This window comes from Homo sapiens, chromosome Y (genome assembly GCF_000001405.40).
Source record: "Homo sapiens chromosome Y, GRCh38.p14 Primary Assembly".
Classification (NCBI taxonomy): domain Eukaryota; kingdom Metazoa; phylum Chordata; class Mammalia; order Primates; family Hominidae; genus Homo; species Homo sapiens.
In genome coordinates, this window is record NC_000024.10 from 17,953,487 (window position 1) to 18,025,575 (window position 72,089).

The window sequence follows — 72,089 nt, forward strand, 5'->3', positions numbered from 1 at the left end:
TTGATGAGTTCTAATAGTCTGTCTGCTCAGGACCCAAGACCTGAGCTAAGCAGAATACATCATTAGCTGCAAGATGCCCTAATGCATGTTCATAGCCCAAAACAATTTCAACCATAGATAAGGCTTGAAAGGAGACTGAAAATATCCAAGGTACTTATTTAATATTATCAATTCACTTCAAGCACTGTAACTGTAAAATAAATAATGAAACAGCTTTTCTGTCCAAATGTCATTACTTTATGCACAAGCCCAAATATAAGAGCAGACAGATGAGCATCAGATTGTTCTTGCAAGCTCTAATTTTTTTTCCTTTTTCTGAGACAGCATCTCACTCTGTCACCCAAGCTAGAATGCAGTGGCATAGTCTCCGCTCTTTGCAACCTCCGACTCTCGGGTTAACGCCGTTCTCCTGCCTTAGCCTCCCAAGTAGCTGGGACAACTGGCGCTTGCCACCATGCCCAGCCATTTTTTTTCTATTCTTACCAGAGACGATATTTCACCATGTTAGCTAAAATGATCTCAATCTCCTGACCTCGTGATTCACCTGCCTCAGCCCCCCCAAAGTGCTGGGATTACAGGTTTTGCCACCGCGCCTGGAAGAGCTCTAATTTTTATCTATAGCTACTACTATATAAAAGACCAGAATTGTTTTTTGTTAGATTTGGATGACTGAAAGTCTGTAATAGTGTTTATTATTATTATTATTTAATTTTAAGTATCCTAGAATGCAGAGTCTAATGGGGCATAAGGCGGTTTCTGCTGCCCTCCCCTAAACAGAGACACAAAAACAACTGAGATGGTGATTTGAATTTACCAAGTCACAAATATCTCAGAGACACAAAATTCTAAACTGAACATATGGTTAGAATTTTTGCTGAGATATCAGTTGATTTGTATTTTGTTTTTTGCATAAGGCTCTAGATCTTACACTGTTAACATGAATAAAGAGCTACCTCTTTAAAGGAAACCTTGAGCAGGATTAGTCAATCATGGAATCATTTAGGTAGAAATATCTAAGTTTTTATGGTCATAAAGTGTGCTTTTTAGATTAACTTAGATTATATTCTATTTAATAAGCTAAAATTCTTTACACATGATTAAATGCAGAAACTTGCTTCAAAACAAAGGAAAAACACGTACATATTCTTAGACGTTTAAAATGATTAATGTCTGGTTTTATATGCACACAATTGTCTAGGATAATCTATAAGTTCAGATTTCCAGAAGCTCTCTGGTGACAGAGTGAGACTCCGTCTCAAAAATAGTAATAATTATGATTATAACTAGTTTAGAGGAAAACATAAATGTCCTGATGTAGCTAAAAAACACAGTGCAAGAACTTTGCACAGCATACCCAAGGATCAATAGCTGAATTGATCAAGCAGAAGGAAGGATATCACAGATTAAAGACAATGAAATAAAGCATGAAGACAAGATTAGAGAACAAAGTATGAAAAGGAAGCAACAAAGCCTCCCAGAAATACGGGATTACGTGAGAAGACCAAACCTGTGATTGATTTGTGTACCCAAAAGTGATGAGGACAATTGAACCAACTTGAAAAACAAACTTCAGGATGTTATGCAGGCCTACATAGACAGGCCTACGTAGACAGATGTTATGTAGGCCAACCTACAAAGACAGGCCAACGTACACTTTCGGGAAATATAGAGGACACCACTGAGATACTTCATGAGAAGACAACCCCCAAGACACATAACTGGCAGATTCTCCAAGGCAGAAAAAAAGGAAAAAAAAAATGTTTACAGCAGCCCAAGAGAAAGATCAGGTTACCTACAAAGGGAAGCCCATTAGACTAACAGCAGATAATTCTGCAGAAACCCTACAAGCCACAAGAGAGAGGCGGCAAATATTCACCGATCTTAAAGGAAAGAATTTTCAGACCAGAATTTTATAGGCATCCAAACTAAGCTTTATGGCCAAAGGAGAAATAAAATAATTTTCAGACAAGTTAAGTGTACAAACATTTTGTCACCACCATGAGTGCCTTACAAGAGTTCCTAAAGGGAATATTAAATATGTAAGGGGACATCTGGTAACAGCTACTGCAAAAAATAACAAATAAAAAGTCCAACAACACTATGAAGAAACTGCATCAAGAATATGCAAAAGAACCAGCTAGCATCACCATACCATGGTCAAATTGACACGTAACAATATTAATCTTAAATATAAATACACCAAGTGTGCTTTATTCAGGAGACACATCTGACGTGCAAAGGCACACATAGGCTCAAAACAAAACGATGGAAGCATACTTTTTTCTTTTTTTAAATTGTACTTTACATTTTAGGGTACATGTGCACAACGTGCAGGTTTGTTACATATGTACACATGCGCCATGCTGGTGTGCTGCACCCATTAACTCATCATTTAGCATTAGGTATAGCTCCTAACGCTATCCCTCACCCCTTCCCCCACCCCAGAACAGTCCCTGGAGTGTGATGTTCCCCTTCCTGTGTCCACGTGTTCTCAGTGTTCAGTTCCCACCTATGAGTGAGAACTTGCGGTGTTTGGTTTTTTGTTCTTGCCATAGTTTGCTGAGAATGATGGTTTCCAGTTTGATCCATGTCCCTACAAAGGACATGAACTCATCATTTTTTATGGCTGCCTAGTTTCCATAGTGTATATGTGCCACATTTTCTTAATCCAGTCTGTCGTTTTTAGACATTTAGGTTGGTTCCAAGTCTTTGCTATTGTGAATTGTGCCGTGATAAATATACGTGTGCTTGTGTCTTTATAGCAGCATGATTTGTAATCCTTTGGGTATATACCCAGTAATGGGATGGCTGGGTCAAATGGGATTTCTAGTTCTAGATCCCCGAGGAATCGCCACACGGACTTGCACAATGGCTGAACTAGTTTACAGTCCCACCAAGAGTGTAAAAGTGTTCCTGTTTCTCCACATCCTCTCCAGCACCTGTTGTTTCCTGACTTTTTCATGATCACCATTCTAACTGGTGTGAGATGGTGTCTCATTGTGGTTTTGATTTGCATTTCTCTGACGGCCAGTGATGATGAGCATTTTTTCATGTGTTTTTTGGCTGCATGAATGTGTTCTTTTGAGAAATGTCTGTTCATATCCTTTGCCCACTTTTGGATGGGGTTGTTTGTTTTTTTCTTGTAAATTTGTTTAAGTTCTTTGTAGATTCTGGATATTAGCCCTTTGTCAGATGGGTAGATTGCAAAAATTTTCTCCCATTCTGTAGGTTACCTGTTGACTCTGATGGTAGTTTCTTTTGCTGTGCAGAAGCTCTTTAGTTTAGTTAGATCCCATTTGTCAATTTTGGCTTTTGTTGTCATTGTGTTTGGCGTTTTAGACATGAAGTCCTTGCCCATGCCTATGTCCTGAATGGTATTGCCTAGGTTTTCTTCTAGGGTTTTTATGGTTTTAGGTCTAACATGTAAGTCCCCAATGCATCTTGAATTAATTTTTGTATAAGGTGTAAGGAAGGGCTCCAGCTACAGCTTTCTACATATGGCTAACCAGTTTTCCCAGCACCATTTATTAAATAGGGATTCCTTTCCCCATTTCTTGTTTTTGTCTGGTTTGCCAAAGATCAGATAGTTGTGGATATGTGGCATTATTTCTGAGTGCCTGGTTCTCTTCCATTGGTTGTAGCCTTGTAGCATAGTTTGAAGTCAGGTAGTGTGATGCCTCCAGCTTTGTTCTTTTGACTTAGGAATGACTTGGCAATGTGGGCTCTTTTTTGGTTCCATATGAGCTTTTCCATTCTGTGAAGAAAGTCATTGGTAGCTTGATGGGGATGGCATTGAATCTATAAATTACGTTGGGCAGTATGGCCATTTTCACGATGTTGATTCTTCCTATCCATGAGCATGGCATGTTCTCCCATTTGTTTGTAACCTCTTTTATTTCATTAAGCAGTGGTTTGTAGTTCTCCTTGAAGAGGTCCTTCACATCCCCTGTAAGTTGGATTCCTAGGTATTCTATTCTCTTTGAAGCAATTGTGAATGGGAGTTCACTCATGATTTAGCTCTCTGCTTGTCTGTTATTGGTGTATAAGAATGTTTGTGATTTTTTGCACATTGATTTTGTATCCTGAGACTTTGCTGAAGTTGTTTACAAGCTTAAGGAGATTTTAGACTGAGACGATGGGGTTTTCTAAATATACAATCATGTCATCTGCAAACAGGGAGAATTTGACTTCCTATTTTACTAATTGAATACCCTTTGTTTACTTCTCCTGCCTGATTGCCCAGGACAGAACTTCCAACACTAGGTTGAATAGGAATGGTGAGAGAGGGCATCCCTGTCTTGTGCCAGTTTTCAAAGGGAATGCTTCCAGTTTCTGCCCATTCAGTATGAAGTGGCTGTGCGTTTGTCATGGATAGCTCTTATTATTTTGAAATACGTCCCATCCATACCTAATTTATTGAGAGTTTTTAGCATGAAGTGCTGTTGAACTTTGTTGAAGGCCTTTTCTGCATCTATTGAGTTAATCATGTGGCTTTTGTCATTGGTTCTGTTTATATGCTGGATTATGTTTATTGATTTGCATATGTTGAACCAGCCTTGCATCCCAGGGATGAAGCCCACTTGATCACGGTGGGTAAGCTTTTAGATGTGCTGCTGGATTCGGTTTGCCAGTATTTTATTGACGATTCTTGCATTGATGTTCATCAGGGATTTTGGTCTAAAATTCTCTATTTTTGCTGTGTCTCTGCCAGGCTTTGGTATCAGGATGATGCTGGCCTCATAAAATGAGTTAGAGAGGGCTCCCTCTTCTTCTATTGATTGGAATCGTTTCAGAAGGAATGGTACCAGCTCCTCCTTGTACCTCTGGTAGAATTCGGATGTGAATCCATCTGGTCCTGGACTTTTTTTTTGCAATATTACTTATTGCCTGAATTTCAGAGCCTGTTACTTGTCTATTCAGAGATCCAACTTCTTCCCGGTTTAGTCTTGGGAGGGTGTATGTGTCGAGGAATTTATCCATTTCTTTTAGGTTTTCTACTTCATTTGTGTAGAGGTGTTTATAGTATTCTCTGATGGTAGTTTGTATTTCTGTGGGGTCGGTGGTGATATCCCTTTTGTCATTTTTTATTGCGTCTATTTGATTCTTCTTTTTTCTTCTTTGTTAGTACTGCTAGCGGTCTATCAATTTTGTTGATCTTTTCAAAAAACCAACTCCTAGATTCATTGATTTTTTGAAGGGGCTTTTGTGTCTCTATTTCCTTCAGTTCTGCTCTGATCTTAGTTATTTCTTGCCTTCTGCTAGCTTTTGAATGTGTTTGGTCTTGCTTCTCTAGTTCTTTTAATTGTCATGTCAGGGTGTCAATTTTAGATCTTTCCTGTTTTCTCCTGTGGGCATTTAGTGCTACACATTTCCCTCTACATGCAGCTTTGAACGTGTCCCAGAGATTCTGGTATATTGTATCTTAGTTCTTGTTGGTTTCAAGGAACATCTTTATTTCTGCCTTCATTTCGTTATGTACCTAGTAGTCATTCAGGAGCAGGTTGTTCAGTTTCCATGCAGTTGAGCGGTTTTGAGTGAGTTTCTTAATCCTGAGTTCTAGTTTGATTTCACTGTGGTCTGAGAGACAGTTTGTTATAATTTCTGTTCTTTTACATTTGCTGTGGAGTGCTTTACTTCCAACTATGGAGTCAGTTTTGGAATAGGTGTGGTGTGATGCTGAAAAGAACGTATATTCTGTTGATTTGGGGTGGAGAGTTCTGTAGATGTCTATTAGGTCCACTTGGTGCAGAGCTGACTTCATTTCCTGCATATCCTTGTTAACTTTCTGTCTCGTTGATCTGTCTAATGTTGACAGTGGGGCATTAAAGTCTCCCATTATCATTGTGTGGGAGTCTAAGTCTCTTTGTAGGTCTCTAAGGACTTGCTTTATGAATCTGGGTGCTCCTGTATTGAGTACGTATATATTTAGGATAGTTAGCTCTTCTTGTTGATTTGACCTCTTGATCTTTGTTGGTTTAAAGTCTGTTTTATCGGAGACTAGGATTGCAACCCTTGCCTTTTTTTGTCTTCCATTTGCTTGGTAGATCTTCCTCCGTCCCTTTATTCTAAGCCCATGTGTGTCTCTGCACGTCAGATGGGTTTCCTGAATAGAGCACACTGATGGGTCTTGACTCTTTATCCAATTTGCCAGTCTGTGTCTTTTAATTGGAGCATTTAGCCCGTTTACATTTAAGGTTAATATTGTTATGTGTGAATTTGATTCTGTCACTTTGATGTTAGCTGGTTATTTTGCTAGTTAGTTGATGCAGCTTCTTCCTAGCCTCGATGGTCTTTACAATTTGGCATGTCTTTGCAGTGGCTGGTACCGGTTGTTCCTTTCCATGTTTGGCTCTTCCTTCAGGAGCTCCTTTAGGGCAGGCCTGGTGATGACAAAATCTCTCAGCATTTGCTTGCCTGTAAAGGATTTTATGTCTCCTTCACTTATGATGCTTAGTTTGGCTGGATATGAAATTCTGGGTTGAAAATTCCTTTCTTTAAGAATGTTGAATATTGGCCCTCACTCTCTTGTGGCTTGTAGAGTTTCTCCAAGTGATCAGCTGTTAGTCTGATGGGCTTCCCTTTGTGGGTGACCCTACCTTCTCTCTGGCTTCCCTTAACATCTTTTCCTTCATTTCAACTTTGGTGAACCTGACAGTTATGTGTCTTGGAGTCGCTCTTCTTGAGGTGTATCTTTGTGGCGTTCCTCTGTATTTCCTGAATCTGAGTGTTGGCCTGCCTCGCTACATTTGGGAAGTTCTCCCGGATAATAGATCCATTCTCCCCGTCACTTTCAGGTACACCAATCAGATGTCGCTTTGGTCTTTTCACATAGTCCCATATTTTTTGGAGGCTTTGTTCATTTCTTTTTATTCTTTTTTCTCTTAACTTCTCTTCTCACTACATTTCATTCACTTGATCTTCCGTCACTGATACCCTTTCTTCCAGTTGATCAAATCGGCTACTGAGGCTTGTGCGTTCATCACGTAGTTCTCGTGCCATGGTTTTCAGCTCCATCAGGTCCTTTAAGGGCTTCTCTGCTTTGGTTATTCTAGTTAGCCATTCATCTAATTTTTTTTTCAAGGTTTTCAGCACCTTTGCCATGGGTTCGAACTTCCTCCTTTAGCTCGGAGTAGTTTGATCATCTGAAACCTTCTTCTTTCAAGTCGTCAAAGTCATGCTCCATCCAGCTTTGTTCTGTTGCTGGTGAGGAGCTGCATTCCTTTGGAGGAGGAGAGGCGCTCTGATTTTTAGAGTTTCCAGTTTTTCTGCTCTGTTTTTTCCCAATCTTTGTGGTTTTATCTACCTTTGGTCTTTGATGACGGTGACATACAGATGGGGTTTTGGTGTGGATGTCCTTTCTGTTTGTTAATTTTCCTTCTAACAATCAGGACTCTCAGCTGCAAGTCTGTTGGAGTTTGCTGGAGGTCCACTCCAGACCCTGTTTCCCTAGGTATCAGCAGCGGAGCCTGCAGAACAGCAGATACTGGTGAACAGCAACTATTGCTGGCTGATTGTTCCTCTGGAAGTTTGGCCTCAGAGGAGTACCCAGCCGTGTGAGGTGTCAGTCTGCAGCTACTGGGGGGTGCCTCCCAGTTAGGCTATGTGGGGTTCAGGGACCCACTTGAAGAGGCAGTCTGTCCGTTCTGAGATTTCAAGCTGCGTGCTGGGAGAACCACTATTCTCTTCAAAGCTGTCAGACAGGGATATTTAAGTCTGCATAGGTTTCTGCTGCCTTTTGTTTGGCTATGCCCTGCCCCCACAGGTGGAGTCTACAGAGGCAGGCAGGCCTCCTTGAGCTGCAGTGGGCTCCACCCAGTTCGAAATTCCTGGCCACTTTGTTTACCTACTCAAGCGGCAGCAATGATGGGCTCCCCTTCCCCAGCCTCATTGTCGCCTTGCAGTTTGATCTCAGACTGCTGTGCTAGCAAAGAGTGAGGCTCCGTGGGTGTAGGCCTTCCAAGCCAGGTGTGTGATATAATCTCCTGGTGTGCCGTTTGCTAAGACCACTGGAGAAGCGCAGTATTAATGTGGGAGTGACCTGATTTTCCAGGTGCTGTCTGCCAGCCCTTTCTTTGAATAGGAAAGGGAATTCCCTGACCCCTTGTGCTCCCTGGGTGAGGTGATGCCTCGCTGTGCTTTGGCTCACCCTCGGTGCACTGCACCCACTGTCCTGCACCCACGGTCTGACACGCCCCAGTGAGATGAATCCGGTACCTCAGTTGGAAATGCAGAAATCCCCTGTCTTCTGTGTGGCTCATGCTGGGAGCTGTAGACTGGAGCTGTTCCTATTCAACCATCTTGGCTCCGTATACATATGTGTATATGTATATATGTGTATGTATATATGTTTGTGTGTGTATATATAAACACATTTATAGACAGAGCATGCATATATATGTAAATATACACACTCACTTAAATATGTGTCTGTATGTGTGCATATATGTGTGTATATATACACGTGTTATATATATATATACACATACATATGTGTATGTGTATACGTATATACCTACATATACACATACCATCTATACACACATACCAGAGTGTATAGGTATACATCCATAAACTCTGGGTATTACATATGTGCATATTACATATGTGCATATTACATACATATATGTACACACATACATATGTGTGTGCATGTGTATATGTATATATATACACACATATAGAGATATATACACACATATACATATACATATGTATCAACACAAGTGTAAGGTTTCAGCAAAATTTTACTATATAAAAACAGACCGATTTGCCAGCAAGTTGTTACATGATTTGAGAGCGATTAATGCACAGATTTAATCAATGGGTGCATTACAGCAAGGTCTGCCATTCCTGGCAGCCATTCCAAGTGACTCACCTCCTACAGTAGTAGATCTCAAAGATTATTTCCTTACTATACCCTTACATGAGAAGGATAAGCAAAGTTTCACCCCAAAGCATGCTCACCGGTCCTACGCTATTTCAGCGTTTTGTAGGTCAGTCCTTAAAGGAGCCTCATAATATATTTCCTACTGCCTACATCATTCATTATATGGATGAAATTCTTTTGGCTGCTCCAATGGAAGAGCTATTACACCAATTGTTGAGAGAAGCAAAACAGGGGGACATCTCAAAATAGTTCAACAAAAGGTAGAAGCAACCTCCCCATACCAATACTTAGGCACTATTGTTACTGAAACAAATGTTCGACCTCAGAAAGCAGTCCTCCATAGGGACAGATTACAAACCTTCAGTGATTTCCAACAACTATTAGGAGATATAAATTGGCTGTGTCCAATCCTAGGTATTGCTACTCGTCAACTCAAACACTCAGGCACTCCATGGAAATTCTTCATTAGGAGCAATGGGCTTAGGAGACAACCCAGTTGCTGGTTTGTCTGAGGAGGCTGGAGCTGAGTTACAGCTTGTAGAGCAGATTCTTCAGCAAACACATGCCTCCCGGCTACAGCCACAAAAGCCCTTGGTTCCCTTTATTCTCTCTACCCCTCATTCTCCAACAGGACTTTTAGGCCAGATCATAGAAAAAATATGTAATTGTAATAGAATGGCTTTTTTTGAAATTCAATCAGAGAGTAAAATCTCTGCAAGTTTATATTTCTTTAACTACTCAGTTTATAACAAGGGGTAGGGATAGATCAAAAATGCTTAAGAGATATGATCCACACAAAATTATTGTTCTCCTTTTAGAGCCAGTCTAAAAGTGTGAGGAGAAATATTGGATTCCCAGCAACAGGCTGCAGCATGGGAAATGTTGACTGTGTGGCAAATTGCTCTTTCAGATTGTGTAGGAACAATACATAAACATTATCCATCAGACAAAATTTTGCAATTTTAAAAGTTCAACCTTTCATCTTCCCCGTGATTACTCATCACAAGCCCATTTCATGCAGCCAGACCTACTTACTGATGGCTCTTCCAAAGGTCGCAAAGTTACTTATGGTACTAAGCATGCTCAAACAATAAAAAACCCCGGAGTTTCAGATCAACGCTCAGAACTAATGGCAGTTATGCAGGTTTTACAGCTCACTGGTTCATCTCTTATTAACACTCTCTGTGATTCAGCCTATGTTGTAAATGTAGCCGGTCATATTGGGACGGCCACTATTATTAAAAGCACCCTGGAACCAGAGCAGTTTAACTTGTTTCTAAGACTTTAAGAAGCTGTTTGCTCTTGTGCTGCTTTTTATATTTCTTATATTTGCTCTCCCACACAACTACCTACACCACTATATCTAGGTAATAATAGAGCCAATAAATTGGTTTGTTCTGCATTTCAACAAGCTCAACCTTCTCATATATTACTGCATCAAAACTCTGCCTCTACTCGTATGTTTCATTTGCCTAACAGCCAGGCTGCAGCCCGTACAAGCCTGTCCTGCTTGCCAGCATGTCACTGGAGTCACACTCATAGAAGGCTGTAACCCATGAGACTTAGCTTCAAATGAAATCTGACAGATGGATGTTACTCACAAAGCTGCCATTGGTAAGTTCTCCTTTGTTCGTGTGACTACAGACACGTATTCTCATATGCGGCATGCTACATGCAAACCAGGTCACACAGCTGGTTATGTGTAATGACATTGTCTGTCGTCATTTGCTCATATGGGGGGTCCCTAAACAATTAAAAACTGACAATGGACAAGCTTATGCTAGTCATGCTTTTTAAAATTTTTTACAGCTATGGTCAATCACTCATAAAACAGGAATTCCTTACAAACCCCAAAGACAAGGAATTATAGAGCGGGCAAATCAAACATTACAAGCTGTGCTGAAAAAAACCGAAAGAGGAAACAAGAGATCAGTTACCACCTCAAACAAAATACATTTACTTTTACTTTAATTTATTTTTTTACTTATTTACTTTAATTTTTTTGACTCCTGGCACAGATAGTAAGACTATGGCAGAACGACACTGGTAAATGTTATAGGGAAAAAGTAAAGTATGCCCCAAAATATTATGAAAATCCCCCTAAGGACGATGGAAATGCTCAGGAGATTTACTGATGTAAGGATGAGGGTATGCTTGTGTTTTTACAGGAGATGGATAATCTGTGTGTTTGTGACCATGTAAAGGGAGACTGGAGAGAGCCATGGATCCCAACTATGAATCCAACTCCTCCATTACAAGCCATGAGTCAGTTGAAATTGCTGGAGCACCAGGGTCAGGCAAACACCCCTGACATCACGTTGATGGCCATGCTACCCATAACATCCTGTGCAGTAGGTTTCCCTTGTGCAGAGAGACAAAAACATATTGGGCATATATTCCCAATCCCCCAGTATTACGGAGTGTAATTTGGAGTGACACTCCCCCTGACATCTATCATGATCATGAAGCAGGGGCACCAGGACCCCTAACACCCCCTGACAAACAGTTATTAGACTCTCAGAACAATGATTATCAATTATGCTGCTCCATTGGAGGGACTTCCTTCATGAGTCACCCAGGGTACATCACTCAACTGCAGTGGCCTTGCAAATTAATCCCAAGTATGGCTGAGTTACCATGGAAAAAAATATGTACCTATTAGGCCTTAGCTCTATTAACATTACTGGTGTAGCTACTAATCACTCCCAGCCCCATCTCCCAAATCGTATTAATTATACAGAATGGGCTCCCTTTGATAATTCTTACCCCCCTCCTTGGACCCAGTGTCTTGGTCCCCTAGCTAGACAAGAGTACATGCTAATGGGAGACATTATTTTCTAGGTGCCTGTGGTCACTTAGATGGGAGAGATGAGAATCCGACCTCATGGCATAAACTTCGCTGACACTGGTCAGCATCTCTTCACTACATTGCGCTGGGATTCAGTCCCAACCTGCAGCAAGTTTCACTTGGCATGGAACAGGTTTTAACTCAACTTTGCCTCAATGGCATTACCAAGGAAAGAGAGGTCCAACTCAGGAGTCGATAGGGAAGGCAGCACTCCACTATATGAATGGCAGCATTTGTGTCGGAACACTATCTAATTATAGTAATTGTGCTGAACACAGTTTTAATGTTACCATTGTAGAAAACACTACCACTCAATTTACAATTTGTGTTTTTGAACTTATGTTTTTCTGGCAGCAAAAAGGACCAACTCCAGGTAAACGATGCCCGACTGACTTGTGATTCCTGTTAACTGTATTATTCCCTTAATCATAGCACAGTACAAACATACAGCATATCCACCCTAGTAATTCTAGGTCACAATCCCGGATTATGGATTCCTGTAAATCTGCCTGAGCCTTGGGTGGTCACCTCTGGTTTCCATTTTGTAAACTTTTTTCTTAGTCAGCTTATTCATTGTGCTTGTAGAGCCTTAGGCATGAAAATTTTTGTGAAAGTCTCCTTAGGTACATTAATAACTTCTGTTGTGGTGTCCTTAGTAGCAATGTACAGCTCCATTCAAATCACAGCTCAATATGTAGAAAATTGGATGTGTACAGCCGACCAGGCATGGATGCTTAAAAATAAACTTAACACTGAGATACACATGGAAGTAGCAATGTTAAAGAGTTAAAGATTACAGTTCTGTGGCTAGGAAACCAAGAACAAACTTGCAGTTGCGGCAGCAATTGCATTGTCATTTTAAGCATGCTCATCTTTGTGTAACCAATTTGGAATAAAACCAAAGGGAATATCCATGGAAACTTGATTTACAAAGCAAAATTCTTAACTTGAAAAAGCATACTCAAGTAAGTCAGCCGTCTCTGAAAACTTGGGCAGAATTCCAGCAAGGTTTAGAGAGCCTTAGCCTTTGGACCTCCTCCAAACATCACCTAAATGTCTTTTTTGTGATTATCAGAGTAACATCATGATGTCTCTCTTTTATGTTCATTGTCTGTAAAAGCAGCTGGACCACCAAACAGCAGTGGAGAGCTGCACAGCCTGCAATTATCTTTACTCAATTAATGCAAAAATAAAAAGGAGGAGATGTTGGAGGCCAAAAGAATGAGAGTCGTGACCAACTCAGTAATGACTGGAGGGTCTATGAGCAGAGAGGGAACTGTTCTCATGAAAGCAGCATGTTGGCAACCTGACACACCACGTCTGGTGTCAGAAGGAATGCTGAGGGCAGTCATGCCCCAAGCACAGTCTTTCTTGTGGTTATATATAGGAACATCTGAAGCCGGTAGTATATAGAAAGCAATTGTGTGAGCCTGTGATAATGCAAGCAGCTGACCAACAATTACCTTTCCTCCCTGTTGATTCTGCCTACTAAATATGAAGGCCTGTAGAAGCTCAGGGCCTTTGCTGATTAGAAGCAATGAGCCCTCAACCCCTCTTTTAAAACAGATCTTTTTTGTCTTTGTCTTCATTTCTGCATTCAACCCCCTTTGTTTCATCCCATAGTAACTGACTGCCACACTGTCTCTATTAAAAATACAAAAAAAAAAAAAAAATAGGTGGGCTTGTTGGCAGACACATGTAGTCCACGCTACTCTGGAACCTGAGGCAGAAGAATCCCTTCAACCCAGGAGACAGATGTTGCAGTGGGCCAAAATCATGCCTTTGCACCCCAGGTTGGGTGACAAGGTGTGACTCCATCTCAAAAAAGGCAAAAAACAAGAAGAAAACAAAACAATACAAAACAAAACAAACAAAAACTATGTTCTGGTTAAGAGAACCAAAAAAAACAAGCCTCAGGCTAAGAAAAGTTTAGGAAACACATCTGAAAAGTGACTTTTATGCAAAATATTCAAACAAATAAGATGACCTAATTAATAAGTAGAGACCTGAATAGATACATCACCAAAACAGATATGGAGATGGAAAACCTGGCACACAAAATACCGATTGCTGAGCCCCTGTTACTTCTTCTGAAGGCTGAGGCTCCAAGCCATTTCCTGAGGAGCAACAGTGGCTGCCAGAGCGGCAGTGGTTTCAAAGATCATCCCCACCTACCCCAGCTCTACCCTTCTTCCAGTTTCCAAGGATTTCCCAGACATTGAGCCTGCTCACGAGGAAAGAGCCAGAAGCTGGGTATTTTATTTCACAACTTTTCTTAAAATTCTGGATGTCAACAAGTATCCTTTGGTTGGAAGTTTTATATTTATCCTAACAATCTTGAGGCACTGACAAGTATTAGGAAAGATGATTCTCAACCTACATTTGATTCCATAAAGAAATAAAGGAATTGGCGTGGCCAGGCATGATGGCTCACATCGGTAATCCCAGCAGTTTGGGAGGCTGAGCCAGGTGGATGTCCTTAGGTCAGGTGTTTGAGATCATCCTGGTCAACATGGTGAAACAAACTCTCTACTAAAAATGTAAAAAAAATTAGCCGGTAGTGGTGTCTGGGTCCTGTAAACCCAGATCCTCAGGAAGCTAAGACAGGAGAATTTCGTGAACCCGGGAAGCTGAGGTTACCAAAGCTGAGATCATGTCATTGCACTCCAGCCATGGGAACAGACCAAGACTCCATCTCAAAACAAACAAACAAACAAACAACAACAACAACAAACAGAACAGAACAACAACAACAAAAGGACTCAATTACATTTTTAGGCAGTTATTTTAGAAGGCTTGGTACAATGCATTACTATTTTGGTATTCTCAAGACAGAAAACACAGTAACAGTAGTAAGTAAAAACCAAACAGCAAGTCATTACACGGTTTCAGGTCTAACGCTTAAGTCTTTAATCCATCTTGAATTAATTTTTGTATAAGGTGTAAGGAAGGGATCCAGTTTCAGCTTTCTACCTGTGGCTAGCCAGGTTTCCCCCCACCATTTATTAAGTAGGGAATCCTTTCCCCATTGCTTGTTTTTCTCAGGTTTGTCAAAGATCAGATAGTTGTAGATATGCGGCATTATTTTCTGTTCCATTAATCTATATCTCTGTTTTGGTACCAGTACCATGCTGTTTTGGTTACTGTAGCCTTGTAGTATAGTTTGAAGTCAGGTAGCGTGATGCCTCCAGCTTTGTTCTTTTGGCTTACGATTGACTTGGTGATGTGGGCTCTTTTTTGGTTCCATATGAACTTTAAAGTACTTTTTTCCAGTTCAGTGAAGAAAGTCATTGGTAGCTTGATGGGGATGGCATTGAATCTATAAATTACCTTGGGCAGTATGACACTTAATTTTTTTTATTTTTTACCAAGTAGAGCTGAGAGTACGTTTTTTAAAATTGGGTTTCTGTGGCACAACACATGTATGCTTTTTGGCAGCAATCATAGATTAATGAACAAACAATAACAACAAAATAATGCTCAACAACACCTGCCGTTCGGGGAAGGCAAATTAAAATAAGAGTGTGAGCACTAAACAGCTATACTATGTCTAAATTTCTTTTTAAATATACTCAAAACTGCAACAGAAAATCTCATTCATTGCTGAAGGAATGCATAATTGTACAGCAACTTTAAAATATGGTTGTTTTCTTCTGAAAGAGTTTGACAGTTTTTTCCAAAGGCGGACATGGTCTCAACATATAGGCTAACAATTGTTAACACTTAGGTATCTAAACAACTGATTTGGAAACTCACATCTAACCAAAAACCACAAGCATTTATGTATAACTGCTCTCTTGACAATGGCCACATACTTGAAGGAATCAGGATGCCCTTCAATATTAACCAAGCCAGGTAAATTCATAAAATGAAATACTATTCATCAAAACAAAAGGAGTGATTTATGAAGTCATGCAAAGCCATGGATGAATCGGGCATTCACAAAGCAAAGTGATAAGAGCCAGTCTGAAGAGGTGACATATTGTATGATTTCATTTCTATTACGTTACAGAGAAGAAATATTTATAGAGACAGTAAACTGGCCTGTAACTTACAGTTGTTTTTAGCGGGCAGGTAGTGAGTTGAAAAGGAGAATGCAATTATGGAAAGGAGCACAAATGGGCCAGATGAGAAGAGACTCATTCTGCTTGATGAGATCATGCTGGGCATGTGGAAGAGTCAAGAGTGCGTATAATGGCATGAATAAATAAATAGGCTTCTACTCATGATAGGAGAGGAGCGTCTTCTTTCATCACTCATGGAACTATTTTAGGACAATTTCTGAGGAAGCTTTTGTTGTAAGTGGAAAATCATACATAAACAAATGTACCATTTCAAACACTTTGAGTGTATAATTTGGAAGCATTAACTATGCTCAAATTGTGCAAACATCACCACCATTTCACAATCTCACCAGCAATGTACAAGGCTTCCAATTTCTCCACATACTCTCAAAGTTTTCTTTTAAAAAAAAAAGAAAAAGAAAGAAAGAAAAATTCCAATGGGGATAAAGTGGTAATCTCATTGTGGTTTAGATATTCCTGCATTAAGTGGCTAGTGATTTCGAACATCTTTTCATGTGCTTATTGGCTGTGGATTTGTAAATGATTTCTTGGCTATATCACTGACTGAACACAAAACATAAGAAAAAATAGATCACTTGAACTTCATCAAAACTAAACACTTTTGTGCGTCAAAAGACACTGTCAGTATAGTGGAAAGAAAACCACCAGCATGGGACACAATATTTGCAAGTCATATATATGGTATATATTCATATCACCCACTTGGATCTCTTCCTAACGCACTCTTCTCTTTTTCTTACTCTAAAATATTTTAAACAAACATCCCCTTTTGCTGTGAAACCTTTCTCAGTCTCCTTTGCTACTTTACTCCCCTCAGTCAAATTCTTTCTCCTGAGGAGGCAAGAGTTGAGGTTACTGCAGACCATGATAGATTTGACGCCAGTAACTCAGATAACTTCCACTGGTAACAGGTCGAGGGGCTGCTGGACAGGGTGGCGGGAGTTCATGTCTAGTGTGTGGCTGGCCTGGCCCCAGGCAGTTCTGGACTGTGGAGGGATCAGAACCCCATGCTGCAAGCACTCTGTGGAAAGAGCGCTCACGTTGCTGAGAGAATGCTGAGGAAGAAATTTTGTCTTTTTAGTGAGGTTAAATTCCTTCATGTAATATAAAATTAACTGTTTCTTAATGAATTCCTTAGTGATCTTTAGTACGTGCATATTTGTGTGCAACTACCACATCTTAGTTCCAAAGTATTTTCATTATTCCAAAAGGAAATACCCTACTTATTAAGAAGCTCCTACCCAATCTGTCCTCTTTCTGACACCAGCACCAATAATCTGCATTTTTTCTCTATGGATTTACCTACTCTAAATATTTATACAAATAAAATCATACACTATGTGACTTTTGGCTCAGCTTCTTGAGCCAAAATTTAAGTTTCTTCACATTGTAGCATTAGAGTTGTAATCCTTTTCACAGCTGAATAGTATGCCGTTGTATGGACATACTACATTTTGTTTCTTATTTTTTGTTGGTGGACATTTATTTGGTGTGTTTCCAGATTTTAGTTATTGTGAATGCTGCTATGAACATACGCATACATATTTTTGTTTGAATACCTCTTTTACATTTTTTTTTGTGTATATAGCTTGGAGTGCATTTTGGGGGTTCTATGGTAATTTTATGTTTAGCTTTTGCAGAACCACCAAACTATTTTCCACAGTAGCTGCAGCATTTTTCTTTCACATTTTCCCACTTCCATTTCCAATTGTGGAGGTGCACATTTTTGTATCTTTTATATTGTTTATATATTTATCTTTTCCTTAATCTTTACTTATTCACACTGCTGTTTCATGTCTGTTCATTTTATCCTGAAATACTCCATAAAGCATTTCTTAAAGGGTAGTCTACTGGTAAAAGACTGCAGCTTTTACATGGGAATTTTATAATATCTCTCTCACTTTTGATGGGCAGTTAGTGTAGGCATAAGATTTCTGTTAAAAGTTTTTTTCTTACAGCATTTGGCATATCTTAGTCTACTGCTTTCTGACCTCTGAATTTTCCGAAAAGAAATCCACTGATTACTCATGGGGGTTCTTTTTACATGACCAGTCACTTCTCTTGCAACTTTCAAGTTTCAAGTTGTTTTTGTTTTAGAAAGGTTAATTATCAAGTAAGTTTGAATGTGTTTGAGTTTATGCTGCTTGGAGTTTGTTGAACTTCTTTGGTGTTTATTTATTTCCTCAAATTTATGACCTTTCTGACCACTACTGTTTTAGTCTCCTTTAGGAGGACTGCTTGATGGTGTCCCACTGGTTTCTAGGTTGTTTTCACAGTTTTTATTTATTTATTTATTTATTTGTTCCCTTCTTGACTTAACAATTTCAACTGCCCTTTTCTTAGATCTGCTGATAGTTTGTTCTTCTATCTTCTCAAGTGTCCTTTTAAATCTCCGTAGAGTTTTTTTGTTTGTTTGTTTTTGATTGAGTTTTCCTCTGTCACCAGGGTGGAGTTCAGTGAGGCCACCTTGGCTGACTGCAACCTCTACCTCCTGATTTCAAACAATTATCCTGCCTCAGCCTCTCAAGTAGCTGGGACTACAGGCTCATGCCACCACACCCTGCTAATTTTTGTGTTTTTTAGTAAAGACAAGGTTTCACCATATTGGCCAGGAAAATCTTCATCATTTGACCTCATGGTCTAACCGACTTGGCCTCCCAAACTGCTAAGACTGCAGGCGTGAGCCACTGTGCCAGGCTGTAGTAAATTTTAGTGACAGTTGTTTAACTTTTCAGCTCCAGATATATAAGTATATATATATAATATATATACACACACACATATATATACACATATATACACATATATTTATATTATATATTAAATAAAAATATATTATATATAATATAGAAATATATTTTTATGTATTCTATATATATATAGACTAAAGTCTAACATAATCTAAAGTCTAAGATATATGTATAGATAGATAGATAGGTAGGTAGTTAGATAGATTAGAGAGAGAGAGAGAGAGAGAGAGAGAACCACTGAACCTGGCCTAGAATTTCCTTCTTAGTTTTACTGTGAGTTTACTTTATTGTAAGTTTACTGTCTATTAATAATTTTTTTCTGTTCATGGCTTTCTGTGCTTTTCTTCATTGCATTAGCTTTCTAAAAAAAATCATGAATTTAAAAAATTATTTTTTAGTTAGCCTGCCATTTGGGCCACCTGGGAAAAGCTTCTGTTAGTGATTTTTTTTCTTTCTAGGGTGAACCACTCTCTTTCTTTCTTTCTTTCTTTCTTTCTTTCTTTCTTTCTTTCTTTCTTTCTTTCTTTTCTTTTCTTTTCTTTTCTTTTCTTTTCTTTCCTTTCTTTTTTTTTTTTTTTTTTTTTTTTTTTTTTTGAGGCGGAGTCTCGCTCTGTTCCCCAGGCTGGAGTGCAGTGGCGAGATCTCGGCTCACTGCAAGCTCCGCCTCCCAGGTTCACGCCACTCTCCTGCCTCAGCCTCCAGAGTAGCTGGGACTACAGGCGCTCGCCACCACGCCCGGCTAATTTTTTTAGTAGAGACGGGGTTTCACCGTGTTAGCCAGGATGGTTCTGGATCTCCTGATCTCGGGATCCGCCCACCTCGGCCTCCCAAAGTGCTGGGATTACAGGAGTGAGCCACCGCGCCCGGCCGAACCACACTTTCTTATTTCACCTTATGCTATGTGATTCTGTTGGTGTCGAAAACAGGCATATAAATTTTCAAGTGTTGTACCTTTGAAAATCAGATTTTCTCCCTCTGTAGCTTGCTAGGGATTTGTTTATTCATCATCTAGGCTATTTCTGTCATGACAATCAGTCTTACTGATTTTGTTGGGGGCTTTTCTTGAGGCTACATCATTGTGGAGCACAGATGTGTAGCAACACATTTTATTCTAAATTTTCACTTACATATGTTTTCTTTGAATGTTTTGTCTATCATTCTCTGGCCTCTAAAGAGAGAGAAAAAGAAAAGAAAAATTAGGAAAGAAAGGCTCTGCCTTTGTAAATCGTCTGAAAGTTACTTGAGTAGGAGGAGAAAAAGCCTGTAAAAGGTTTGGAAAATGAAAAATGACTGTTCACCACTCGCAGGACCTCCGTAATAAGAAACAGCAATCGGTTAGCCAGTCCTCCTGAGATTTGGAGGATAAGGTCTTTTTTGCCTATCGTGGCTATTGCCAGCTGCTCCAGAAGTATTTGCAAGGCTGCACACCACGGCAATAGTTGATAGGAATAAATAACTGCTGTTGACCTATGCTATAAAGTTGATCGAACTTAATTGTTGTTGACTTTACAAATCGTCTTTTGAAAGCTTCAAAACTTCAGATAGGATCTATAATTCCAAACTATTTGCGTCATAGCGATTCCGCCACTGCACATATTGAATAGTTGAAGGGACAGATACATAGTGCTCTGTAATCCATTGTCTCGTTTTTCCAAGAACCTGTATCATTTTACTTTCAATCTCTCTCTTTGCACTTAAAGCAACACTTGCAGGGAAATCACATATGTGAACCCTTCTTTTAAAGGTACATTTGCATTATTCTGTGCGTTTTTATGAAAGAGCTCACATTTAAAGTTATTAAACGTAAAACACTATTCACTCTGATATTTAATTACTTGCTTTCTGTATGTTCCTTACCTTATCTGAATTTTTAAATTTCTCCTTTGATCTTTCAGAAAAATTTCTTAATTTCTCAAAACTTTCTTTTTCTATATATTTTATATTATAGTTAGTTACATTTGGGACCTCAATAAATATTCTAAACTTAAAATAGCCTACGTTGGATAATACTACCTTATTTAAATAATCTAAAGTCTAAGTTCAACAATATAAAGGTACTCTGCTCCTGTACTTTTCTGTTCTTCTCAAATTATATTATATTGTCTCAGACTATGTCTCCACACACAGACTGTCCATGAAATTAAATTTGTATAGTTTTTGTATGTAATAGCTGCCGATAATAAGCATAATAGTAGTAATTATCTTTGCTAGGTAATAGTAATAGCTTTATTTTGGTGGGGGGAGGGTTAGACACAGATTTCTCGAGCTTATTTTTATCTAGACATTTTCTGCTTGTGTATTATTTTACAAGTTATAAATGTTCTTCATTTCTCCAAGGTGTCTTCTTAGTTATTGGCAGCTTAGTATCCACTTAAATAGCATTTTGTATAAGAGCAGTATACAAGCTATTATTAAAAAAAAAACTGAATATGTATTATCAGATTGTCAATTATATGAAGTAACTGCATTGTTGGTTCTCAGGAACCTAAATGTTTGTGACCAATTCCTGGCATTTTCAACCAAGAGTGACTTCTGACTTTGGCAAAACAGAAATAAAAATGACTAATCAATTCATCGTTTATTCTCTAGAAAGACTAGAACAAACACAATAAATTAGCACATAAGGGCTGTTTTACTCCTTCTAGAATCAGGAATCAGGGCCTCAAATTGAAAATGTGGATTTCAGTTTTGCAGGCTTCATCTGTGTCTGGGAGGCAGTATGACAATCCAAAACATTAACTGTTTTAAAATTGTCTCTCTTGATTAAGTGTTTCCTTGGTTGATGTGAACTATTGGTGAACTATTGGTTTCCTGGGTGTAGACGGTTTTTTATTTGTTTGAGATTTCTTTGAATGGTTTGACGCTGCCTGCTCTGCAATTTTGTTTCAGTTTTAGTTGTGAAGCATGAACTGTTTTCTAATCTCAGTTTATTTTTATTTAGGAGATCTAAATTTTGTCCCATGAAAATGTTGTTTCAAATGCTGAAGTTAAATGTTACACTTTTAATTTGGGTTTCTAGATTTTTTATTTGTTTGTTTTAGTGTTTATAGTGTAAGGTTTTTTGTTTGCTTTATATTAATTGATCCTATCAATTTCATATAAAATGCATGAGGTAAAATTCTCTATTGAGTACAGCTTGGACTCATGTGAGACAAGCATAAAATAATTAGTCTCTAAAGTGACTTTGAAGTAAATATCTAAATAAAATAATAAGGTAATAATCACACAAGCATGCATCAAGATCAACAAGTTTGATGACCTCCACCAGACGTCTGCTTAAATTGTTTGAAAAACAGCCAGGTCACTGTGGCTGGAGCAGACCGTGGAAGGCAAACAGTTATAGACATTGAGCTCATGGAGGTAACAGACAGTCCATGTGAGTGGCTAGGGTTTCTGTAAGTCAATAGATTTTACTTTCTTTTTACCCTAAGCCTGGTTCATGACTAGAAGTGGAATTGGTAAGGTGGTTACTAGCATCTAGCCCTGAGAGATTAGAAAAGCTGATAAATATCTTAAAATCTAGAGTCTCAGGCCTCTCTTTGATAAATTAACAGTGATAGATCATCTCTCCAGAAAATTGTACATAAGAAAAGCACACTTTGATTTTATATTTTCAAGATTACTTAACTCAATCTTTGGTTTCTATAAATCAGAAGAATTTTAAGAAGCTTTTGTAAAGTTCTGTTGATTCAAGTTAAGGTAAGTGTTAGTAAAGCAAAGTCAGTTCAGTTAGTCAATGATTAAATAGTAAAGCATATATTTATTTTTCTCCCCTTTTCTTTTCCCATTACTTTTTAAATATTTCCGTAAAACACTAGTATAGCAAAGAAAAAAAAAAAAAGCAAAGCTAGGCAGCCTCTATTTTGGGGGTGGCAATTAAGAAAACTCAATGAATGGCTTTTGGGATAGAACTAAACTTGACTACAGCTGGAAGGCATACAGAAAAGACATACACACTTGTGGATTGGCACACTACATTATGCAAGCACAATGGGCATAATATTTATCGTAAGGCAAAAATTAAATATGTCTTATGACATAAAAGTTGCTAAGCCATTATAATAACCAAGCCAAAGCAAAACAAAGATTTCAAGGATTATAGCTGGGGTTAGAGAACTCTTGCTTTTGCTAAAGTTGTTGAGTAGAATTAACACTGATGTATCTTCTACTTTTCTAAAATTGTTTCTGATAGAAGATTTTTATAGTGGGAAACTTTGATCGCGATTTGTTATGCTCTCTCATGTTCTAAATTAACCAGAAATAAATACATTCACAAACATTTACATGAGCCAATTAGAGAAAATAAAAACAAGTGAATGAAGAAGTAGCTGTAATAGAAAAATGTATGTGGAAATGTTAAGATAAATCAAAAAAGGAGGTTAATTTGTACAGCGTAAAATCTTTTACATTTGATTAAAAAAATTGTTTCCAAACTTTAGCAGCTAGCAACAACATGGTAGTTAACCATGGTTTGGAGGCTAGGCTCATCTCATGAATTTACATTTTTCTACCAGATTTATATTCACTAAAAGCTGATTAGATTGTGCCCACAAGAATAAGGTGGATCTGCATTCCACAGCCCGCTGATTCAAAGATTGTTTCGGGGAAAACTTCCAACAGATACACCCAGGATTAATACCCTGTATGCCTCAATCCAACGAAGTCAACACTCGGTATTAACCATCACAAATCCACCCCTTGACAACTTGAACCCATACACATCTCCTAAGGGAATACCTAATCCTCAAGTAAAGAAAATAATAACATCATGATTACACCTAACGTAATACAACTATCTTTATTACAACCAGTAATTGACCAATCCCAAATCCAAGCACTATTATGTGAAGTTAACCATACTCAAATGTTGATTTGATGTCAATAAATCTAATGTCACATAATAAAGAAAAAGAAAAATGAAGGTACTATTACATGTGTATACACACACAAACTTTTTTTTAACAAAAAGAGGAACTGTTTAGAACAATTAAAGTCCTCATTTCTGCAGCTGGTCACCTGGCTGTAGCTGGTGTTGATGTCTACCTTCTTCTACCAACCTTTATGTGTTCCCTTGGCGTTCAACAAACACCTCAGCTGAGACCCCTAATCCCCTTCCTTCCTTACTTACTTATTTCCTTTCTTCCTTCCTTCTTTATTTCCTTCCTTCCTCCATTCCTTCCTCCCTTGCTTCCTCTATTCCTTCCTTCTTTCCTTCCTCCCTTCCTTCCTTCCTTCTTTTCTTCCTTCCTCCCTCTCTCTCTTTTCTTCTTTCTTTCTTGTTTGCTTGCGTGCTTGCGTGCTTGCGTGCTTGCGTGCTTGCCTGCTTGCCTGCTTGCCTGATTGCCTGCTTGCCTGCTTGCTTGCTTGCTTTCTTGCTGGCTGGCTTGCTTGCTGGCTTGCTTGCTTGCTTTCTTCCTTTCTTTTCTGTTAGAGTAACCCAAACCTTAATTCCTGAAGGTTCTGGATCACTCACAGTCCTGTCAAAATTAGGCTGTTGTAATTTTCCGTTGATCTTAACCTCAGGGCAGTTAAATACTATCAGGCACCCTAATGGATCTCCTGTGTTCCATGTATATTCTTCCATGCCTCCATTGTAAAATAGTAGACTGACTTTATCTTGCTAATGCAAGTCAGTCACCACAGCCAACACTGTCACTTCCTTAGCCTGTTGACTGAAAGGCAGGAGTAGCCCAAAATGCCAAGGGGACAATCTTCACTGTCAGTTTAATGGAAATGTCATTCTGTCTCCTGGTGGCAACATTTCTCCCCCTGGAACTAAGACCTGTAAGCCCGCGGAACATAATGTAAAGGAAACAGGAAGCAAACATTTTGCTAGTGGATCACTAGGGGTGACGGTGAGCGGGGACATTTTCACTTCCACACCTTGATTTCTGTACCCAATAATTCTGGCTATGGGAAAAACAGTATATGTTCAACACTGATTCAGAACATACATTGCCGTCTGGAGAACTTTTCCCCAGGTTTGCAAAGTCTTGCCGCATGGTTGGTATTGTAATTGTAACTTTAAAAGGCCATTTCACCATTCTATTAATCCAGCTGCCCTAGGATGATGGGAGGCATGGTAAGACCAGTGAATTACATAAGCAGGAGCCCACTGCCACACTTCTTTAGCCATAAGGTGAGTGTCTTTGTCAGAGGGAATGCTGTGTGGAATGCTATGTTGGTGGATGAGGTATTTAGCGTGTCCACAGATGGTAGTCTTGGCAGAAGCATTGGATGCAGAATAGGCAAACGTATATCCAGTGAAAGCACCCTGAGAAATGGTGCCCTATCGACGGATCAGTGTTGGACTCTGTTGCTTGCAAATGGGGCATGCAGCAGTGGCCATAGCCAGGTTAGCTTTGGTGAGTAAAAGTCCATTTTGCTGCACCCGTGCATAATCTTCACCCCTGCAATCATGGCCACTTTGTTTATGGGCCCTCTGGGTGATGACAGCAGAAGCTCGGGAGAGAGACTGAGTGGTTTCCACAGGATGGTTTATTCTATCCATTTGCTTACAAAATTTTTCCTCTTCTGAGGTCACCGTTGTTGAACACTCACATGAAATATAAATATCCTCACAGTTTTTGACCACTCAGAGAGGCTCATCTACGTAACTCTCTCTTAAATTACTTTGCCACTTATTTACTGATAATGCTTCTTCCAAGTTCCTGATCATCCAACCAGAACATTGGTTATGGCCCATGAACCAGTATATAATCACACATCTGGTTATTTCTCCTTGACGTTCAGTCTACTGGGAAGAGGTCCCTTCACCACTGTTCTTCACGGATATCCCAGCAAAAATCTGTACTGCTGCAGCTGTTCATTCTTGGGTGGTGGCTCCATATATGGTGCAGAACCATCTGGAGCCAGGCCATAGTCTTCTCTTATTCTGTCAACTGACCACAGGGAACTATCCATGAGACTATCAGTGCAGGTTGGAGGGGAGAAGCCATGGTGGCAAGACTGGAGAACATGAGCATTTGAGTCAGTTACGCATGTAAATTACTTGTGCCTTCAGGACTGGCTTGAGACTGGGCACGAATGTACCACTTCCATTTGATGATAAAATTCTGCTATGGACAACCCACTTTATGGCTAGATGGATCAGAAAGCACCCAGTTCATGATAGGCATTTCAGTTCACTTGGTGACTTGATGACTTATAGACAAGGGTTCAGCTTCCACCAAACCCAGTAACAGGCCAAGAGCTGTCTCTCAATAGGACAGTGGTTATCTGCAGAAGATGGCAGGCCCTTACTTCAAAATCCTAGAGACCTATGCTGTGATTCACCTGTGAGATCCTGGCATTAGGCTCCAAACAGCACCCCTATCTACCACTGACACCTCAGTCACCATTATATCTTGTAGGTCATATGACCCAAGTGACAGAAAAGCTTGCCTGGATCTTCTACACAGCTTTTTCCTGTTCTGGACACTACTCACAACTGGCAGCCTTTTAAGTCGCTCAATAAAAGGGGGAGAGTAACAACCTCACATAAGGAATATGTTTTCTCCAATATCCAAATAAACCCACTAGACATTGTCCCCCATTTTTTTGTTTGTATCGGGGCCAAATGCAGCAAACTGTTCTTTACCTTAGCAGGAATATGTCAACAGGTCTTACACCACTGGACCCCTAGAAATTTTACTGAGCTAGAAGGTCCCTGAATTTTAGTCAGATTTATTTCCTATAATCTGGCATAAACATGCCTCACCAATAAGTCCAGTATGTTTGCTACTTCTTGCTCACTGGATCAAATCAGCGTAATGTCATCAGTGTAACAGACAAGTGTGATATCTTGCAGCCACCAAAAGAAATCAAGATCTCTCTGAAAAAGATTAAGGCACAAAGGTAGAGAGTTGGTATACCCCTGAGGTAAGAGAGTAAAGGTGTATTTCTGGTATTGTCGGGTGAAGGCAAGTTGCCTCTGGTGGGTCTTATGGACAGGAGTGAAGAAAAAGGCATTTGCCAAGTCAATGGCTGCATACCAGATGCCAGGAGATATATTTATTTGCTCAAGCAATAAAACCACATTTGGTACAGCAGCTGCAATTCGAGTCACCAAGTGGTTAAGCTTACCAAAATCTCCTGTCATTCTCCAAGATCCACTTGTCTTCTGCACAGGTTAAATGGGAGAGTTGTTTTCAGATGTGCTGGTAATGACCAACTGTGTGTCTTTCAAGTCCTTAATGATGGTACTAATCTTCACAATCTCTCCGGGGTTGTGATATTGTTTTGGATTTACTGTATTTTCAGGTAGAGGAAGCTCAAATGGCTTCCATTTGCCTTTTCCTATTTTAGTAATCCTCACCCTACAGGTCAGGAAGCAAATGTGGGGTTCTACCAGCAGCTAAGTGTGTCTATGCCAATAATGCATTCTGGCACTGGGAAAATGACCTTAGGATGACTCTAGGTACACGCTCGACCCACTGTAAGTCTGACGGAAGCTAAAACTTTATTAATTGCCTGACCTTCATAAGGTTCTATTTTAACTGTAGAACCACAATGATGTTTCGGGTCTCCTGGAGTCAGTATCAGCTCAGATCCAGGGTCCAGTAGCCCGAAAATTCTGATCATTTCCCTTTCTTCCATGCACAGTTACCCTGACAAAAGTCCAGGCATTACTTAAGGAACAAGGAGAGAAAGATTCACTGCATAAATTGTTGGTAATGGAGTGGGGTCTTTCCTCAAGGGGATCCAGCCTCCCCTTCATTCAAGGGGTTCTGTGTCTTTAAATTGGCTCTGGTGTGGAAATAGGTTGAGAAGCTGTGGTTCTGTCTTTATAATTTAGAATAGTTCTTCATCTATTTGACACCAAAGTTTTCTGTTTCTATAACTTAGGTAGGAATGCAGTAGGCTTTCTATCAATTTCACTTCCAGGAACACCTTGATTAATTAGCCAGTGCCAGGGTTCCACAGGTGTCAGACTCTTCTGATTGCTGCTTTGCGACAGCTGTCCATTATGGTACCTACACCCACCTTGCCTCTGATGGTCGAGTGTTGCCACTTGGTTCCTGCCACCTTGGGATTCAATTATCCCTAGTGTATTTAAATGTTATAGTTAGTGGCTGCAGTTCCCACCCTTAGATCTGACACACAGAGAAGAGTAATTACAGAGCTGTTCAAAGATGCGGGTACTGCTCTATTTCACAAGGCATTGATCAAGAGTATATCCTCTGGACTCTCTCAGCTGGGATGAGTAGGTCTAAAGTGAACTAATCTACTCCACCATTCCAATCTCCCAAGGCCTTTGGATTTCATCCTTTACTTTAAACCAATGGAGAGCGGACATTTATAGAGCTCACTCACAGTGGGCCATCTTTGAATTCATATTTTAGCTAACCAAGCAGATAAACTATGAGAAATTCTTAGCTCCCTGTGCTGCATCTTTAAATGCAGAGTCCCTACTAGGTCAGCCCTAGTCAATAAATTCAGCCTGATACAACCCTGTGTTCCTTCTGCTATTATCCCATACCCTTAATATCCATTTGCTTCTGTGTTCTCTAGCCTGCTGTTCATGTATATTATAGAACTCAAACAGTTGTTCTTCAGTTTACCACAACTTCTCATGGGTTGCACTCTCAATATCACCGTAAAGAGCCCGCCAGTACTTTAGTTTAGTTATAGGCTTAGAACCAAACAGAGATGTTGGGGGTGGCCTCTGAGAAGAATCAACATTATCATACCTGGCAACTGACTCAGGGGAGGCTATCACTGTGGCCTCAGCCAGCACATGGTTTATCTCTATAGGTAGAGGTGGAAAGACTGAAGGCAGCATGTACCTCTCTCTTCTGGGATGCAGAACAATAATTTGAGATCAGCTGACTATCAGGGCTGAATGACCTGTAACACAACTATGGATAAAACTCGCCCCCTTGCTTATCGTAGTGTGGAACACAAAAATAAGAGGACAGCTGTGGCCCTTCAGGGTGCACAGACTTAGGGGCTCTCGATGCCATGACTGTGACACCCTCTTAGGGGCTTTGCATTTTCTGGCATCTCCAAGCTTCTGGGCCCCACTACGTTTCACAGTATCAGCTGTGGATGCTGCCTGCAGTATGCCTGGCCCAGCTGCTGCTTCTCAGTGAGACGGAACTTCTGTTGGCACCTAAAATTTCTTGTTTTGCCACAGCTGGCATGCCTGGATGAGTTTAGTGGTTGGAGCCCACACTTGCTCATACAACACTCACCACTCCACCATGCTTGCCCTTGGCAGGTGATAAGTGCTGGCTCTTAATGCAAGCTGAGTGCAGCCTGTCAGGCAGAGTGGGTAGAACACATGTAGCAGGCCTGGGAAAAACTCAAGCAAAGGCACCACTGGCCACAGGGGTTTTCATCTGGCAAAGTGACTCCCCTAAAATTCTGTAACAAAAGAAGCATAGCTAATTGTGTTTAAATGCCTTACTTCTCTTAAATCCTGAGACACTGATAATTCAGTGTCAATGCCCTGAATATTTTCGTATTTTATCCTTATTTGGAAAGTATTATATTTCAACATTATTTGGAAATAAAATTTGAATAATTGGTATTTGCGTTGAACCACCTGAATCCCAAGAATATATTTGCATGGAACCACCTGATTCTCACAAAATATATTTCTGAAATATAAGCATTGGGCTTCAGATTAGCATTCTTTCAGCAGATTGTGAAACTTGCCAATGGAACACAATTTCTAATCCCTGGATTTTGACATTATACACTCACATACGTTGTTTTTTGTTTGTTTGTTTGTTTGTTTGTTTGTTTTTTGTGGAGGCACTTTTGCTGTGCATTGTAAGAGGTTGAGCAGCATTTCTGACCTTTTCCACTAAGTGCAATAGTAACATCCTTTTCCCATGGTTGAAATGTCCAAATATCTTAGTGTCTTCTGGAAGCTAAATTGTTGACATTGACTATTCTAAAGAGTTATGAAGAATGAATAAAAAAACCAGTTTTAACAATTTTGCAGAGGCCGCGCAGGGTGGTTCACACCTGTAATCCCAGCACTTTGGGAGGCCAAATTGGGAGAATCACCCTAGGTCAGGAGTTGGAGACCAGTCTGGCCAACATGGTGTAACCCTGTCTCTACTAAAAATACAATAAGTAAACAAACAAACAAAATTAGCTGGGCATGGTGACAGTCGCCTGTAATCCCAGCTACTCCGGAGGTTGAGGCAGGAGAATCGATTGAAACCAGGAGGCGAGAATGAGCTGAGATCATGCCGTTGCACTCCAGCCTGCATCACAATAGTGAAACTCTGTCTTAAAAAACAAAACAAAACAAAACAAATATGCAAATTTTATATGAGATCTTATTTTTATCTAACTTTCTGCGGTTCTAATATCCTGTCACTTATGTAATGAACCAGCATGTCCTGCATGTACCCTGGAACTTAATACAAGACAAAGTTAAATAAATTAAATAAAACTAGAAAGGGTTTATTTTCTTAGAAGGGAGGTTACAGTAACTGAAATGTGTGCCACACTTTATTTAAGACATTTTCTAATTACAAATCAGGGTTGTCACAAACTGCATTGAAAAGCAAATAAGTAGAATATCTCAATTCTTAATTGATCAAATTTATTTTCTTTTATTCTTAGAATGGAATCCCACACTGTCTCTTTGGATGGTGTGCAGTGGTGCAATCTTAGCACACTGCAGCACCCTGCCTCCCAAGTTCAAATGTTCATTCTTCCTCAGCTTCTTGAATAGCTGAGATTACAGGTATGCACCAACACACTCGAAGGGCTTTCACCATATTGGCCATGCTGGTCTCAAACTCCTGGCTTCAAGTACTCTGCCTGTTTTGGCCTCTAAAAGTGCCGGAATTACAGGCATGAGCCACCAAGGCTTGCCGGCCCTCGTCTGAGTTTCCAATTGAGAAATACACTGGTCTTACAAACCTTATTTTTTATATCATATTTTTGATGAGTTTCGTTTTATGTCTCATAATTCACAAAGATAACTTAAGTGCATTGTCTCTCTATTGGAAATGAATTTATTTCCATTAATGCATAATTAAAAGAGTAGGTTTATGTAGAAAGTCATTTTTCTATGGTGAAGAGTTCTCACATCTTAGAAATTGCTTTACATATCTCATTTGGAAAACTCATTGCATTTATTGATTACACTTGCATTTTTTTTTCCTTTGGATTTTCTTTTGTAAGAGTATTCTAAATTGTTTGAAGATACAATAAGATGTTTAATTATGTCAAATAAACTTAAAAGGTATTTTCTTGGAAAGACAACTTTTTCTTAAGCTATGTTTCTACTAATACTGTGTGACTACTTTTTGTAAGTTACTAGGAATTAATTGATGTTTAAATCTTCCCAGCATCAAAAGTTCACCTGCAATATTTAAGAAATAAAGAACTGCTAGCAGAGCAGGCTGTTCTGGTCCATAGTTCACCCACTACCATCAACCCTGGTTTTGAGCTACCTGCAGCACAGGATTGGCTGGGTAAAAAAATCTCAAAAAGATATCAGTCTGTTTGATGGAAATATATTACATGGACAAAGAAATGACTAGTGGGTATTTAAAATCATAAAGAGGTTTTTTATCGTTAATAACAGTTTTGTTTGAAATTCTATATTTACATTTAGAAAAAATTAACTCATCGCTTTTGTTTTGCTTTGCTTTTAATCAACTAGCTTAACATTTTGTAGCCATCAGGTATATAATTAAAACCATTTATATCAGAGAATATTTTTTTTTTTTTAAATAAGATGTATTACTTAAATGTTCTCATATATGGTTTTGGTAATTTAACACAGTGGAATTGATTTAATCATATACAAAAAAAAAATAGTAAGACTGTTGAGTAAGAAGAAACCAAATTTAATGGTACAAAAAGTTTATACTAAAAATGTATACATTAAAAAGATTTTTCTAACCCAAACATTGAAGTTGCTTAATGTTGTTTTAGTTAAATTCCAAGAGAAGTATTATTTTAAAATCATAATGTGAAAAGAGATCATCTGAGTGCATGTTATTACTTTTAAATGTCCACATCAATTAAACAAAATGGATAGCAATGTTCAAATCTTACGCAGAACTGAAACTCATAGCGAGAGGTAATGTAAGTAAATTGAAAAACAATAGGCCAGGCGCGGTGGCTCACACCTGTAATCCCAGCCCTTTTGGGAGACCAAGGAGGGCGGATCACAAGGTCAGGAGATCGAGACCATCCTGGCTAACAAGGTGAAACCCGTCTCTACTAAAAATAGAAAAAATTAGCCGGGCGTGCTGGTGGGTGCCTGTAGCCCCAGCTACACGGGAGGCTGAGGCAGGAGAATGGTGTGAGCCCGAGAGTCGGAGCTTGCAGTGAGCCGAGATCACACCACTGCACTCCAGCCTAGGCGAAAGAGGGAGACTCCGTCTCAAAACAAACAAACAAACAAAAACCATAAAATTTAGTTCATTTCAAGGGAAATCAGAGAGTTACAAATATAATTAACAACAGTATTCTGTACAGATATTTAATTGAAAATGTGAAATTATGTTAGTTTATATGTTTCTCTCTGTGAGTATATTTTTTGGCACATTGCAGGAGTTTCTAGCTAAACTCACTGTTGAAAAGGACAGATCTTTATTTGTCCTGTGGGATCTATGTAAAGAGGAGAGTTTCCGTTTTAAAAACACAGACTTTTGTTAATTTATTTAACTATTGTATTGGCAGAGTAAATAAATATTTTAAATTTTTTTTTAAGCAGCCACTACTGTTATGAAACGTTAAGTCAATCTTTTCTTTCCTTGTGGCTAATATATATTTCCAAATATATAAGACGGCATGCAAGAAAAATTATTAACTTGCCACGAATATTGTATTTCTGGTCCAGAGATGTTTTTGGAAGTATTTGCACTTCTTCATACATAAAGCTATTTCCTCTTTTTCTTTTTCTTCTTCTTCTTCTCCTTCCTCTTCTTCTTCTTCTTCTCATCTTTTTTTACAGAAATGAGAATATAAAATATACAATATAGTTATTTGTTTTTACTTAGTGACACACCTGTCAATACATGAAGATCTGTTTATTTCTGTTCTGTGCTACATAACTTGGCATTCAATGTGCTCTAATTTATGCAGTCCACATCTAAGATGGATTGATGTGTAAGTTGTGTTCAGTTTTATAAGATAGAGAAGATTTCTAGTTCTCACAGGGATTTTAAATACACCACCTAATTGACTTTATCTCATAATAAAATGAATATAAATTAATCATCACTATGTAATGAGGAAAAAAGCAGATATTTATGTGAAGATTATAGTTTTTAGGTTTGAGAACAATAACTTGTATGCAGTGCTCAGTTTGAACTGAGAAAACTCTAATGTCCTATTTATATAAATTTCTGATGACAGTGTATTGAATACACTTATTTTAAGTACAAAAGTTTTTCAATCAGTTAACACATAATGATTAAAGTCTGTGTTAGTACATGGAAATTTAATATTATACCATCTGATATGACTTTTTCAAATAAAACTGTTACAGAAGCAATGCCATTAAAAATGCAGAATTAAGATATCTCTAGTTAATGGTGCATATATTGGATCATGTTTCTGGTGATATAAAAATTTAAGGTACCATTTGAAAATTGCTGTGTTAGCCTGATAAAATGAATTTCCCAGCCTGATTAGAAGAACTATGGACAGAGTCATCATTTTTGTAGCATAAGCATAGTTTTTCTTCTCTGAGGTTGTGAGACACTCAGATAGTGGGAATATCTGCCCCCGATCAGACCCTGCCCACAAAAATGACTTGTGGGACTCAAAGAGGCTGGTGTGACTAGTCACATAAATTGTGTGATCTAGCAACTATACATAACGTTAGTGCTTAGAAACAGTAGTTCTACAATTAGAAACACATGTGGTGATGTAGACAATGATTGTTCAAAGATGAGTAACAAAGGTGTGAGTTAAATTTTAATTATTTATTTGTTTTTAATATTCTCATACCAGGTACTGTTTTTCTTCCTGAGATTACTGTACTTTCATGAGATTTTGTCAGGACTGCATTTTCACAATATGGCTAGAATATCTGAGATACTATGAATGGCATATTTTTCATGCTCACTATCTAATAACTTGAAAGTTTACTTGACAGTTTTTATTATTTTTTGTTTGTTTTCAAAGCACAATTGATACAATCATATTTGTATGACATGGTAAATGCAATTCAGAATTTTAAGAATAAAAAATATTTATTTTAATAAGTATATTCTCATCTTGTATTTGAAGTATGCTATTTAATTTTTTGACCTTAATTTTATCTGTGTTATATAAGTTGTGTTTATTTTTAGGATTTTCTGTATATTTTCCTCAAATTAGCTATTCTTCTGCTTAAGAAAAAAATCGTTTTTCAGATAATGCTACATGGACCTGTTATCAACATTATTTCACAATTACAATAAGGCTACTAAAGGTGTAAAAGCACCTGGTTGAAAATAAAAAGTATTTGGTTGATCATAAGGCAGCAAAAAGTTAGGCTTTAGTGGCAGATCACATATTTAAGATGTAGCTATTAAGTAAGTTAATACAGAAAACCTGAATTTTGGAAATGTTTACACTCAAACTGTTTATCATTCCTTTGCTTTTTTTTGCGTAGATATTGATAGAAACTAAAGAAAGAAATTAGAACATTTTAACTGTAGTAAACAGTTCCAAAATTTCTACATTTCTTTTCCTCAGTGATCAGAAGTAACTTTGCCTTCAAATAACATCTTAGCTCTTAAAGTTTACGGGGATTACAAAACACACACTTGTCTCTGCCTTTCTAGGTATGACAGATCACACTATGCAGGCATTACAACTTGGGTAACATTCCTTTTTGTAGGATCTCCTTATGGGATGTCCACTCTTACTTGGTTAACAGCCACTACTGGACAAAAAGATAGAATTTGGGTCCTGATCCTCTAGCTGGTTTTTCCTCTAGGGTTTGGAATTGAAAACTGATCGAGATGGCAAATTGTACTGGCAAGAAGCGAATGAAGTAGATAGAATATAGCATTCAAATTAAGTCCCCACCATTGTGCTTAGCTGCTTGTGCTTTATGTTGTCCCAGCCCTTCACTGTGGCATGCATGTCTGCCTAGCTACTTTTTCTGTGCCATGAACTTCGTCAGGACATGAAGCAGATAATTTTTATTTCTGTGTCATAAACCTCAGATGCATACCAAAGCATAGAGAAACATGTTGCATATGTGTAAAACAGCTGTATTTTGTTCTGTAGCTACAAGGAAATTACGACCTTTGGAACTTCTGTGTATGCTCTCGATCCTTCCACAACTGCTCTTAATGGCCATATTTATTGATTTGTAATAATTCTCAATACATCACATAAATTATACCATGTAAATCTCAAAAATCCATGATACTCACAAGAAGCCACTGCATTCCAGGAGAAAAAAGTACTTAGTTCTTGTAAGTTATTTATGGCAGAGCACTGATTTCTTTCCAATCCTGTTGACTTGAGAAGATTGTAGTCTATTTTCTTACCTGTGAGGTATGTTATTATTTTATTATTTCTACTGATAACTTTTCTGTATACTCTTTATGATGGTCCACCTGTGAAATAAACACTAACGCTAAACATTAAACACAGTAAGTTCTTTGAAAATGCTACAAAAATTGCGAATCATTTCATTAACTCAGTTTTGGTATATATTTCATTCAACTACTTTCACAATACTTTTAAAGATATGCCTTTTGGCTTCTAGAGTAAGGCTCATCCTCACGATGATGTATTTAAATATTCTCATAAATGTGAAGACAAACTAGCATTAAACAAGACAGAAGATAGTAAAGAGTACAATATTGGTGTCCTAAGACATCTTCAGGTCAATCTTTTGATTTAGCTGCTTTCTGACTACAATTCTACGTACCCAAAAGTTTTTGGAAACAGTTCAGGTAAATTATGGGTGAGTTATCATTTAATTTTGATGAAATCAACTCTACATAAACTAAAAATTTTAAATATATCTTAAAATCCATAATGTATTTGATGTTAAATATTTAAACAAAAGTAATATTATAGCTGTCTTTCTTGGCCATTTCTACTAGTATTATCCGAATAGAAAGAGACAAAAATTGTCACAGCAAAGACAGGCCATGTATTCTTTCATCACTTAAGATACAATTAAATTCTTATTATAATAAGATTTATACTCTCTATATAAACTAAACATTAAAATGTAGCCATTTCCTTGATCTAACAGTTCTCTAATGAAGCAAATCTCAAGTATATAATTTTATCTCTATAAGTGCTTGAACACATCTGTAAAGATTTTCCTTAAAATTTGACCATGGTGCTGTCATCACACATAATAAAAATTATTTCATAAGCTTGGGCAACATGGCAAAAACCAGTCTCCACAAAAAATACAAAAACTACTCAGGTGTGGTGGTTTGAGCCTGTAGTATCAGCTACTCGGGAAGGTAAAATGCCATTTCACTGACTTTCAGTGTATGCTTAAAGTTCCTTCATTACTCTTTTCAAATTAGATTAGTGCATCAATGACGTCTTTTAGTTTCTAGAGTAATGTTTATCCATGAGATTATGTATATCAAAGATCAACATTACTCATCATCAAATAAACATTTTTTCTTATCAAATGAACACTTTCATCACTGTCAAGAAAGTACCCCTTTCTAGCCCTGCAAGAAAATATATACATGATAAACTTATATATGCATATATAATGTATACCTTTATATAATACATATGTGTATGTGTATATATATGCATATATGTGTGTGTATCTATATATATTTGTAAATATATATATATATATATATATATATATATATATACATATATATATATAAATGCAAGCTTGTGCCAGGCACGTTCCTTCACACTGGTAGTCTTAACATTTTGGGAAGCCAAGGCAGCCAGATTACTTGATTTCAGGAGATCAGAACCAGCCTGAGTAACGTGGTGATATATCATCTCTATTAAGATGCAAAAAGCTAGCTAGGTGAGTGTAATTGTCTGCACCTGTAGTCCCTGCTACCTGGGACAGTGAGATGAAAACATCTCCTGAGCTGTGATTGTGTTGCTGCACTCCAACCTGTGCAATGAAGAGAAGGGCTGCCCCTTCCAACCCTTACACACACACAAAGCTTAATAACAGCTTGATTCTGTTTCCTTTGTCTCCTTCATTTTATCAAGGTCTAATTTGTGGCATGCATGACAATAAAACACTGTCACACAACTTTTTACTGTATACTGTAATATATAGCTCTTTCTAGTTTCTAAAACAAGCTGCAGCTTCTCATGAGAGTTTATTGTTCTTTCAGGAAGGTAATTCGTAGATATCTCAGAGGTAGAAAGAAAAAGGGATCTTCTGATTTCTGGGCTTCCTTCTGTTTCACTCACAGCAGCTCCCTTCTCTGTATTAGCATATCACTTAGATTTCTTTTAAATGTCTGCAGTGCACCTGTAATGCACTGACTCCCCATTGTATCTCTCAGTTTGAGGTTCTAGATTCCATAGCTAAACTGTAAACTTAGGGTTGTAAGTGTAATTTGCATATGTAATTCTTACTGACCTATTTCAGTTCTATAGCCTCACGTGTGACCAACACTCCCTTTTTCTTGCATCAACAAGTTATTTTCATTTATTTGATCTACTCAAAACATTTTTTTTCTGAAATCTAGTCAACATTTCTGTTCTATTTCACTCAAATTACTATAACACTATGAGTTTCTGTCTTCAAAACTTTTACTCAATAATTTATGTGTGCATGCATCTATGTGTGACTGTTTGCAAACAGTTGGCACAAGGGACCTGTTTTGTGAAAGACAATTTTCTATTATCTTCACTGGAAAACCAAACCAAACCAAACCAAACAAAAACATAAAGAATATATATTTATAATTTGTTTCTTTAAAAATATCTTTAGGTACAAATGTGAAAAATATTTTAACACTTTAAATATGGACATTAACAGTCACCAAAATCTTCTTGATTCTTTGGAACAGTATATCCAATGGAAGGGGCAAATCCACATTGTTGTAAAATGGGATAAAATGCATGTTTTTTTCAGTTTTGAAAAAAACAAAGATCTCATTCAACAAAACCAGAAGACATTAGAGTTGTTTGTGCTCATCTACAAAATTAACTTCTGGTTTCTCTTTACTGTTTTAGTGGTATCAGACAGGTAGTTAAGATGATAATTTGTTTAAAGGAAAATAATATTGACAAAATACAGCGACTGACTTGAAGAAAAATGATTCTTATTAAATGAATTATTTTCGATGTAGAAGATCTCACAGACGGTTTTCATCTGTCCTCCATGATAAATTGCAATTTAATGATTGAATATTGAAGAGTTGACAGAAGAAAACATTATTCTCTTTCTATTACAGATACCTCTTCATTTTATGCGGTTACAACAGATTTTAGCAACCACGAGTAGTTTCACAAACAGATTTCATTCTTTAGGCCTAACCAGCCCATTTTACCTCTTTGGAACTTGTTTGGAAGATGGAATGAAGAACTCTCTTGGGAGTCGTAAGCTAAATAACATGGATGTCTTTCTTGGACTTCATAACTTCTCACCTCCAAACTGTCTGCATTGTTGTGAGCTTAGCTGTCATTTAGATTGTGGTTCATTTGTAACATCATATTGCCTGCTATTCACATCTCTGAGAAATGAAACAATTTCTTTTCACCCTTTCTCTCACTCTTAATGCAAACCTCTTAAAATAACTATATATAGGTCTTAAGGTTGTATTTTATGTATTTTATTTTATTTACTTATTTTTTATTTATTTTTGAGATAGAGTCTCACTCTGTCACCCAGGCTGGAGTGCAGTGGCCCGGTCTATGCTCACTGCAACTCCAGCTTCCAGGTTGACGCCATTCTCCTGCCTCAGCCTCCAGAGTAGCTGGGACTACAGGCGCCAGCCACCACGCCTGGCTAATTTTTTTTAGTATTTTTAATAGAGACAGGGTTGAACCGTGTTAGCCAGGACGGTTGGGATTTCCTGACTTCGTGATCTGCCCATCTCGGCCTCCCAACGTGTTGAGATTACAGGCGTGGGATTACAGGCCACCGCGCCCGGCCAGGTCTCAAACGTTTTTTTTATAAGACAGTGAGACCGGCCTGGCCAAAAGGGTGAAACTCCGCCTCTGCTAAAAATATGAAAATTAGCCAGGCGTCGTGGCAGATGCCTGTAAAATGAGATACTGGGGAGGCTGAGACAGGTGAATTTCTTGAATGTGGGAGGCATATGTTACACTGAGCGGAGATCCTGCCATAGCACCGCAGCCTAGGGGAAGAGAGTAAAACCCTAACATCTGAAAGAAAGAAAGAAAGAAAGGGGGGGGGGGGGAGAGAGAGAGAGAGAGAGAGAGAGAGAGAGAGAGAGAGAGAGAGGAGAGAGAGAGGAGAGAGAGGAGAGAGAGAGAAAAAAAACCTGTGAGAATTAAACTCATTAGTATCTGTGTGTCTCTTAGTGTATTACCTCTTTAAGTGCTATAAATATCAGCTGCTATTATTATTGCTTATCATGTATCTTCAATTTACTCACACCAAATTCTGCTTCATAGCATAAAAAACACATCAGAACAGTAACAGTCAGATAGTAGTGGCTATATGGAACCACAAAAGCATCAGTGTCTGTGTCAGTAATCTTTTGTAATTTACAACAAATAAGTGACCTTTTACACCTACAGATTCTGCAAACACAGATTTCTTAAAACCTAAACTGTACTCAGTGTAACAATTTAGATTTGCTTCTTATGGTAAGTAATTTGTGTTTGGCTTGTAGGAGTTTTTACAAGGTATCGAATGTGTTTAATCTATTTCTTCAATCTTCTTCTTCTTTCTTTATGAAATCATTAGATCTAATTTATATGAATGTGCTGCCTTTTTGGTTTAGTTATTTCAAGGTAAAATATTTAAGATATCTTTACCTTAGAATATTGGTTTTTAATATATGGAAATATGGAAGAGCATTTATGTGTTATATTAATTATTATTTTTTACTCAAGCAGTTTGAAATATGAGTCAGTGAAGCGGTGAGGTAATCACTAAGATTTGGCTTAACTAACAAATATTTTATTAACAGCTTCAAGATACAAATGTTTTTGACTCTATATATAATTTTTTTTGAACAGTAGAATTATTTTCTGCATGAGGGAAAAGAATTTGCTATGATTAGCATACAAATTGCCTCTATATTCATCATTACCACAGGATTTTACACCAAAAAATGTTTGTGTTCCTGCCAGTGACTGGTACATGGCTTTGGATTTCACTCATAATGTAATTATAATTGGTTTGATTGTCTATTATACTGCTTTATATTTCCTAACAGCAAAATTATTATTTCAATTTTTAAATATGCGAAAAACATTTTTGCAGTAATTGTGTGAGAATTCTTGGTAAACATAAAATTCTCTAATCTAAATATGCATTTTTTAATTAAAAATTATCTCTGACTTCAAAAAATTTGTATCATAGCTTATTCTAATTTATCATTCAGTATTAAGCTTTATCTATTCTAAACAAAATCTTTACTTATAATTTAAAAAGTGGATCAGTTTTTACATCAGATTTTGTTTCTCATGTTGATAATTCCAATAATTTGGAAGGGCAAGGAAAAAAAGGACAGTTGAGGCCAGGAATTTGGAACAGAGCTTGTCAAAATCCTGAAACACCATCTTTACAAAAAGTTTTTAAAAATGAGAAGATGTGGTGGCTTAACACTGGTAATCTTGGCACTTAATGAGGCCAAGATAGGTGGATCACTTTAGGCCTAGGATTTGAGGCCAGCCTGAGTAACACTGCAAGATTCTGACTCTAAGAAAAAAATTATCTATCTATCTATCTATCTATCTATCTATCTATCTATCTATCTATCTATCTATCTATGTTAAATAATTAGCTGAGCCTACTGGCCTTTTCTTCTAGATGTAGCTACTAACTGGGAGGCTGAGGAAGCAGGATGACATAAGTCCAGGAGTTAGAAGCTGCAGTTAGTGACGATGGCACCACTGTATTCATTCCAGCTGGAGCATAGAAAATTGTCTCTTAAGAAAAGTAAAATGGCTTTAGTCTTAAGTTAGTACAAATTATACAAGTATAGAGTGCATTATAATAACGACTTCACAACTCTTTCTGCCTTGTTTTTATTAAAAGATGTTAATAAAATGTTGCTGAACTAAAAAGTGTTTGATATACATTTTCAGAGACCTACGTATACTTGCATTTTATTTACTTCTTGACTTGACTGTGAAACTAAAGTTTCAGAGCTTTATTAGTCAATATGACATTTGTACTATATTAGTACATTTTCATGCACTTATAAAGACATACGCTAGACTGGGCAATTTATAAAAGGAAGAGTAGTTTATGGACTTAGAGATTTATGTATCTGGCAAGGCAAAGAGGAGCAAGTCACATCTTATATGATGGCAGCAAGCAAAGAGAGAGCTGGTTCAGGGATACACTGATGTTTAAAGCCATCAGATCTGATGAGACTTATTCACTATCACAAGATCAGCACAAAAAAACACCTGCCCCCACAATATGGTTACTCCCTATCTCATCCCCCTCCACCACATGTAAAAATGCAAGATAAAATTTCGATGGGGACATAGTCAAATCATATCATTCCAACCCTGGCCCCTCCAAAATCTCAAATCCTCACATTTCAGAACCAGTCATGCTTTTCCAATAGTACTGCAATGTCTTAACTCATTCAAGCATTAACTCAATAGTCCAAAGTCTGAGATTTTATCTGAGACAAGGCAAGTTTTTTCTGCCTATGAGCCTGCAAAAATTAAAGCGAGTTAGTTACATCCTAGATATAATGGGGGTACTGGCATTGGGAAAATGCAGATATTCCAAATATGAGAAACTGACCAGAATAAAGGGATTACAGGCCCTAAGTACATCTGAAATCTGATGAGGCACTAAAAATTTAAGGCTCCAGGATGATCTTCTTTAACTTAATGTCTCATATCCAGGTCATGCTGATGCAAGAGGTGGGTTTCCATGGTCTTGAGCAGATCCCCCCATGAGGCTTTATGGGGTACAGCCTTCCTCCCAACTGCTTTCACTATCTGGCATTGAGTGTCTACGGGCTTTTCTGGGCACACCATCAAGCTGTCAATGGACCAACCATTCTGAAGTCTGAAGGATGAAAACCCTCATTTCCCAGCCCCACGATCATCATCTATGTCACTACCTGTGTTTTCAATGGTAGAAATGCTGTGGCCGATGACAGGGATCAGGTATAGCTGCTGGATCACAGCATGTATTTGATAAGTAGCACCAGCGTCTTTGAGTCCCACAAATACTTTTGTTGGGTGGGGTCCAACGGGGGCAGATAGTCCCACTCAGTAAATATTTCACAAGCTGAGATAAGAAAAAAAAAAAAAAAAAAAAAAAAGCTTTCTTTGAGTTATAGAAGACGGCGTAGTATTAAATTTTCATGTGTTAAACGCAGACTTAACTGATCATTATGAGTTTACTCATTAAAAACTTTTGCACTTAAAATGATTGTATTCAATTCATTGCCATTAGAACTTTACATTAAAAAAAAATGAGAGTTTTCCCAGTTTTAAGTGAGCACTTCCTTTAAGTTATTGTTCTGACTCATAAAGCTATAACTTTCATGCAAATATCTGCTTCTTTCCTCAGCAAATAATGATAATCACTTTGCCTGCACTCAGAATTTTGTTGTGAGATGAAGTCAATGCGATGGTGTGTTTAAAATTATGGTGGAAGTGTAAATTCTTCTTTATTTAGTGTAAAACTGAATACCACTTACACGTCAATCCATCTCAGCGGTGGACTGCATAAATTAGAGCACATTGAATTGCAAGTTATGCATCTACAAACAAAATTAAATGGATCTTCATATACTGACAGATGTGTGACGAAGTACAAAGTTAACAATATAGTCTATTGTATATATTCATTTGTGTAAGAAAATAAATAAATAGCTATATATATGGATTACTGCAGGCACAGAGATAATCTCTGGAACAGGAATATAAAATTGGTGATCAGTTAATAATTGTTAGTATATATCATCCTGTATAGTGAAAATATATATATATATTAACTATGTAAAACAGTTAGCTAAAGCATTTAACAACAGCAGTGTTTGTTTAAAAACACTCATTTGCAAATATATATTTACCACGTCAATACAATCATTAAATAAATTAACAAAAAAAGTGTTTTTTAAAAGCAAATCTTTCCCTCTACATGGATCTCACAATGCAAATGAAGATTTGATCTTTTAATCAGTGAGTTAGCTGGAAACTCCTACAATGTGTTAAAAAAAAACTTACATGGAAATATATATATATATATATATATATATATATAATTTCATATTTACTTATTACAGGCCTATACTGAATATGTTTGTTAATTACGTACTTAACACTTAGTTTAATCTTGAAATACACTAAGTTTTATGTTACTGTATGTTAATTTGCTTACATTACCTCCCACTTTGAGTTTCAGTTCTGTGTAAGTTTAAACATTGCTACCTTTTTGTGGATCTTATTTGGACATTTAGAAGTAATAAAGTGCACTCAAATGTTTCCTTCTAATATCATGATTTTCAAAACCATTCCTCTTTTAGAATTTAATTAAAATAACATTAAGCAACTTCAGTGCATACATTTTAAATATAACATTTTATAGCATTAAGTTTGGCCCCTCGTTAATGTAACATTTCCGTATTTTTTCACATATGATAAAAACAACTCATGTGTTAAGTTACCAAAACCAGCTATAGGAAACCATTAAAGAAAGGCATCGTCTTCAAAAAAATTGTATTCTCTCATTAAAGTTCTTCTACTTACATACCTGATGACTACAAAATGTTGGGCTAGTTGACCAAAAACAAACAAACAAAAAAAAAGTGAGTTACTTCTTTTTCTAAATGAAAAAGTAGTATTTCAAACCAAAGTAAATGAATATTGATGAATAAAATCAGATTTATAATTTAAACTACTCACTAGTTATTGCTTTGTCTGTGTCATATATTGCAGTCAAAGAGCCTACTCTCATTTTTAGATTTTTTTACACAGTCAATAGCTGGCGCAACAAGTAGCTCAAGCTAGGATTCATGGTAGTGGGTGACCTACATCTTGGAAATGCCTGTTCTGCTGGCAGTTCTTACTTCTTATACATTGCAGGTGAACTCTTGATACAGGGAAGATGAAAACATAAATTAATTTTAGGAAGAGAAAGTAATCATAATATTATTTGTAGAAAACCTAAATTAAGAAAAACCTGTTTTCTCAAAGAAAATACCTTTATGTTTATTTGATATAATTAAACAACTCATTGTATCTTCAAACAATTTTGAATTTTCTTACCAAAAAAGATCCTTAAAAAACAACCATTTATGTCAAGAAATGTAATTAGTTTCCAAAGTTATATTTTTAAAGAAATTTCTAAAACCCCAGAGTTTTACACAAAAGAAAAATGACATTCTAAATAGACTTTCTCTTTTAATTACATATAAATGGATATACATTCATTTCCAATGAAAAGAGAATGCATTAACATTATATTATTTTTCTTGACTTATGAGACATATGAAGAAACTCATAAAAGTATGATATAGAAAATAAAGTTTTGCAAGATGGATAAGTTTCTCAATTAGAAATTCATTCAACGGCCAGACATCCTGACTCACACCTATAATCCCAGGACTTTCAGATGATGAGGCAGGCAGATTACTTGACGTCAGGAGTTTGGAACTAGCCTGGCCAACATGGTGAAACCCCATCAGCTGTGTTGGTGCACACGTGTAATCTCAGCTAATCAAATAGCTGAGGCAGCTTAATCCCTTGAAGCTGGGAAGCAGGGGTTGCAGCATGTCAAGATTGCACCACTGCACTCCAGCTGAAGACACTGTGTAAGATTCCATCCTCAAAATGAAAGAAAAGAAATTCAATCAACTGAGAATTGAAATATACTACTTATTTACTTTTTGGTGCAGTTTGTCAAAACTCTGATTTATAGTTATTTTATAAAATCTCTTAAATAAGGTGTGGCACACATTCCAAAGTTACTATAACTGCTACAAAAATGAAAGCCTTTTAATTTAAATTTAATTTAATTTAAATTTATATTAAGTTTCATGATATGTATGCAGGACATGCAGATTTATTTCACAGGTAAACGTGTGCCATGGTTGTTCACTGAACCCATTACCCCATCACCTAGGTATTTATCTCTGCATAAATTAGCTATTTGTCCTGAAGGTGTTGTTTTCCCACTTTCTTTATCCAGTCTGTCACTCATAGGCATTTGGGTTAATTCCATGACTTTGAATTTGTGAATAGTGCTGTAATACACATACACAAGCATGCGTCCTTGTAATAGAATGACTAATTTTGCAGGTACTATACACCCAGTAATGAAATTGCTGAATCCAGTGGGATTGGCATTCTGAAAGACTAAAAGTGTGAATCACCACACACTTTTCCACATTGTCTGTACTGATAGACATTCCAAAGAACAATGTAAAAACATTCCTATGACTGCACTAGCTCACTACCATCAGTTTTTTCATGGGTATTAACTTATACGATAAAGATAGCCATCAATTTTGCTTCCACAAGACACAAACATATTTGGGCATTTCTTCCATGGGGAAAAAAAAAAAAAAAAAAAAGGCGTTTACAATTGCACTTAATGGAAGGGGCCCGAAATGCTGCTCATCATCCTGCAATGCACAGCAAAAGCTCCGCACATAAAGAAATTTTATGAGTACAAAATGTCAAAATCAGAAATTCTGTTTCATTAGAAAGCTTTATAACACAGTGGAAGAGTGCTAACCTGAAGCCCAATGCCATGAATTACAGAAGTATATTCTCAGAGACTAGATGTCTGTGCAAGTAAGAGGGATAGGGTGTTTCAGTGGAAATACCAGTCTTTCAACTTTAATTTCCAAAAGATTTTGAAATATAATGATTTTCAAATAAGGTTTAAACATTCCAAATTGTAGGAGACTGAATTTTAAGTATTTCAAGATCCAATAGAAGAAAGGCATTTAAACGCAACTAGCTATGCTCCTTTTGTCATGGGATTTTGGGAGAGTCACCTTACCAATTGAAAACCTCTGTGGCCAGTGGTGCCTTTGCCTGTGTTTTCTCAGGCCTGCTAAGCTAGCTCTACCCACTCTGCCTGACAGGCTGCACTCAGCTTGCATTATGGGCCAGGATTTAACAGCTGCCAAGGGCAAACGTGAGGTAGAGTGGCAATGGTGTTTGAGCAAGTGTGGGGTCCAGCCGCTATAGACGGCCAGGCCTGCCAGCTGTTGCAAAGCAGGAAATTTTAGGTACCAACAGAAGTGCCATCTCACTGAGATGCAGCAGCTGGACCAGGCATACTGCAAGCAGCTTCCACAGCTGATACTGGGGAATGTAGTGGTGCCCAGAAGTTTCAGGATGCCAGAAACAGCAAAGCCCTAAAGAGGGTGTCACAGCCCTGGTTTTGAGATAGCCTAGCTGTCCTCTTATTTTTGTCTTTCACAATGTGATGAGCAAGAGACATGTTTTTCCCTGTTTGTGTTACAGTTCTTTCAGCACCACCATTCAGTGATTCTCAAATAATAGTTCTTTATCCAGGAAGAATGAGGTAGATGGACACGTGGAGAGTGAGACCTTTATAGACAAGATTTACTGAGGGACAGAACTCAAAAGAGATCCTGATTGGGTAGCTCTTCTCCACAGGCTGGATGTTCTGATGAGGGTCCAGCTCTCAGCGGAGAGACGGCTTTAGAGCGGGCGGCTTATCTCTACAGGCAAGTTGTCAAGGCTTAGTGTCCAGCTCTCAGCAGGAAAGAAACCCTGGACTTGGTAGCTTCTCCATCCAGCTGGTCATATTATGAGATGTTAAGCTCTCCACAGAGTGAAGACCCTGGAGTGGGTAGGTCTACTTCACACCTGGTGGTTCCAAGATTGGCTAAGACTTCAGCAAAGAGAAGACCCTCGAGTGGGTAGCTCCTCACTCTAGCTGGTCATCCCATTATCTCCCCAGCTTTCAGCAGAGACTGTGGTGGGTAGCTCCAGCCCACTGCTGATAGTCCTGACATCTCCTAAGCTTGCAGGAGAGAGATGGCCCTTGGGTAGGTAGCTCCTCTCCACGGCTGGTAGTTTGAATAGTCCTCAAATGTGGCTGAGTCCAGGAATATTATTTGCTTCAAAGGAAAGAAAGTGCTTGCTGATTGGATTATTTGGCAACAATGCATGCGTTTCAGAAAAAAGCAACAGTGGTTCCCATTCTTGTCCATCAGCCTGGAACCTGGACCTCAGGCTGTAACCGGCTTGAAGGTGGAGCCTTAGTGGGGACCAGCAAATTTATCGCCAAGAGCCTGTGATGGCTAACACTGAGTATCAATTTAACTGGATTGAGAGATACAGAGTATTAGTTTGGTATGTGTCTGTGTGAGTGTTGCCTAAAAGAGATTAACACTAGGGACAGTGGGCTGGAGAAGGTAGTTCCACCCTTAATCTGGTGGGCACAATTGCCCTGTAATTGCTCTTCTATGGAAACCACAGTCATGCAACGACAAAATTTAAATATGATGAGAATAGTTGGATCCCAGTGTGATAGGGGTCAAGTGGCACCACTCAACCATCAAAGGTAATGTGGGCACAGCGAAGGGATAGTGGCAGTCAAATAATGTGACTCCTGTAGAGCCTTGCCATTGGTTAATTAGTCACGGTGTTCGTGCAAGTGAAATTGATGGAAAGCTTACTGCATTCATACTTATGTTATACATACAGAAATCGTTGCGTCAAAAGGACAAATCACTATTCGGAATGATGAAAACAGAGAAGTACGGCCCCTCCATCAATTACCAGGCTAGAGACAGTTTAAAGACCGAGAATCCATCGAATGAAGAGGAGGCTGGGTTCCCTTGACCAAGAAACCCACAACACAACTGACTATTTATGCAGTGAATCTTTACACAATCTTTCCCCAAGAAGACCTCCAGGCTTTACCAAAGTAATTGTGTACTAGGGAAAGGGAAATAGTCAGACTTTGGAGAAACTACTGGCCACTAGCTCTGTGCTGATGTGGGTTCCAGGGGACCCAAAATGTTACTGTGGTCCTGCAGTTAAAGTAGGAGCTCAGGGAGGTCAGGTAATTAATAGTGCTTTAGCTTATTAGGTCAGATTTACAGAGTGCCCAGTGAGTCCCTGGAGTCATCCTGTGGTCATTTTCCCAGTGCTAAATTGCATAACTGGCATAGATATACTTAGCAGCTGGCAGAATCCCACATTTCCATGACCTCCAAGGTGAGGGCTACAACAATAGAAAAGGTTAAATGGAAGCCACAAGAGCTGCCCCTACCTAGAAAAATAGTAAATAAGAAATGATATCAAAACCCTGAGAAGATTGTGAAGATGGGTGCCACCATCAAAAATTTCAAAGATGCTGGATTGGTAATTACCAGCACATTCTAATTCAACTCTCCCATTTGGCCTGTGCAAAAGACAGGTGGACCTTGGATAATCACATTGGAGTATTGCAACTTAATACAGTTGTGAATCAACATGCAGCTGATATTCTAGATATGGTTTATTTTTTGAGCAAATTAATACATCTCCTGTCACATGGTATACAGCCATTCACTTGGCCAGTGCCCTTTTCTTTATTCCTGTCTATAAGGACCACCAGAGGCAATTTGCCTTCAGCTGGCAAGGCCAGCAATACACATTTATTAACCTTGCTCAGGGGTATATTAACTCTCTGGCTTCCTGTCATAATCTTACTCAGAGAGACCTTGATTGCTCTTCACTTCTGTAAAGTATCACGATGATTTCATCCATCTCATTGATGAAATTAGGCTGATTTGATGAGTGAGCAGGAAGTAGCAAGCACATTTGAATTATTGGTGAGACATTTATGTACCAGAGGATGTGAAATAAATGTGACTAAAATTCAGAGACCTTCTACCTCCGTAATGTTCCTAGAGGTCCAGTCTTGGGAAGCCTGTCAAAATATCCTTTCCAGGGTGAAGAACAAGATGTTGCGTGAGGCCCCTCTTATAACCAAGAAAGAGGCACAATACCTACTAGGCCTAGTTGGATTTTTGAAGCAGCACATTTTTTATTTGAATATGTCCCACTGGCCCACTTATTAGTGACCCAAAGGGCTGCCAGCTTTCAGGGGCATCCAAAACAGGAAAAGACTCTGCAACTACTTCAGGCTGCGTTGCAAACCCCTCTACTCTTTGGGCCATGTGAACCAGGAGATTCAATGGTGCTTGAAATTTCAGTGGCAGATAGGGATGTTGTTTGGAGCTAAATAACTGTGGCAGCAGTGTCCTGCTCATTAAATCTACTTGTCTTACCCTGTTTCCCATTATCCTGAAGGAGCTGGATAAATAGAACGGTTAGGTGGCTTTTTGAAGTTACAATTACAATGCCAACGATGTGACAATACTTTGCAGTGCTCCCACAGGTGAATCAGACCATACACCTCTAGGATTTTGAAGCAAGGCCCTGCCATTTTCTGCAGATAACTAGTATTCTTTGGAGAGACAGCTCCTGGCCCATTGCTGGGCTTTGGTGGAACATTTCAATGTTGGTCATCAAGTCACCATGTGAAGTACACTGTCTATCATGAACTTGGTGCTTTCTGACCCATCGAGTCTTAAAGTGGGTTGTGCGCAGCAGCATTTCATCATGAAATGGATGTGGTATACACGTGGCCAGGCTTAAGCAGGTCCTAAGGCACAACTAAGTTACATGAGAAAGTGGTTCAAATGCTCACGATCTCCACTGCAGCCACCCCATCTTCTCTCCTTCAGCCTATGTCAATACCCAAATGGCCAGATTTCTGACTATATAATGATTCATGGTCCATAGCCAATGGTTTGTCTGGGTGTCAGGCACTTGGTAGATGCATGATCAGAATATTGGTGAGAAAGATATTTGAGGAAGAGGTATGTGGACGGACCTTTGTGAGTGGTCAAAAGCTGTCAAAATATTTGTATTCCATGTGAGTTCTAACCAACGAGCAGCCTTAGTAGATAAAGAGTTTAATAATCAAGTGGATAAAAACACTGGTTCCAGGGACACCACTCTGCCTCTTTCCCCAGCCACCCCTGTCATTGCCCGATGGGTCCATGAACAAAGTGGCCATGGTGGCAGAAACTGAGGTTACACATGTGCTCAGCAACATGGACTTCCACTCACAAAGCCTGACCTGGCTATGGCCACTGCTGAGTGCCCAATTTGCCAGCAGCAGAGACCAAAACTGAGCCCTCAGTATGGCCCAGTTTCTTGGGGTGATCAGCCAGCTACCTGGTGACAGATTAATTATATTGGAACTCTTTCATCAAGGAAATGGCAGAGGTTTGTCCTCACTGGAATAGCCACTTACTGTGGATATGGGTTTCCCCATTCTTCATGCAATGCTTCTGATAAGACTACCATTCATGAACTCACAAAATGCCATATTCACCATTACAGTATTCCACACAACATTTCCTCTGACCAGTGCACTAACTTTACAGCTAAAGAAATGTGGCAGTGGGCTCCTGCTCATTAAATCTGCTGGTCTTACCATGTTTCTCATTATCTTGAAGCAACTAAATTAATAAGATTGTGAAGTGGCCTTTTGAAGTTACAATTGCAATGCCAACTATGTGACAATACTTTGCAGGGCTGTGGCAAAGTTCTCCAGAAGACCATATGTTCTCTGAATCAGCATCCAATATATGGCATTGTTACTTCTGTAGCCAAAATTCGCTGGTCCAGGAATCAAGCAATAGAAGTAGAAATTTCACCACTCACTATCGCTCCTGGTGTTTCACCAGCAACATTTCTGTTTCCTGTTTCTTATGATATTATGTTCTGCTGGCCTAGAGGTCTTAGCTCCCCGAGGAAAAGCGCTGCCACCAGATGAAACAATAATGATTCCATTAAACTGGAAGTCAAGATTGTCACCTGGACACTTGGGCCTCCTCCTACCTTTACGTCAGCATTGTAAAAAGGCAGTTACAGTGTTGACTGGGTTGATTGACCTGAACTATCAAGATGAAATCAGCCTACTCCTCCACAATGGAGGGAAGAAAGAGTGTGGCATAAAATACAGAAGATGCATTAAGATGTGTTCCAGAATTACCATGACGTGCGATTAAGGTCAGTGGAAAACTACAACAGCCCAATTCTGACCGGGCTACAGTTGGATCAGACCCTTCAGGTATTAAGGTTTGGGTCACTCACCAGGGTAACAACAACAAAAGGAACAACAACAACAAAACAATAAAAACCGCAACCTGCTGAGGTGCTTGAGGAAGACAAAAGGAAGGCAGAATGGGTGTTAGAAGAAGTTAGTCATCCATATCCGCTATAAACAAGTGACCAGCTGCAGAAATGAGGACGTTAATTGTCTTAAGTATTTCCTCCTTCTTTTGTTAAAAAAAAAGTTTGTGCATGTATACACATGTACTAAGAAAATATTTTTTTTATTTTCCTTTATCATGCTACGTAAGATTTATTGAGTTCTTATCAACATTTGTGTATTGTAAACTTTATGAAATAGTGTTTGGATTGGGGATTGCTGCATTCCTGGCTGTAAGAGGATAATTGTATTATGTTAGGTGTAATTATTACCTCATTTCTGTCTGCATTTGAAGATTATGTATTATAGCAGGAGATGTGATTTGATTCGAGTTAACAAGGGGTGGACTTGTGATGGTTAACACTGAGTGTCTCATTCATTGGATTGAGGGATACAGAGTATTAATCGTGGATGAGTTTCTTGGGTGGTTCCCCCCCCCCAAAAATTAACATTTGAGTCAATGGGAAGATCTACATTAATCTGATGGGCACAATCTCATGAGCTTCTAGCGAACATCAAGCAGACAGAAACATGTCAAAAAGCGAGATGGGACTAGCTTCCAAAGCATACATCTTTCTTCTATACTGGATACTTTTTCTCTCAGACAGTGGACTCCAAGTTCTTCCAGGTTTGGGACTCAGACTTGCTCTCCTTGTTCCTCAGCTTGCAGGCAGCCTATTGTGATCATGTACGTAAGTACTTATAACCTCCCCTAAATATTTATATATACATATACACAGGCACACACACACACTCACACATATACATGCATATATAAAAATATATAAAGGGATGGAAAATAAAAGAGTTTGTAAGTATTTTCAAAAAGCTTTCTTTTTTTATTATACTTTAAGTTTTAGGGTACATGTGCACAATGTGCAGGCTAGTTACATATGTATACATGGGCCATGTTGGTGTGTTGCACCCATTAACTCGTCATTTAACATTAGGTATATCTCCAAATGCTATCCCTCCCCACGCCCCCCACCCCAAAACAGGCTCTGGTGTGCGATGTTCCCCATCCTGTGTCCATGTGTTCTCATTGTTCAACTCCCAGCTATGAGTGAGAACATGCGGTGTTCGGTTTTTTGTCCTTGCGATAGTTTGCTGAGAATGATGGTTTACAGCTTCATCCGTGTCCCTACAAAAGATATGAACTCATAATTTTTTATAGCTCCATAGTATTCCATGGCACATACGTGCCACATTTTCTTAATCCAGTCTATCATTGTTGGGCATTTGGCTTGGTTCCAAGTCTTTGTTATTGTGAATAGTGCCGCAATAAACATACGTGTGCATGTGTCTTCATAGCAGCATGATTTATAATCCTTTGGGAATATGCCCAGCAATGGGATGGCTGGGTCAAATGGTATTTCTAGCTCTAGATCCCTGAGGAATCACCGCACTGACTTCCACAATGGCTGAACTAGTTTACAGTCCCACCAACAGTGTAAAAGTGTTACTATTTCTCCACATCCTCTCCAGCACCTGCTGTTTCCTGACTTTTTCATGATCGCCATTCTAACTGGTGTGAGATGGTATCTCATGGTGGTTTTGATTTGCATTTGTCTGATGGCCAGTGATGATGAGCATTTTTTCATGCATTTTTTGGCTGCATAAATGTCTTCTTTTGAGAAGTGTCTGTTCATGTCCTTTGCCCACTTTTTGATGGGGTTGTTTATTTTTTTCTTGTAAATTTGTTGGTGTTCATTGTAGATTCTGGATAGTAGCCCTTTGTCAGATGAGTAGGTTGTGAAAATTTTCTCCCATTCTGTAGGTTGCCTCTTCACTCTGATGGTAGTTTCTTTTGCTGTGCAGAAGCTCTTTAGTTTAAAGAGATCCCATTTGTCAATTTTGGCTTTTGTTGGCATTGCTTTTGGTGTTTTAGACATGAAGTCCTTGCCCATGCCTATGTCCTGAATGGTATTGCCTAGGTTTTCTTCTAGGGTCTTTATGGTTTTAGGTCTAACATTTAAGTCTTTAATCCATCTTGAATTAATTTTTGTATAAGGTGTAAGGAAGGGAGCCAGTTTCAGCTTTCTACATATGGCTAGCCTGTTTTCCCAGCACCATTTATTAATTAGGGAATCCTTTCCCCATTGCTTGTTTTTCTCAGGTTTGTCAGATAGTTGTAGATATGTAAGATTATTTCTGAGGGCTTGGTTCTGTTCCATTGATCTATATCTCTGTTTTGGTACCAGTAACATGCTGTTTTGGTTGCTGTAGCCCTGTAATAGAGTTTGAAGTCAGGTAGCATGATGCCTCTGGCTTTGCTCTTTTGGCTTAGGATTGACTTGGTGATGCAGGCTCCTTTTTGATTCCATATGAACTTTAAAGTTTTTTCCAATTCTGTGAAGAAAGTCATTGGTAGCTTGATGGGGATGGCATTGAATCTATAAATTACCTCGGGCATTATGGCCTTTTTCACGATATTGATTCTTCCTACCCATGAGCATGGAATGTTCTTCCATTTCTTTGTATCCTCTTTTATTTCATTGCGCAGTGGTTTGCAGTTCTCCTTGAAAAGGTCCTTCACATCCCTTGTAAGTTGGATTCCTGGGTATTTTATTCTCTTTGAAGCAATTGTAAATGGGAGTTCACTCATGATTTGGCTCTCTGTTTGTCTGTTATTGGTGTATAAGAATGCTAGTGATTTTTGTGCATTGATTTTGTATCCTGAGACTTTGCTGAAGTTGCTTATCAGCTTAAGGAGACTTTGGGCTGAGACAATGAGGTGTTCTAGATATACAATCATGTCATCTACAAACAGGCACAATTTGACTTCCTCTTTTCCTAATTGAATACCCTTTATTTCCTTCTCCTGCCTAATTGCCCTGGCCAGAACTTCCAATACTATGTTGAATAGGAGTGGTGAGAGAGGGCATCCCTGTCTTGTGCCACTTTTCAAAGGGAATGTTTCCAGTTTTTGCCCATTCAGTATGATATTGGCTGTGGGTTTGTCCTAGATAGCTCTTATTAATTTGAGATACGTCTCATCAATACCTAATTTATTGAGAGTTTTTTGTATGAAGGATTGTTGAATTTTGTCAAAGGCCTTTTCTGCATCTATTGAGAGAATCATGTGGTTTTTGTCTTTGGTTCTGTTTATATGCTGGATTACATTTATCGATTTGCATATGTTGAACCAGGCTTGCATCCCAGGGATGAAGCCCACTTGATCATGGCGGCTATGCTTTTTGATGTGCTGCTAGATTCGCTTTGCCAGTAATTTATTGAGGATTTTTGCAACAACGTTCATCAAGGATATTGGTCTAAAATTCTCTTTTTTGGTTGTGTCTCTGCCAGGCTTTGGTATCAGGATGATGCTGGCCTCATAAAATGAGTTAGGGAAGATTCCCTCTTTTTCTATTGATTGGAATGGTTTCAGAAAGAATGGTACCAGCTCCTCCTTGTAGGTCTGGTAGAATTCGGCTGTGAATCCATCTGGTCCTGGACTTTTTTTGGTTGGTAAGCTCTTGATTATTGCCACAATATCAGAGCCTGTTATTGGTCTATTCAGAGATTCAACTTCTTCCCTGTTTAGTCTTGGGAGGGTGTATGTGTCGAGGAATTTATCCATTTCTTCTAGATTTTCAAGTTTATTTGTGTAGAGGTGTTTATGGTATTCGCTGATGGGAGTTTGTATTTCTGTGGGATCAGTGGTGATATCCCCTTTATCATTTTTTATTGCATCTGTTTGGTTCTTCTCTCTTTTCTTCTTTATTAATCTTCCTAGCAGTCTACCAATTTTGGTGATCTTTTCAAAAAAACAGCTCCTGGATTCGTTAATTTTTTGAAGTGTTTTTTGTGTCTCTATTTCCTTCAGTTCTGCTCTGATCTTAGTTATTTCTTGCCTTCTGCTAGCTTCTGAGTGTGTTTGCTCTTGCTTCTCTAGTTCTTTTAATTGTGATGTTAGGGTGTCAATTTTGGATCTTTCCTGCTTTCTCTTGTGGGCATTTAGTGCTATAAGTTTCCCTGTACCCACTGCTTTGAATGTGTCCCTCAGATTCTGGTATGTTGTGTCTTTGTTCTCGTTGGTTTCAAAGAACATCTTTATTTCTGCCTTCATTTCGTTATGTACACAGTAGTCATTCAGGAGCAGGTTGTTCAGTTTCCATGTAGTCGAGCGGCTTTGGGTGAATTTTCTAATCCTGAGTTCTAGTTTGATTGCACTGTGGTCTGAGAGACAGTTTGTTGAGATTTCTGTTCTTTTACATTTGCGGAGGAGTGCTTTACTTCCAACTATGTGGTCAGTTTTGGAATAGGTGTGCTGTGGTGCTGAAAAAAATGTATATTCTGTTGATTTGGGGTGGAGAGTTTTGTAGCTGTCTACTAGGTCCGCTTGGTGGAGAGCTGAGTTCAATTCCTGCGTAGCCTTGTTAAATTCCTGTCTCGTTGATCTGTCTAATGTTGACAGTGGGGTGTTAAAATCTCCCATTATCATTGTGTGGGAGTCTATGTCTCTTTGTAGGTCACTAAGGACTTGCTTTATGAATCTGGGTTCTCCTGTATTGGGTGCATATATATTTAGGATAGTTAGCTCATCTTTTTGAATTGATCCCTTTACCATTATATAATGGCCTTCTTTGTCTCTTTTGATCTTTGTTGGTTGAAAGTCTGTTTTAGCAGAGACTAGGATTGCAACCCCTGCCTCTTTTTTGTTTTCCATGTGCTTGGTAGATCTTCCTCCATCCCTTTATTTTGAGCCTATGTGTGCCTCTGTATGTGAGACGGGTTTCCAGAATACAGAGCACTGATGGTCTTGACTCTTTTTCCAATTTGCCAGTCTGTATCTTTTAATTGGGGCATTTAGCCCACTTACATTTAAAGTTAATATTGTTATGTGTGAATTCGGTCCTGTCATTATGATGTTAGCTGGTTATTTTGCTCATTAGTCAATGCAGTTTCTTCCTAGCCTTGATGGTCTTTACATTTTGGCACGTTTTTGCAGTGCCTGGTACCGGTTGTTCCTTTCCATGTTTAATGCTTCCTTCAGGAGCTCTTGTAGGGCAGGCCTGGTGGTGACAAAATCTCCCAGCATTTGCTTGTCTGTAAAGGATTTTATTTCTCCTTCACTTATGAAGCTTAGTTTGGCTGGATATGAAATTCTGGGTAGAAAATTCTCTTCTTTAAGAATGTTGAATATTGGCCCCCACTCTCTTCTGGCTTGTAGGCTTTCTGCCAAGTGATCAGCTCTTAGTCTGATGGGCTTCCCTTTGTGGGTAACCCGTCCTTTCTCTCTGGCTGCTCTTAACATTTTTTCCTTCATTTCAACTTTGGTGAATCTGACAATTATGTGTCTTGGAGTTGCTCCTCACGAGGGGTATCTTTGTGGCATTCTATGTGTTTCCTGAATCTGAATGTTGGCCTGCCTTGCTAGATTGGGGAAATTCTCCTGGATGATATCCTGCAGAGTATTCCAACACTCAGTTGGAAACCAAGTTTCCAACTTGGTTCCATTCTCCCCGTCACTTTCAGGTACACCAATCAGAAGTAGATTTGGTCTTTTCACATACTCCCATATTTCTTGGAGGTTTTGTTCATTTCTTGTTATTCTTTTTTCTCTAAACTTCCCTTCTCTCTTCATTTCATTCATTTCATCTTCCATCACTGATACTCTTTCTTCCAGTTGATCGCATTGGTTCCTGAGGCTTGTGCATTCATCACGTAGTCCTTGTGCCTTGGCTTTCAGCTCCATCAGCTCCTTTAAGGACTTCTCTGCACTGGTTATTCTAGATATCCATTCGTCTAATTTTTTTCAAAGTTTTTAACTTCTTTGCCATTGGTTTGAATTTCCTCCTGTAGCTCAGAGTAGTTCGATCATCTGAAGCCTTCTTCTCTCAACTGGTCAAAGTCATTCTCCATCCAGCTTCGTTGCATTGCTGGTGAGGAGCTGTGTTCCCTTGGAGGAGGAGAGGCACTCTGCTTTTTAGAGTTTCCAGTTTTTCTGCTCTGTTTTTTTTCCCCATCTTTGTGGGTTTTTTTTCTACTTTTGGTCTTTGATAATGGTGACGTACAGATGGGGTTTTGGTGTGGATGTCCTTTCTGTTTGTTAGTTTTCCTTCTAACAGACACAACCCTCAGCTACTGCTCTGTTGGAATTTGCTAGAGGCCCACTCCAGACCCTGTTTTCCTGGGTATCAGCAGTGGTGGCTGCAGAACAGCGGTGGCTATAGAACGGCAGATATTGGTGTCTGTAGAACAGCAGATATTGGTGATCCACAAATGCTGCTGCCTGATCGTTCCTCTGGAAGTTTTGTCTCAGAGGGGTACCTGGCCTTGTGACGTGTCAGTCTGCCCCTACTGGGGGATGCCTTCCACTTAGGCTGCTCGAGGGTCAGGGACCTACTTGAGGAGGCAGTCTGCCCGTTCTCAGATCTCCAGCTGTGTGCTGGGAGAACCACTACTCTCCTCAAAGCTGTCAGACTGGGACATTTAAGTCTGCAGAGGTTACTGCTGTCTTTTTGTTTGTCTGTGTCCTGCCCCCGGAGGTGGAGCCTGCAGAGGCAGGCAGGCCTCCTTGAGCTACGCTGGTCTCTGCCCAGTTCGAGCATCCCAGCTGCTTTGTTCGCTTAATCAAGCCTGGGCAATGGCAGGCGCCCCTCCTCCAGCCTCACTGCCACCTTGCAGTTTGATCTCAGACTGCTGTGCTAGCAATCAGCGAGACTCCATGGGCATAGGACCCTCCGTGCCATGGGCGTAGGACCCTCCATGCCATGTGCGGGATATAATCTCCTGGTGTGCCGTTTTTTAAGCCCATTGGAAAAGTGCAGTATTAGGGTGGGAGTGACAGGATTTTCCAGGTGCCATCTGTCACCCCTTTCTTTGACTAGGAAAGGAAACTCCCGGACCACTTGCACTTCCCGAGTGAGGCAATGCCTCGCTCTGCTTCAGCTCACACCCGGTGCATGGCACCCACTGTCCTGCACCCACTGCCTGGCACTCTCTAGTGAGATGAACCCAGTACCTCAGGTGGAAATGCAGGAATCACCCGTCTTCTGCGTCACTCACACGGGGAGCTGTAGACCAGAGCTGTTCCTATTCGGCCATCTTGGCTCCACCCTTTAATCCATCTTGAATTAATTTTTGTATAAGGTGTAAGGAAGGGATCCAGTTTCAGCTTTCTACATACGGCTAGCCAGTTTTCCCAGCACCATTTATTAAATAAGGAATAATTTCCCCATTTCTTGTTTTTGTCAGGTTTATCAAAGATCAGATGGTTGTAGATATGTGGCATTATTTCTGAGGGCTCTGTTCTGTTCCATTGGTCTATATCTCTGTTTTGGTACCAGTTCCATGCTGTTTTGCTTACTGTAGCCTTGTAGTATAATTTGAAGTCTGGTAGCGTAATGCCTCCAGCTTTGTTCTTTTGACTTAGGATTGTCTTGGCAATGTGGGCTCCTTTTGCTTCCGTATGAACTTCAAAGTAGATTTTCCCAATTCTGTGAAGAAAGTCATTGGTAGCTTGATGGGGATGGCATTGAATCTATAAATTACCTTAGGCAGTGTGGCCATTTTCACGATATTGATTTTTCCTACCCATGGGCATGGAATGTTCTTCCATTTGCTTGTATCCTCTTTTATTTCATTGAGCAGTGGTTTGCAGTTCTCCTAGAAGATGTCTTTCACATCCCTTGTAAGTTGGATTCCTAGGTATTTTATTCTCTTTGAAGCAATTGTGAATGGGAGTTCACTCATGATTTGGTCCTCTGTTTGTCTGTTATTGGTGTTTAAGAATGCTTGTGACTTTTGCACATTGATTTTGCATCCTGAGACTTTGCTGAAGTTGCCTATCAGCTTAAAGAGATTTTGGGCTGAGACGATGGGGTTTTCTAGATATACAATCCTATCATCTGCAAACAGGGGCAATTGGACTTCCTCTTTTTCTAATTGAATACACTTTGTTTACTTCTCCTGCTTGATCGCCCTGGTCAGAACTTCCAACTCTATGTTGAATAGGAGTGGTGAGAGAGGGCATCCCTGTCTTGCTCCAGTTTTCAAAGGGAATGCTTCCAGTTTCTGCCCATTCAGTATAACAGTGGCTGTGGGTTTATCATAGATAGCTCTTATTATTTTGAGATACATCCCATCAAGACCTAATTTATTGAGACTATTTAGCATGAAAGAATGTTGAATTTTGTCAAAGGACTTTTCTTCATCTGTTAAGATAATCATGTGGTTTTTGTCGTTGCTTCTGTTTATATGCTGGATTACATTTATCAATTTGCGTATGTTGAACCAGCCTTGCATCCCAGGCATAAAGCCCACTTGATCATGGTGGATAAGCTGTTCGATGTGCTGCTGGATTCGGTTTCCCAGTATTTTAGTGAGGATTTTTTCATCAATCTTCATCAGAGATATTGGTCTAAAGTTACCTTTTTTTGTTGTTGTGTCTCTGCCAGCCTTCAGTATCAGGATGATCCTGGCCTCATAAAATGAGTTAGGGAGGATTCCTTCTTTTTCTCTTGATTGGAATAGTTTCAGAAGGAATGGTACCAGCTCCTCCTTGGAGGTCTGGTAGAATTCGTCTGTGAATCCATCTGGTTCTGGACTTTTTTTGATTGGAAAGCTATTAATTATTTTCTCAATCTCAGAGCCTGTTATTGGTCTATTAAGAGATTCAAGTTTTTCCTGGTTTAGACTTGGGAGGTTGTATGTGTTGAGGAATTTATCCATTTCTTCTAGATTTTCAAGTTTATTTGTGTAGAGGTGTTTACGGTATTCACTGATGGTAGTCTGTATTTCTGTGGGATCTGTGGTGATATCCCCTTTATCATTTTTTATTGTGTCTATTTGATTCTTCTCTCTTTTCTTCTGTATTTGTCTTGCTAATGGTCTATGAATTTTGGTGAAGTTTTCAAAAAACCAGCTCCCGGATTCATTGATTTTTGGATGGGTTTTTTGTGTCTCTATCGCCTTCAGTTCTGCTCTGATCTTAGTTATTTCTTGCCTTCTGCTAGCTTTTGAATGTGTTTGCTCTTGCTTCTCTAGTTCTTTTAATTGTGACGTTAGGGTGTCAATTTTAGATCTTTCCTGCTTTCTCTTGTGGGCATTTAGTGCTATAAATTTCCCTCTACACACTGCTTTGAATGCATCCCAGAGATTCTGGTGTGTTGCGTCTTTGTTCTCAAAGACACATCCTTGAGATGCTGTTTGTTGGTTTCAAAGAACATCTTTATTTCTGGCTTCCTTTCGTTATGTACACAGTAGTCATTCAGGAAGAGATGGTTCAGTTTCCATGTAGTTGAGCGGTTTTGAGTGAATTTTCTAATCCTGAGTTTTAGTTTGATTGCACTGTGGTCTGAGAGAGTTTTTTGTAATTTCTGTTCCTTTACATTTGCTGAGGAGTCCTTTACTTCCAACTGTGTGGTCAGTTTTGGAATAGGTGTGGTGTGGTGCTGTAAAGAATGTATATTCTGTTGATTTGGGGTGGAGAGTTCTGTATATGTCTATTACGTCAGCTTGGTGCAGAGCTGAGTTCAATCTTGGATATCCCTGTTAACTTTGTCTGTCTAATTTTGATGGTAGGGTGTTAAATTCTCCCACTATTATTGTGTGGGAGTCTAAGTCTCTTTGTATGTCTCTAAGGACTTGCTTTATAAATCTGGGTGCTCGTGTACTGGGTGCATATATATTTAGGATAGTTAGCTCTTCTTGTTGAATTGATCCCTTTACCATTATGTAATGGCCTTCTTTGTCTCTTTTGATCTTTGTTGGTTAAAAGTCTGTTTTACCAGAGTCTAGGCTTGCAACCCGTGTCTATTTTTGTTTTCCATTTGCTTGGTAGATCTTCCTCCATCCCTTTATTTTGAGCCTATGTGTGTCTCTGTACGTGAGATGGGTTTCCTGAATAGAGCACACTGATGGGTCTTGACTCTCTATCCAATTTGCCAGTCTGTGTCTTTTCATTGGAGCATTTAGCCCATTTACATTTAAGGCTAATATTGTTATGTGTGAATTTGGTTTTGTCATTAAGATATTAGCTGGTTATTTTACTCACTAGTTGATGCAGTTTCTCCCTAGCCTCGGTGGTCTTCACAATTTGGCATGTTATTGCAGTGGTTGCTACTGGTTGTTCCTTTCCATGTTTAGCACTTCCTTCAGGAGCTCTTGTAGGGCAGGCCTGGTGATGACAAAATCTCCCAGCATTTGCTTTTCTGTAAAGGATTTTATTTCTCCTTCACTTATGAAGCTTAGTTTGGCTGGATATGAAATTCTGGGTAGAGAATTCTTTTCTATAAGAATGTTGACTATTGGCCCCCACTCTCTTCTGGCTTGTAGAATTTCTGCCAAGAGATCAGCTGTTAGTCTGATGGGCTTCCCTTCGTGGATAAGCCGACATTTTTCTCTGGCTGCCCTTAACATTTTTTCCTTCATTTCAACTTTGGTGAATCTGACAATTATGTGTCTTGGAGCTGCTCTTCTCGACGAGTGTCTTTGTGGTGTTCTCTGCATTTCCTGAATCTGAATGTTGGCCTGCCTTGCTAGATTGGGGAACTTCTCGTGGATAATATCCTGCAGTGCTTTCCAACTTGGTTCCATTCTCCCCATCACTTTCAGGTACACCAATCAGACGTAGATTTGGTCTTTTCACATAGTCCCATATTTCTTGGAACCTTTGTTCATTTCTTTTTATTCTTTTTTCTGTGAACTTCTCTTCTCACTTCACTTCATTCATTCGATCTTCCATCACTGATACCCTTTCTTCCAGTTGATCAAATCAGCTACTGAGGCTTGTGCATTCATCACGTTTTTCTTGTACCTTGGTTTTCAGCTCCATCACATCCTTTAAGGACTTCTCTGCATTGGTTATTCTAGTTAGCCATTCGTCTATTTTTTTTCAAGGTTTTCAACTTCTTTGCCATGGGTTCGATCTTCCTCCTTTAGCTCAGAGTAGTTTGATCATCTGAAGCCTTTTTCTCTCAAATAGTCAAAGTCATTCTCCGTCCATCTTTGTTCCATTGCTGGTGAGGAGCTGTGTTCCTTTGGAGGGGGAGAGGTGCTCTGATTTTTAGAGCATCCAGTTTTTCTGCTCTATTATTTCCCCATCTTTCTGGTTTTATCTATCTTTGGTCTTTGGTGATGGTGACGTACAGATGGGGTTTTGGTGTCCATGTCCTTTCTGTTTGTTAGTTTTCCTTCTAACAGTCAAGACCCTCAGCTGCAGGTCTGTTGAGTTTGCTGAGGTCCACTGCAGACCCTGTTTTCATGGGTATCAGCAGCGGAGGCTGCAGAACAGCGGATATTGGTGAACAGCAACTGGTGCTGCCTGATCATTCCTCTGGAATTTTTGTCTCAGGGGAGTACCTGGCCATGTGAGGTGTCAGTCTGCCCCTACTGATGGGTGCCTCCCAGTTAGGCTACCAGGGGGCCAGGGACCCACTTGAGGAGGCAGTCTGTCTGTTCTCAGATATCCATCTGCGTGCTGGGAGAACCACTACACTCTTCAAAGCTGTCAGACAGGGACATTTAAGTCTGCAGAGGTTTCTGCTGCCTTTTGTTTGGCTGTGCCCTGCCCCCACAGGTGGAGTCTACAGAAGCTGGCAGGCCTCCTTGAGCTGTGGTGGGCTCCACTGGGTTCGAACTTCCCAGCTGCTTCATTTACCTACTCAAGCCTTGGCAATGGTGGACGCCCTCCCCCAGCCATGCTGCCACCTTGCAGTTTGATCTCAGATTGCTGTGCTAGCAATGAGCGAGGTTCCAACAGTGTAGGGCCCTCTGATGCAGGCATGGGATATCTTCTTCTGGTGTGCCATTTGCTAAGACCATTAGAAAAGCACAGTACTAGGGTGAGAGTGACCTGATTTTCCAGGTGCCCCTTTCTTTGACTAGGAAAAGGAATTCCCTGACCCCTTTTGCTTCCCGGGTGAGGTGATGCCTCACCTTGCTTCAGGTCACAATTGATGCACTGCACCCACTGTCCTGCCCCACTTCCCAGCACTCCCAGTGAGATGAACCTGGTACCTCAGTTGGAAATGGAGAAGTCACCCATCTTCTTCCTTCAGGTTTTGAGCTGATCACTATCCCTAGGATACAATCAAAAAACATTATTTGAATAAATATTAAAACTATAAACCTTCTTTTAATAAGTCAGCTTGTTTGATGGTGATGCCATAAACTAATTCCATAAAAAAAATCCTGACATATATACACAATACACATGTGCGTATGTGCTTCAGTGGTCCATATGCATCTATGTTAAAAAAAAAAAAAAAAAAAACCTTTAAAGTACTTATTTTCCTATTTACTTACTTACAAGGCTCTTGAACATATATCAGAGTAATTATTTAACAAACGGTTACCAATTAGTAAATACTCTTCATTTCTTTAAAAACAAAGGTGTATTATGTCTTCTTAGAGAATGACAATTTAGACTTTCAGAAATATTTAGTAAATAGTGGTTCTGCAATCATTGTAAAATGTACCCATCAAATTCAGGTTTAAATTTAAGTGATCTATAAAGCTTAACTTCCTTAGTGAAAAAGCTGTTACAGGTAATAATAGTGATAGTAACACTAATAATAATAAAACAGTGCCAGCACTTTGAAAAATCAGGTCAGTCACAGATTTCAATAAATATTCCTCTTTCACTACAAATTTTAGCTGAACAACTTTGTTTCTACAAATAATGCCAGCTTCTGTGCACAACTTAATGTCTGTTAATGCCTCAATTTCACAATCTCTGCATTGTTCCAAGAATGTGTCTAAACAGCAGAGCTCTCCCTTAGTATATTAAGCAAAAAAAAAAATAAACTTGCCGTTTCCTTTTAGGTGTTCAATGGCATTTTATTAACCTTGGAGAAAAAGCAAGCCCTATATGGGTAGGAGTTCTGCCTCATGGAGAAGGCCCTAGCATCAGCAACAGAGCCTACATCTCAGGCGCTAAGTAGGAACTAAGGAAACGGTGTAAATCTGGATAATTACCATGTTGCTGCTACTTGCTAATGTTCTGAAACAAATTTTTGATTGAAATGAGAAAGATTTTCCACTGTAGAAATTCACCTCCTTTTGGATTTATCTTAACATTTTCAGAAATTGTTCCTATTACATCAGTTTCCTCATTCATTGATTTTTATTTTCTCTTATTGTCTAATATGCATTTTTTGTGAATGCATACTTTTATTACGTTGGCAAAGAACTAATGATTCTGATCAAAGCTGTCCACTATGCAAACTTCTATCAAATAATTTTTTTAAAAGTAGGAGATACTTGAATATTGGTTCTACTAAACAACTTTAGCAAAATTGAAAATCCTATAACCCCAGCTATAATCCTTGCAAACTTTGTTTCCATTTGACTTGCTTATTGTAATATCCCAGGATCATTCATGACTATATTATGACTAGGATCATTCATGACTGTATTATGGATACACATTGTGCTTTCTGAACGCACAATGTGTATCCATAATATAGTGTGCCAATGCACCTGTATGCACGTGTATTATTTATGCCTTTCAACTGTATGAAAGATTAGCTCCATCCCAAATACCATTCATTGAGATTTCTCCCTTGGTACCTCCAAAACAGAGGCTGACTAGGGTTTTATTTTTTCACACTCATGTTTTACAAAAATATTGAAAAAGCAATTGGAAGGAAAAGCAGAGAAATAAGAAATATATCATTTAGTTTCTAATCATTGATTAACTGAACTGACCTTACTTTACTAATGTTTACCCTAAGTTGAATCAATGGAACTTATGTACACTTTTTCAAATCCTTCTGCTATACGGAAACCAAACTTGGAGTTAAGAAATCTTCAAAATATAACATCAAAGAGTTCTAAATGTGAGCTTTTAAAAATAATTTTCTCGAGAGATATTTCAACACTGTTAACTTCTCAAAGGTGCCTGAGACTCAAGATTTTAGGATATTTAGCAGCATTTCTAACCTCTCAGCAATAGATGCTAGTAACAACCTTACCAATTCTACTTTGAGTCACAAACCAGGGTTAGGGTGAAGTCTAAAGTAAAATCTGAAGACCTATAAAAACCCTAGAAAATCACATGGACTGTCTGTTACCTCTATGAGCTCATCCTCTATAATTTTCCCCCTTCTACAGCCTGCTGCAGCCACAGGGAGCTGGCTTTTTAAAAACAATTTATACAGCCTTCCACCAGGAATCATTGTACTTATTGATCTTGCTGCATGCTTACATTATTTTCTTATTATTTTCTTTAGACAATTATTTGAAAGTCACTTTGTAAGCCACTTATTGTATGTTTGTTTTACAAAAACCAAAATGTACTTTATAACAGAGAATCTTACCTCATACATTTTATACAAAATTGATAATTTCACTTAATAAAAAAACAAAAACTTTATAAAATGACCACTAAAACAAAAACCTAACACCGGGGATTGCAAATTGGAAATGTAACATTCACTTTAAGTGTTTTAAACAAGAGACAAAACATAAACCTCATAAATAACAATAAACTCTGAAATTAGAAAACACTCAGTGCTTCGCAGATAAAAATAAAAGTAAAACGGCAGGGATGGCAGTTTCAAACCATTCCAAAAAAAAAAAAAAAAGTTTCAAACCATCAAAAACAGTCTGGACCCTGAAAATCAATAGTTTATATAAACCAAGTAAACATTTAATCCAGAAAGACAATTATAAAATGGTGAAGTTTTTTTTTCTTTAAGGATTTTCATATCACCTCCTAGGCACAGATGAAGCCTACAGAATTGAAATCCCCATTGTCAAAATGAGGACCTGATTCCTGCTTCTCATAAAAGCAAAGAAACCCTTATGTGCTAAATTATTGTGTTTTTTTTTCCCAGTCTTTCTAGAGGATATATGAAAATTTGATAAAATAAACATTTATTTCTCCTTTGCCTAACTCAGAAGTCACTCTCGGTCGGAAATGCCAGGAATTGGTCACAAACATTTAAGTTGCTGAGTACAAAAAATACTGTGTGCACAGATAAAATCAGAGAAAGTAATATAAATTGAGAAGGATGGAAAACTACAAGAGCAGCATATTTTTATACTGCTGACCTTAAACATTAAATTATTCACACAAGTTAGTATTCTTCATAGTAGGCTATTTTAAGTTTTCAATAATAATTGAAATCCCAAGTACATCAAATTGTAATATGAAAAATACAACAGCAGTTTTTAAAAATTATCCAGATTTTTTAAATGAGCAAAAAAGAAATTGAGGATCAAGCAAGAGAAAGCGCATATGGAAAACATGTAAGTCCATGTCAGAGTATGTAATATTTTACTTGTAAGAACTGTAAATGTGAGCTCTTGCTTAAAAAGGCACACATTGTTGCAAGTGTACCCTTAAACGAAGGAGTCACTTTTGTGACTTCTATGCAAGGCATACTTCAGGTGCAAAGACAAATAGGTCGAAGTAAAATAATACTAGATTCTGGGAAAGTTCTGCAATGTACAAGGGATCACTGTATATCTGTCCCTTCAACTATACAATGGGTGCAGTGGCAGGATTACTATGATGCAATTACTATAGAATTCCGAGTCTACCTGAAGGTTTACAGCTTCCAAAAAAAGATTTGTAAAGTAAATAAAAATTAAATTTTATCAATTTTGTAGCACAGATCAACAGCAGCTACTTATTCTTTAATAACCACCACTGTGGGATGCTGCCTTGCAAATATTTCTGGAGCAGCTTACAAGAGCCATGGCAAACAAAAAGGACCCTGTCCTCCAAATCTCAGGAGGACTCATTTGCCGATTGCTGCTTCTGCTTATGGAGGTCCCAACAGAGGTGAATAGTCATTATTATATTCCCCAAATATTATGCAGGCTCTTTGTCCCTCTGTGCAACCAACTTTCAATAGATTTAAAAAGTGAAAATATTTTTTCCTGATTGTTCTTCTTTTTCTCTTAAGACATTTGTAGACTAAAACATTCAAAATTAATCATACACACACACACACACACACACACACACACACACACACATATATATGTAATGAATTGTGGTTTTAACGATATGTGCCTCAAAACAATGTGCCTCAAAAGAGACCCAAGACGAAGCTCAGTACAGCTGATTTACAGGAGAGAAAGAGCCTATATAATGAGTAAACAAAACTCTACCAAACCATAGAAGTAGAAAATCTTATTTTCAAAGTCACAGCACTTTAAAATTTAAATGCTCTTTTTCAGCACCAGCAAAATCACAAACCACAGAGTGAAATAGACAAGTATGGCTCATTTTAATAACAACTACAAAATAATTATGAAAAAATAAGCTTTTTTTGACAGCCCAAATGGCAGCCTTACTAAAATATAATATTTAAAATTAGCTACATAATAAGCTAATAGAATGAACAAAAGAAGCACAAACACTTACGGACAAAAATTATTAATCAAAAGAGTAAAATTATTTTAAAACCTAAAAAAGTCTAGAGATAAACCACACAGCGAAGCAGAGAAGTATGGCTCATTTTAAGAAGTAAAAAAAAATTATGGTCTGAAACTTTTTTTAGACAGCCCAAATGGTGGTCTTACAGAAACATAATATTTAAAATTAAGTTTCAGAATAAGCTAATAGAAGAAACAAAAGAACTACAAAAAAAATATGAACAAAAATTAATAAAAAAGTAAAATTATTTTGAAACCTAAAAAAATCTAGGGATAAAAAGAAAAAAATATTCACTACAGATATTTAAAAGCAGACTTGAGCTGGGGGAAGAACAAACTATCAGCAAACCAAAGAAAGGGTGTTGACATAATTAAGTTAGGACATGATAGAAAAAGTATAAAGCAATGGGAATAAAGCCTAAAATGCCATGGAACACTATCAAGCAGCCATATTACGCATACTGGAAGTTCAAAGGATGAGAAAAAGAATCAGGAAGACTATTTAGAAACAATAATGTTAAAGAATGTCAAAGGCAACAAACTCCAAGTAAGAGAAACTCAAATAAACAAACTCAAATTATATGATAATTAAACTCTTCAAAAGAAAGACAGAGAAAATCCTGAAAGCAACAAAAGAAGTGGCTAGTTATGTTACTGGCTAGTAACCCTCAAAAATAATCAGCAGATATCTTATCTGAAAACTCAGAGGACAGAAAGCAATAGATTAACATATTCCAAATGATGTGAGAAAAAACTTTTGAACAGATATCTTATGTTCAAAACATTGTCCCTTATAAGTGAGGGAGAAATTATGACATTTCCAGATAAAAGCTGGGACATTTTACCAGTAGACTATCTTTTTAAAAAATGCCTTATGGGATACTTCACGGTAAAATGAACAGATAATAAGGAGCAGTATGAATGGATATATATTAAGGTAAAGATAAATATATAAGCTATTATAAAACATAAAGAATATCAGTGTACACCTCCACAATGTGTTTCCCATGCAATTTAAAACACAAATATATTTAATAAAAATACTATCACTAACTTGCGTTTTTGACATACAGTGCATAAAGGTATGATTTTGAGAACTCAATAAGGAAATCATGGGGGTGCAGTTATACAGGGTTAAGGGATTTGTGTGTTATTGAAAGTCAGCTAGTATAACTTTAAAAGTGGAATACCTTTAGAATATTCAATGTAATCACAGTATCAATGACAATTAAAAAAGAAAAAGAGTAACAGACAGGTAGAAAGCTTTCTGTACTACACCAGAGAGTAAGAGATGTGGATTTAGCTACTCTCACTTGAGGCTACTAAGCCAGCTATCATGCACCATGAGACAAAGCCCAAGCTGTCCCACCAGGGCATAATTGTGGAGAGCCTAAAGCCCATAGCATAGCTGCTATTTCAAACAATTTTCACTACGTCAGTGGTGATGAAATAGAATAGGCTCATCCATACGCAGAACCTGGTAAAGAACTGGAGGCAGAAAGAAGTGGCTATGTGGAGACGCAAATGGAAAAAATTTGGCACAGCAATGGCTCCAATCCTGTGTCTTTCTTCCTGGCTTTCCAGGAGTTTGAGGTTGAAACTATTGTTGACAAAAGATGAGACAAAAATGGAAAGACAGAGGCCAGGCACAGTGGCTCATGCCTGTAATCCCAGCACTTTGCAAGGCTGAGGCGGGCAGATTACGAGTTCAGGAGATGGAGACCATTCTGGCTAATACAGTGAAAACCTCTTTCTACTAAAAATCATAAAGTTAGCCAGGCGTGGTGGCAGGCCCCTGTAATCTCAGCTACCCGGGAGGCTGAGGCAGGAGAATCGCATGAACCCAGGAGGTGGAGGTTGCAGTGAGCCGAGATTGTGCAATTGTGCCACTGTACTCCTGCCTGGGTGATAGCTCAAGACTTTGTCTAAAAAAAAAAACAAAACAAAACAACAACAACAACAACAAAAATTTTTGGTGTTGCAAAGGTTAAGAAGAAACGGTATGACACTTGGGAACCAGAGCAGCACCGGTCAAAAATATATATATTACTTTAACAGATGACAGACTGAAAAACAGAAAAAGTAAAAAAGTGGCATGGACCAGAACAACTAGAACTTTTTCAAACAATACCAGAAGATGAACTTCTACATCTACCAAGCCCAACTTTTCTAAGAATACTCCTAAAACGCTAGTGTCTGGCCAACACCACAAATTCAAAAGCAGCCAGTTATGTTCTGCCAGCCAGAATGTTAGCAGTAATCCAGGGTCACCTCTGTCCGACCCAAAGAATATGGAGCTACTGTGTTCAACTATCAAGAAAGACACTTGCCCCTTACAACCCTTTTAACAACAAGAACACAGTGAGTGGCATTCAGGAACTCTAGAATCTGGACCCTATTGCAGCAGATCAGCAGGATACAGTGGTCTTCAAGGAGGAGGAAGGGAAGATCATCAGGGCTTTATCAGATCCCAGGGCAGGACATTGTGGAATAGAGAGCAAGACCCAGATTCAACCACTATTTTCTCAGAGGTCTGGCTCAGTTACGGCTTCCATGGCTGCAGACTCAGCTACCAAAAAAGGTATAGTGGTATTAATGGGCCAATCGGCAGCCAATGGAAAAACAGATGTGCATACATTAGTTGCAAGAGTGAAAGTTGGGCAAAGAAATGTTACTGACGGTGGCAGAGACCAGCTTTTTATCCAGAAGATGTACCTCATCATAGGCCTAGCAGAAAGTGCCAGCACATACAGAGATATTGCAGTGAAGAAAGAGGACAGATTCACCCAGATGTGCCTATAAACTAGATCAACATAAAAAATGTACTGAATATAGAAGTAATTAAAGCAATGGTTAATGCTCTGAATAGGGCTGCTGTGGGTGGCAGCAAGCTTGTGCTGTTCAGTGCAGCTGGAAGTGTCTTTTGCTGTGGTCTCGATTTGGGGTACTTTCTGAAGTATTTAAGGAAGGACAGAAACAGAACAAGCCTTGAGATGGTGAACACCATCAAGAACTTTGTGAATACTTTCAATCAATTTTAAAAGCCTGTTTTTGTATCAGTCAGTGGCCCATCCTTTGGAATAGGTGCATCCACACTGCCTCTTTGTGATTTCTTCTGAGCTAATGAAAAGCCTTGGTTTCAAACCCCTTATATGACATCTGGACAGAGTCCAGATGGCTGTTGTGTTACTTTAGTTCCTACTTGAACTTTGCATCATCCAGCCTCCTTAATTATTGTGGCCATGAGACATTACTTCATCCCTTGATTGATCCCAGGCCAAGGTCTCAGGCCAAGCTGTCACTTCAGCTCCTTCTTGGTCCAGGGCCAAGTTCCAAGGCTGAGCCTTGTAGCTTCTACAAATCATCACTTCAGCTCCAGATGAATCCAAGGCCAAGTTTCAGGGCCAAGCCAAATAACGCCTACTCCAAGAACACTAAGCACATTTCTTTACTTCTCTGCCCTTAGAAACCGTAAAGCACAGCCTCATAGTAGGTAAACCACTCACATTTCACCCCTCACTGTGAAGAGTTTTTTACTTTCACTTATAAAAGTTTTGATTCAACCTTTTTGCATCCATCCTCCTGAATTTTCTTGGCCATGAGACAAAGAACTCTGTGTGATACCTCACAATTAGAGATTTCTAGATCGTAGTGCACTAATGAGACTGCAATGATTGAAGTCTGGGAATTGAGCTCTGGGACGCATCAGCCTTGCGAGACCAACTGACACACTGTCCCCACACTGTGATACACACCCTTGGGGTCAGTCAACCATATAGTGGTCACCAATGGAGTCTGAAAAGGGGCAAGGCAGATTTATACAGCCTAGAAACCTGAGGGACACCATCAAGCAGCCATACATACGCATTTTGGAAGTTCCAAGGAAGAGACAAAAAATCATGGATACTATTTAACAACATAGTCATAAAGAATGCAACAATTTAAGACAATAAGTAAGCACCCAAGGAGCTCAACAGACTCCAAGTAACAAAAACTCAAAGAAACAAACTCAAACTTACCTGATAATTAAACTGTCTAAAATAAATACAAAGAGAATCTTGAGGATTTTCAAGGGAAGCAGGGGAAGTAGCTAGTCATGTAAAAGGGACCCTAAAAATAACCAGTGGATCGCTTATCTGAATAACCACTGAAAAGCAGTAGATTTCTTATCTGAAAACTAAAACGATGGAAAGCAGTAGCCTAATATATTGCAAGTGATGTCAGAAAAAACTGTCAAGCCTAAACATTATGATCCACCAAACTGTCCATCAAAGGTGAGGGACAAATTATGACATTCCCATATACAAACTGGCACCTTTTACAAGTAGACTACCCTTTAAGAAATGTCTTATGGAGTACTTCAGGGTAGAATGGACAGACACTCAAAAGCAGTATGAACAAGCAAAGATTAAGGTAAAGATAAATACATGAACAAATATGTAAGATAAAAAATTTGGCCGGGCGCAGTGGCTCACGCCTGTAATCCCAGCATTTTGGGAGGCTGAGGTGCGTGGATCACGAGGTCAGGAGATCGAGACACTCCTGGCTAACACGGTGAAACCCCGTCTCTACTAAAAATACAAAAAAAAATTCGCCGGGCCAGGTGGCAGGTGCCTGTAGTCTCAGCTACTCGGGAGGCTGAGACAGGAGAATGGCGTGAATCCGGGAGGCGGAGCTTGTAGTGAGCCAAGATCGCACCACTGCACTCCAGCCTCGTTGACAGGGCGAGACTCCATCTCAAAACAAAACAAAACAGAACAAAACAAAACAAAACAAAACGAACAATTAACAATGTGCACCTCCACAATTTGTTCTCCACACAACTTAAAACACAAATATATTTAATAAA

General features: G+C 38.6%; 4 pseudogenes, besides 2 other annotated features; 3 read left to right on the forward strand and 1 right to left on the reverse strand.

Moving 5' to 3' along the window:
• The window catches only part of CDY7P (chromodomain Y-linked 7 pseudogene), a 2,297-nt pseudogene extending 2,219 nt beyond the window's left edge, over positions 1-78 (forward strand).
• Positions 26,628-29,473: a meiotic recombination region, noted in NCBI's record as "meiotic double-strand break mapped by DNA meiotic recombinase 1 chromatin immunoprecipitation followed by single-stranded DNA enrichment and sequencing in the germ cells of some male individuals with PRDM9 A/A, PRDM9 A/B and PRDM9 A/C genotypes". NCBI's record gives the evidence for it as "EXISTENCE:chromatin immunoprecipitation-seq evidence [ECO:0000229][PMID:25395542]".
• Positions 27,745-28,677: a non allelic homologous recombination region, noted in NCBI's record as "recombines with the AZFb P1.2 recombination region". NCBI's record gives the evidence for it as "EXISTENCE:nucleotide sequencing assay evidence [ECO:0000219][PMID:12297986]".
• Positions 30,763-39,901, forward strand: USP9YP34 (USP9Y pseudogene 34; annotated as a pseudogene).
• Positions 41,615-43,866, reverse strand: USP9YP32 (USP9Y pseudogene 32; annotated as a pseudogene).
• Positions 68,813-70,431, forward strand: CDY8P (chromodomain Y-linked 8 pseudogene; annotated as a pseudogene).